This window comes from Balaenoptera physalus (assembly GCF_965194825.1).
Source record: "Balaenoptera physalus genome assembly, chromosome: 21".
NCBI classification, from domain to species: domain Eukaryota; kingdom Metazoa; phylum Chordata; class Mammalia; order Artiodactyla; family Balaenopteridae; genus Balaenoptera; species Balaenoptera physalus.
In genome coordinates this window covers 1,015,674-1,087,762 of record NC_138902.1, presented here as the reverse complement: position 1 = coordinate 1,087,762, position 72,089 = coordinate 1,015,674, and the positions used below count along the sequence as shown (strand labels likewise).

General features: G+C 40.3%; 1 long non-coding RNA gene and 1 pseudogene across 2 annotated transcripts; one reads left to right on the top strand and one right to left on the bottom strand.

The window, feature by feature from the left end:
• Positions 1-35,169: 35,169 nt before the first annotated feature.
• Positions 35,170-55,690, bottom strand: LOC309651669 (arylamine N-acetyltransferase 1 pseudogene; annotated as a pseudogene). Its single transcript, XR_014268715.1, has 4 exons — positions 49,156-55,690; positions 45,614-45,799; positions 38,573-38,648; positions 35,170-36,065 (listed from the first exon to the last, which is right to left on the bottom strand). The product of XR_014268715.1 is annotated as an arylamine N-acetyltransferase 1 pseudogene (transcript).
• A 36-nt stretch (positions 55,691-55,726) lies between these two features.
• Positions 55,727-63,158, top strand: LOC309651668. The gene is made up of 2 exons (XR_014258295.1): positions 55,727-59,293; positions 60,180-63,158. It is a non-coding gene; the product is annotated as an uncharacterized lncRNA (long non-coding RNA).
• The last annotated feature ends 8,931 nt before the right edge of the window (positions 63,159-72,089 follow it).

Sequence of the window (72,089 nt, the reverse complement as noted above, 5' to 3'; positions counted from 1 at the left end):
GGTAAAGCATATACAAGAGTTCTTTGTACTAATCTTGCAACTTTTCTTTAAGTTTGAAATTATGTCTATAACTATATATCTACATCTATATAGATATATAAAATCAACACACACCATTCAAAATAAGTGCATCAACCTAAAATCCAGCCTATTCTTCAGGTATTGTTAGGTAATCTGAAGAGAGACAAAGGCTAGGATACCAACAGGGATTGGGTTAGTAGATTCATTCATTAGGGCCCTGAGTACATTTCTACTAACTTAAATTATGCTTTCATTTGAATAAAACATTTTGGACTTCCTTAAACTTAGTGCCAATTACTTATAAATTTAAACACTCAAAGTATGAATTCCATAGTTTTCCCCAAGTGAGGCCCAAGGCTGTCAGTATTCTCGTGTGCTAACAAGTAAGCAAGGCCAATTTCCATAACCTAACTATAGGACTTCTGGCTACATAAACTTTTTCTAATATGCCCAGTTCCCTATTTTCTTAGAAAATCCAATTTGCTCTGGGATTTCAAATACCACAGGCTCTGGTTTTTGTTACAAAAAATGAACTATTTTATTCTTTAGCTTCTTAAAAAGAAATTCAAGAAATCATTGCTCACTGCTAGCTTTTCTAGCTCTCTCCCAATATCTCTTTGATCAAGCTTTTCCATCCACTCTGGAATAATCCAGGGGTAATTAGAACTTCTTACCTTCTTTAGCCCAAAAGGAGCCAATTCATCACAAACTATCATGGATTCTGATTCTAAATTACCAAGAGCCCAATTACTAACCGAGGCGGGGAATCTTCTTTGCAATTAAAGTGACTGATTTCTTTGCAGATGCAGTGGCATTTCATTTTTAAATTATGTTCAGTCTGATCAAATGTGAGAAAATTCTTCCTCATTTTATTTTCCTTCCAAAGAACACGATACAACAAACATTAATTCCAGAATGATACAAGGCCAGACCTGCAAGGACCTTTGGCAGAGCTGGACATCTATCAATGGGTCTTGTCCATTTTACGGGGTTTTGCTGGCTCCTGAAGCTCTATAGGGTAAAAAAGGGACTAATTATTTGTTACCTCACAGAGTTCACCTAAGGGCTTGCCAAACCTTCCAGCATCTGCTAAGTTGTGATGAGACAGCATTAGATGTTTAGATAAACATAGACTAGCGCGGAACAGAACAATTTTGTTTCTTGTGCAGGCAAAGAACAGAGCCGCAGTGTTGGGGATGAAGCAGTGTGTGGAGGTAAACATAAGCAACGTGGGAACAAATCTGTTTTTTCTCACGTAGGTGGTATTAACATGATTATATGTTTTCAAATTTTGAAAGAGAAAAATAGACAAAAACAGTTTGGGAGAAGAAGGAGACCACTCCGGAGGATATAAAGGAACATGAGGCCACCAAGCCTTACACAGATTTCCCAAGGCCTGAAAGACACCTGTCTGTCCACTTTGCTTTTAATCTTAAAGACTGGCCAGTTGTGGCTCCCGCAGCCTGTTGACCTGGGGCCTGCATCCTTATCTCCCCTTCCCCTCTCTCCAAGTGGTCAGCAGACTGGCATCCGTTCACTCACTTGAGACATACAAAGGTCAAGGTTTTCGCTCAATGAGTATCTTCCAGCAATCTGTGCTCCAGACAACAGTGACTACCCTTTGTCCTGGTATGAATGCAGTTGCTGAACGTTTTCCAAACACTGTCACACATATGTAAAGAAGAATCTAGGAGCCCTCCAAGATTTTAAATTTTAGTAAAAAATGAAATTACATAGTAAGCTTTTGAAAAATTAAAACATCCACGTATGTGAGATTGTACCTCTGCCTTTACTGCAGGCTGTTTGCGAAATTCAGGAAGCCCTGCCTTTCCATTCATTAAACAGACAGTCACTGAGCACCTCCTAAGGGCAAGGCAGGATGCCAGGTGATGCAGGTGGAGAAACAGGGCTTTTTCCTTGCTCTGATGGGGAAGGCACGTAAGCAGACACCCTCGGCACAGGAAAACACAGAATGGAGGTGCTGTGATGGGATAAAAGGGTCACACTTATAAGAACAAAGGAAAAGTGCATCCTTCCAATGCAGGAGACACAAACAAGGTCAGGAGGTTGGCAAGTGTCTTGAAAGAATGTCAGTCTTGCTGAGCGCGGGCAGGAGCTCCAGTCTTACCCGACGTAGCATGGGCATATATGCACGCCACATTCCAAGAACCAGAAACACAAGAAAGAAGAAGCCAAACCAGATACCACAAAGCTGTGACCGTTGGGCTCAGAAGTTTGGGCTTTTTTTATGAACCAGGGAGGAGCATGAAGGGGAAGTGATGGTCCAACTGGCTGTGCTGGTAGGGGCAGATGGGGGCAGATGAGGCTGCTGAAATGATCCGCTGAGGGCTGACAGAGCTGGCTGTGGCAATGGGACTGGAAATAAGTGGAGATTCAAGAGATTTGGGGCCGGTACAAACCACAGGGACTTGTAACCATCATATGAATGGATGAGGAAGGAGGCAAAATAGACTCTGAGCACTATTACATGTGAACACTTGGATGGCGTCCATGGACTGGCTGGCTTTTGCTATTTAAACATTTACTGTGGTTATTAGTCACATCCTGCATGGAGCCCTCATTTTAAGCTCTTTAAATATCCCTGAGATAAGTGGGGGAGTTATTTCAATCCTCCTTTTTACAGATGAGAGAACCAAGACTGGCAAGGCTTAGCCCTAAGCAGGAAACCCAACTAACCCAACTAATTGGTGCAGAGCTGGGACAAAATATCAGTATAGTCCTCATTACACAATCCAACGAAACACGAAGATAGCTCAAAACTGTCCTAGCGGCATGTTTCCAGCCTAAGTGGGACAAAGTTCATAGAACTTTATACCGTCAGCTGTGTTGTAAGGTGGTTTGTTGGTAATGTCCATTCTAAAAGCCAATGGAAAGCTACCAGTATGCTGAATCATTAAAAACATGGATGTACAGGACTCAAGTCTTACACCTTTTTGAACAAAATACCCTTCACAGATGCTATGTTTAGACTGAAGTTTTCCCAACATAAAGTTTTTAAAAGAACAATCTGTCTAAAAAGCATGTAAAGAAAGTCATTGATGTTTTAGGACTTTAATGTCCTTCATACGGTCAACATAAAACACTGACAATGGATGAACCATTTGGGAAAAGACTCTTCAGCAAAGATCTTCCCGAACTCACAGCATCACTGGTCAAACACCATAAAGAGAACAGTCACGTGAACAAACAGTAAGGGAGTTTAACGGGGATTTTTAGTTTAACAGCATAAGTGCAAAACCAACCAACCAACCAACCAACCATTTTTCTACCCACTGAAAGGAAAGTAAAAGTGAATCAGGGAGCTTCCAAATCTTGTGAAGCAGCTGAAAAAGGGAGAGGGGAGGGGGAAGGGGAGGCACACAACAGTTGAGAACGTAACACTCTAATGCACAAGGTCAAGGATCCTAACATTCTCAAAGTCTCAACATATACCAACAAGAACCGTATTCTTAGAAATATAAAGGCACAGAGATATAAATGCATAGAGATATAAACTATTTGGTATTAAGAACAGACCTTGCTAGATAAACATATAGCATGTCACTCTTACTGCTTTATGAGAATAACCGTATAAAGAAAGAATCCAGAAGACCCCACTGCTGTCATCTTGCAAAGGATCAAAATTCAGCACCTAGAGGGCCCCACCCACCCTCCATGCTGTGTGTGTGTGTGTCTCTAAAAATAATAACCTGCAATTTGCATATAATTAAACCCATAGGCAGCTTTGAATGTGAGATCTAGGCAGAAAAAGTAGCAGCAAAGACAACAGTAGCTAGAATTTGGTAGAAAAGCAAGAGAAGATTTTTTAAAAGCTTCCAGTTCAAGTCAGAATTAAGGTTAAGTTTCAACAGCTTGGGATACCTGTGGATGTTTTGCTGTTCTCTGAAAAAAGAAGAAAATCTATCATAAGCATGTTCATTCGAGAAAAATACTGAGTTTGTTTAGTTTTTTTAGCCATGCCCAAGTGACTTTCAATTTTGTACACTGTTCAAGGGCAGAGTGTATATTCGTTAGGATGTGCTCATAGCTGGTGCATCTCCAAAAAATGCTTCATGAAGGCTGCAAGCTTCTGGACGTCTTCGATGGTGACAGCATTATGCAGAGAGGCCCGAATGCCTCCCACGGACTCAGAAGAACCACCGATGCAGCCGTTAAGAACAGGAGCATCTGGCTTAGCATCAAGACGACCCTCCTTCCCGTCACCAGCTCCTGCGAGAGTCACGGCACCTGAGACCATCGTGTCCAACCTCCCTCCTGAAAGTCCCCGCAGGTGGCCAGGAGCTTCACACATCTCAGTCATTAGAAAATTCCTTTCCAACGCAGTGAAGGACCGTCACGCTCACATGGAACCTAGGTTAGCTCAACTCTTCGATGAGCCTGCCGTACAGGGGTCAGGGAGCAGGCAGTTATTCTCATGCGTGAGAACACACATTTTTTATGGAGCTTACAGAATTAACTACTCTCTCTGATATTCAGGGGAGCAACAGTGATCTGTTCTTACACTGAACAGGCTTGTGCCAGCCGCACCAGAGATGGGATGGCACCCTTTGTGCTGTCAGAGCAGAGATTTTCAAAGGTAATTTTGACCAAAGCTCCAAGAAGGTGTGCCCCCCCCATGCTCTCGGCCATGGAATTGTGCTAAGGGGTCTGTAAGCAGCAGCAGGAGAACCCCCGTAATAAATGGTCTTTCCCAACTAGTTACAATAACTGCTACTCCAGGTTGGGCAGGCTCCTGGATGTGTTTCATTCAGCGTCTGAAAACTAAACCAATTCTCTGACAAGCTTCTGGATGGGACATGTACTCACCACCTATGCCCTTTCAGGGAGATCATATTGAGTTCAAGAGCTTTGTCGAGAAATCTTTTTTCTAAAGCATCATCTCCTTTGGTGTTGCCAGTGTGGAATGGAATATTTATCTTGCTTCTATTCTGGGGCTCCACTGGACATCTGAAAAACATGTTTTTTGTTCCAGCTATTTTTCTGCAATGTGCAGTTGCCATTAACAAAGCAACAGAAAGGTTTTAAAAACCATTTTCCAGATGCAAACAAGAGATTAAAAAAAAGATCTGGCCCCAGGACATTTATAATTTACTTAGGGAGACCACTCTTGCATATGGAACAGTGAGCTAACATTCTCTTATACGACTCATACTTAATTTCCAATAGCCTCAGTTTCCTCATCTGAATATTAGGAATAATAATAATATCTCCATTTCATACTAGTTATGACAGTTCAGTGGTACAACATATATGAAGCTTCCAACCCATGGCAGCCACACAGCAATGTGAATGACCCTTTCTCTAAAAGGCTGCAGAGAAAAAAAAAAGTTGGTCCGAATAGTGGCTGTAAGATTTAAAAATAATGAGCAGCCGCTTTCAAAGCACTTAAAACACTGTATTGTCCCAAGCTGTGTGACCTTGAACAAGTTACTAAATCTCTCTGTTGTGCCTCTCTGATGTGACAATGAAATGGCCCTAAATTCTCTGCAGCCCTCCCAGCAAGAGGTGGGGTCTAGTGCTCCACACCTTTTGAATCTGGGCTGGCCTTGTGGACTTGCTTTGACCAAGAGACTGCAACAGGAGTGATGCTGTGCAACTTCCAAGCTGAGGCCTCAAGGGGCATGCAGCTTCTATACCTGCCCTCTTAAAACATCACTGCCATGTAAGCAAGCCCGAGCTAGCCTGCTGGAAATAACAGGCCCAGCCAACAGCCAGCACCAGCTGCCAGACAGATGAGGGGAGCCATTGAGACTCTAGGTGAATCACCAGATGACTTTGGTTGAGTAAATGATCTCAGATGAGACCAGCAGAAGAAACCAACCCACTGAGCCCAGCCCCACCTGCTGACTGAAAAGAATCCTGAGCAAAATAAATGGCTGTGGTTTTAAGTCACTGTCTTGAAGTATTCTATGATGCAAAAGTAGATAACTGATAGAATTTAGAACAGTGTCTGGAACACATTCAACGCTATGTAAATATCTATTGAAGTCAATAAATCTGTCTTTTTATTCTCAGCACCTTGCACAGGGCTCATACAGACTCTCAAAAATGAATGGGTCAAGTTTCATCTAGGATACGTTAGTATTTGACTTCAGTTTCTCATTTGCAAAGTAAGCAAGCCAAAATTATCTTCCACTGACAACCAAAGGAGACAAACAGAAGAGCTGACATGCTATTCTGGATTACAAGGAAAATATGTAATAACTCTTTCCATTTTCTCAAACACATCCTGTCTTATTCTTCCACTTCTACAGGGTGGGTGGGATTCATTAAAAGTAAGCAACAAAGAAAAGCAGTGTGAGGAAGCCCCCATTAAAAGCTATGCTCGCCCCTCAGGGCACACACATAATTCCTCTTAAAGTTAATAGGAGTCAAGTGCACGTCGACGGACAGAAGAGACGCAAGCAGGGAAACCAAGTATCTGGTAAGAGGCTTTGAGCCTGAATTCTGGGCCCCCCTTTGCACAGGTAGTAGGTATCCTGGTTGACACTTACATTAAAAATTTAGTGTCTACCCTCTTTGATATTCTGCTACCTCAGGCTCCCAAGGTGACATTCCAATTATAGAGCTGGAGCAGCAAAATGGACACGTGCTTTCAGGGGAAAAAATATTAAAAGGGGGAAGAATTAAGAACCTGGATTTACAAAGAATCTGTATTGACCGTCGTCCCCCACACATTTACCCATCCTACTGTGAACGTAGGTGGTATCATGACAGCAACAATGTCATAACAACTAGAAACTGAAGATTAAATTTGCACGGTGCCCGCGAGTGTCCCTGGTGTGGGGCTGAGGGAAGGAAGAAAAAGATGAAGGGGAATTAGCTGCTCCCAACCTAGCAAGACGGCTGTGGAGGGAATTCAAATTCCACAGGACAAGCGCTGTGGAAGCACAGAGCTGAGCAAGTAACTCTGCCCGAGAGAAGGTTGAAGGTTTCAGAGGAAGGGAGGTGGGAGGGGTCAGGACAGGGGGAGACGAAGGAAGGGCATCTGACAGAGAGCTGTGTCTGCCAAGGTACGGGGACGCCAGCAAGTTCTCTGCAGCACCTGGGGTGCTGGGTGCCTGGCTGGGGGCAGGACTGCAGACCGCAGAGGGCCCTGCAGACACGCTCTCCTGGGAATTGGATCGATCGGATCCTGGAGCAACGAGGAGCAATCAGGTCTGCACAACAAGGAGTTCTGCGTTTTAGAAAAAGCACTACGACATAGGGGCTGGAGGGTGGGGACACTGGGGGAGAGGCCTGCTAGAAACCTCCCACAAAGAACTTTCTAGGTCAACAGAATTCGGGCTCGTGACCAAGACAGGGATACTGGGGAGTTTCAAGCATGGGCAGTAAATGCAAATGCCAATAGGGACCCAACGGTCATATAAATGAGTATAACAGGCCCAACATGACAGACTTAGCACAAACTCCCTACGTTACCTGTTAACTGTGAGGGCCTGCTTGAAACATACGGCCCTCCCAGTCCGTTTCTCCCACTTTCAGAGACACAGGGATTATGAAATAAGACATCTGGATTTAAATCATCTTCCCATGTTCCAATAAGGGCTCACATTGTGTGTTTTAAACCCTGTGAGCCACACCGAGCACTGCTGTGGGCTGTGCTGGGCCACCACTCCCAGGTGTTATCACTAAATCCCAGAGCGGGGGCAGGGCCTGTGGCCTGAATGAGTTGGGGGGCAGGGAGAAGGTGCCACGCTGACAGAGCGCTAGCGCGGGGCCGGGTGGGCACGGAAGCAGCGGGTAATCCTGGGACGACAAAGCTTCCAGGACAGAGTCTGAGCAGCGCTCCCCAGGGAGTCTATGATGGAAGCTGATAAGGATGGTTGTGACTGGAAAAGCGGTGCCACAGTCAGTCATAGACATTTAGGAAATCCTGAATTAACAGGGCTACAAAGGTTTCTTGACTCAACTTCCTAGAGCATCTCAAGAGCTCCGGTGAATTGTGAACTCCCAAGAGGATAATTCATATAGGAACACAGTTTTCCCCAAATGCATGTGGCTGAAAAACCCACTGCATCTCTGGGATGAGTATCCTAGAATGCCCACTGAGAAACCCCGGGACTTCCCAAGGTACCAGAGGGGTATGTGTGAGGGGAAAGGCACCACCTCAGCGTGAAACAGCATCTCACAAAGGTGGTGAGGGTTAGGAGGGCGCCAAGAAAACCGCAGGCAGTTGGCAAGCGATGACAAGACGCTCGTTTCAGTGGTGTCTGCTCCAAAAGACAAACCAGAAACAAGAAGGGCGTGAAGAGTGCATCCTGAGGTGAGAGAAGCCCACAAAAGAGTCACTAGGCCTCTCCTGACTGCTTAACTTTTAAATAAAAAATTAACTCTAAATTTGCACACGATTAGGAAAACTAGAGTAAAAATATAAAGATCTATTCCCTTCCATAGAGGTGGTTGCCATTAACAATCTTTTGTGCATTTTCAGGATCAGATACACAAATGTGTATACGTGTATATATGCATGTTTCCATATGTACATATATACATACATAGTATTTACAAATACAAACATTGTGGGTTTCTAAGTGGAATAATAGACATGTCCTTTTCTACACCTGCTCTTTTTCCTTTTAACCTGATGACGTATCAGGTCATCTTCCCAGTTTGCTCACAGACCTTCCCCATTCTCCACACACACGTTACTCCATATCACAGATGGATCCTAATTTCCTTCATCAGACCCCTCCTGAAGGACATCCGGGTTGTCTCTAGATTTTCCCCATTATGTAAGTATCCCTCATTGGACTTGTGGGTGCCTGATTTTATGCACACTTCTATGCAAGGCAGAGTACTGGCAGAGGGCAGGTGCCTAGAAGTAAAAGTCTTTGGTCAAAGAGCAAGAGAGTTTTGAACTTTCATGGATGCTGCAAACATTGCTCCAAAATTGAACACATTTATTATTATTATTATTATTATTATTATTATTATTTTGAACTCATTTATTATACTTAACATACGCAAAGTGTGTTTGTTCCCTTGTCTACACCAGATGTTATCAGTCTTTAGAATTTCTGCCCATCAGAGGGGAAGAAAATCCCATGGTTTTAATGTGCATTTCCTAAAGAAGTTGGCCCCTCTTCATTTGTCTATTAGCCAGCTGTGTTTCTTCTGAGTTGTTTGCTCATACAGTTAGAAACCACCCCCCGCCTTTTTAAAATTTGATTATCATTTTTCATTAATTTGTGGGTTCTTCTCTATATCAACAGTAACCTTTATATGTTAATACACTACCACACTTTGGTGGCTGTCATTTTGTTTTGTTTATGTCTTGAACTGTAGAAAAGTTTTAAATTTTCATGTAATTAAATATCTTTTACTTTATGGCTTCTGAGTTGTATGGCTTACTTAGGAAGGCTTCTGTACTCCCTACACTTACACAGAAATTCTCTCCTGTATTTTATATTTGCTTCTTGCATTTAGTTGCATTTGCATCTTTTCGACTGACTAGAATTTGTGTATGCTGTGAGGCAAATATCTAATTTCTGTTTAAATGAATTATCAATGCTTCAATCAGTCAATTAGACAAAAAGTCAAGTTAGACTTTAAAATTGTCTAAGTTAAAATACAATTCTCAAGTAAACAGGGACCAGTTTCTGGACTTTTCCACCGATCTGTCTTTCCCTCTGCCAGTGGCTTTATATGTTAATAGATCATATGTTAACATTACATTTTATTAATGTTAAGAAATCTGTTTAAAACGTTTCATCTATCCTTTTGCACTAACTTTTTCAGGTGAACACTGAACTGACTTCTAGATATTTACTAATTTTTGTGACTATTGCGAATGGGATCTTTCCTTGTTTTTTATTATTATTTCTGGCTTATGGGAAAGTAACTGACTTTCACATATTTAGACACAACTGATCACAATTCAGAACATGATCATTTCTAGTTTTTCCACTGATCACTGCATTTTGAAAAAACAGTCATTATCATCTGAGATTTTTGTTGTTTCCTTAGTAAAGGCTCTGGAACCAGCCCGCTCGACCCTCCCCATGTTCTTATCCTGCCTGATCCCACTTCCCTGCTGCACCTGACCCTAACCTGCCTGCGTTGCTGTAAAACACAGTCTGTTCACAGGGTTGTGAAGACAATAAAATGTATTAACATCTGTAAAGCGCCAAGGGCTCTGCCTACTTTATTTTATTTTGGGGTTGTCACTAGACACATCACATGCTTCCCTCTCTTTCCTAAGGCCTGGACCCCACATGAAAGGGAGAAAAGGTGACCTCGTATCTGGATATGGATTTTGTCATTTCAAGAGCTTTATCATATTAAAATTAATATCTAATACATATTAAACACTATGTGTCAGGAACATCCTAGGTGCGTTCCATAAGAACCACAAATAATACTGACAGCTAACCGTTAAGGAAATAACCATTAATGAATAACCATTAAGGCTGTTTTAATTTTAGCACACTGGATATATAAGGGGTATAAGTTCTAGTAGCATTAAAAAAAAGAAAGAGTTACCAGTTCTAATAGTATCTTTTCCTTTTCGACCACTTCCCAAAATTATAGTTCTCTTTTTCTGTCTAGCAGCTTTGGATGGTTCCTTCACTGATGGAGAAGTTATCCACTGGTACTGAGAGAGAAATGATAAATATGCCATTTAAGTCACAGGTAATTTAGGAGGGTTTGATCTTCATTGGAAATTAAGATATTTTAAGATAATAACAGGTCTTCAATCTGCATTTCTGGGAAGCTAAATTAAAGCATCACACAACATTTTCAAAAACAGAAAAGCCATTTCATTTGACTAAAAGCTTAGTTTTAAGATGGCAGAAAGTACCTTGATAATTTTCTTTTAAGAAGGAAAGAAAAACAAGCCATTAAAGAGAGGTTCTTCCGAGAGAATTAAAACATGTTATATACCTGTGACTTGGCACTCCTTCCATTCTGGAGACCTTTCTTGATAACTGCTTTCATCACAGAATGATTTAAAGTAAAATAAATTGAAATTAGAGTAATTATTTCCCAATGAGTGGCTGTTTCCATTTAAAACAAAAAGCCAACTAATTATTGCATTTCCCATAAAATTAAATATGAAATCTACATTAAGGAATTACACACTTATTTCCCCTTTTGTGTATTCTAATTTCTTCCTCATAAACCTAAGATGCCATCTTGCAGACTGCCCCCAGTGGCTACTATTTTGGCAGCAGCAAAGGTCAACTTTATTTATTTCCGCTCTGATCTTTATGATTTCTTTCCTTCTGCTAACTTTGGGTTTTGTTTGTTCGTCTTTCTCTAGTTCCTTTAGGTGTAAGGTTAGATTGTTTACTTGAGATGTTTCTTGTTTCTTGCGGTAGGCTTGTATAGCTATAAACTTTCCTCTTAGAACTGCTTTTGCTGCATCCCATAGGTTTTGGATCGTCGTGTTTTCATTGTCATTTGTCTCTAGGTATTTTTTGACTTCCTCTTTGATTTCTTCAGTGGTCTCTTGGTTATTTAGTAACATATTGTTTAGCTTCCATGTGTTTCTGTTTTTTACATTTTTTTCCCTGTAATTCATTTCTAATCTCATAGCATTGTGGTCAGAAAAGATGCTTGATATGATTTCAATTTTCTTAAATTTACTGAGGCTTGATTTGTGACCCAAGATGTGATCTATCCTGGAGAATGTTCTGTGCGCACTTGAGAAGAAAATGTAATCTGCTGTTTTTGGATGGAATGTCGTATAAATATCAATTAAATCTACCTGGTCTACTGTGTCATTTAAAGCTTCTGTTTCCTTATTTATTTTCATTTTGGATGATCTGTCCATTGGTGTAAGTGAGGTGTTAAAGTCCCCCACTATTATTGTGTTACTGTTGATTTCCTCTGTTATAGCTGTTAGCAGTTGCCTTATGTATTGAGGTGCTCCTATGTTGGGTGCATATATATTTATAATTGTTATATCTTCTTCTTGGGTTGATCCCTTGATCATTATGTAGCGTCCTTCCTTGTATCTTGTAACATTCTTTATTGTAAAGTCTATTTTATCTGATATGAGTACAGCTACTCCAGCTTTCTTTTGATTTCCATTTGCATGGAATATCTTTTTCCATCCCCTCACTTTCAGTCTGTATGTGTCCCTAGGTCTGAAGTGGGTCTCTTGTAGACAGCATATATATGGGTCTTGTTTTTGTATCCATTCAGCAAGCCTGTGTCTTTTGGTTGGAGCATTTAATCCATTCACATTTAAGGTAATTATCAATATGTATGTTCCTATGACCATTTTCTTAATTGTTTTGGGTTTGTTTTTGTAGGTCCTTTTCTTCTCTTGTGTTTCCCACTTAGACAAGTTCCTTTAGCATTTGTTGTAGAGCTGGTTTGGTGGTGCTGAATTCTCTTAGCTTTTGCTTGTCTGTAAAGTTTTGATTTCTCCATCAAATCTGAATGAGATCCTTGCCGGGTAGAGTAATCTTGGATATAGGTTCGTCCCTTTCATCACTTTAAGTATATCATGCCACTCCCTTCTGGCTTGTAGAGTTTCTGCTGAGAAATCAGCTGTTAACCTTATGGGAGTTCCCTTGTATGTTTTTTGTCGTTTTTCCCTTGCTGCTTTCAGTAATTTTTCTTTGTCTTTAATTTTTGCCAGTTTGATTACTATGTGTCTCGGTGTGTTTCTCCTTGGGTTTATCCTGTATGGCACTCGCTGCACTTCCTGGACTTGGGTAGCTCTTTCCTTTCCCATGTTAGGGAAATTTTCAACTATAATCTCTTCAAATATTTTCTCTAGTCCTTTCTCTCTCTCTTCTCCTTCTGGGACCCCTATAATGCGAATGTTGTTGTGTTTAATGTTGTCCCAGAGGTCTCTTAGGCTGTTTTCATTTCTTTTCATTCTTTTTTCTTTATTCTGTTCCACAGCAGTGAATTCCAGCATTCTGTCTTCCAGGTCACTTATCCGTTCTTCTGCCTCAGTTATTCTGCTATTGATTCCTTCTAGTGTAGTTTTCATTTCAGTTATTGTATTGTTCATCTCTGTTTGTTTGTTCTTTAATTCTTCTAGGTCTTTGTTAAACATTTCTTGCATCTTCTCGATCTTTGCCTCCATTCTTATTCTGAGGTCCTGGATCATCTTCACTATCATTATTCTGAATTCTTTTTCTGGAAGGTTGCCTATCTCCACTTCATTGAGTTGTTTTTCTGGGGTTTTAGCTTATTCCTTCATCTGGTACATAGCCCTCTGCCTTTTCATCTTGTCTATCTTTCTGTGAATGTGGTTTTTGTTCCACAGGCAGCAAGATTATCGCAAAAGTCAACTTTAAACATTTTGCATCTAAAGTGGCTTTGGATACCTTTGGATAGAAAGTTCAGTCTGAGCACTGTCCAGACACTTAGATACCTAAAGGGCATCTAAGATATCAAACCAAAGTCCTGATATTCCCTCAAAAAGCTGCTCCTCCCATCAGCCCCCTTCTTCTAAGTGATACCACCCAGTTGCACATATAATCATCAACAACTTGTCTCCTTGTTACTATTTCCTTCATACCTCACATCTAATCTATCTGCAGGTCTTGTTAGCTACACCCTCAAAACACAACCTGAATTCAACCACTTTTCACTTGCTGCAAACTTCCAACCTAACCTAGGCCATAAACATCTCTTATTTGGACCACTGTGATAGTCTACTAACTGGTCTCCCTGTTTGTCTTCTTTATCCTCCCAAGTCTATTCTCTATATCAGGTCATCTTATTGAGATACTATTTGGATTATGCCTTTTTCCACTTCAAAACCCTCTACTCGTTTAGAATAATCCACATCTTTACTCTGGCCTTCAAGACTTTACAAGATCAGACCCCTGGCTAGCTCCTTGACCTCATGTCATACCACACTCTTCTTCACTCAGTACTCTGCCCAGATTGGCCTCCTTGCTTTTCCTTAAATACTCCACCCATCTACATGCCTGCATACTCATTGCCTCCTTGTCCTGGAATGTGCGTACCCCAGATCTTCCATGGCTTGCTCCTCTCTTCATTCAAGTCTCTGTTCAAATGCCACTTCTCCAGTGAAGCTGTCCCCTAACAAACCTATCCAATGGAGTCCTACCTCTCTCCGCTCACTCTCCTTACATTACAATATTTCTGCACTTCCTGCTATCTAAAATTATATTACTTATCTGTTTACTCATTTCTATCTGAACCCCTTCACTAGAATGTAAGCTCCATGAGGGCAAGACTTTTGTCTGTCTGGTTCACTGCTTTATCCCTAGTGCCTGACCCATATCTGGCACACAGAAGCTATTAAAACAATTACTTGTGAAACTGACAAATGAATAAAGTACTCCTTGCAAGAATTCAGAGGTTGCACACCAAGGAAATAATGCTCTTGGTGGAAGCAGGCTTAGTATTTAGGTTCACCTCTATTCAGAGTAGAGATAAGAACAATTTAAAGGTATAACTCACTTTAATTAGTACATTTTCTGCTAAAAACATAAGGGAAGTGCAACCTTAGAAAGGTACAGTTGACACTTGAACGACATTGGTTTGAACCTCGTGGGTCCATTGACACAGATATTTTTCAATAAATATGTACTATCGTCCTACACGAGCCAAGGTTGGTTGAATCCACAGATGCAGAACCGCTGACTATAAACTTATACCAAGATTTTCAACTGCATGGGGGGCGGCACCCCTAACCCCCAAGCTGTTCAAGGGCCAACTGTATACGATGAGGAAAGTGAAACACATTAAGTTTTAAAAACTGTCAATACGTGAAGAAACTCTTTTTGTTTTGCTATGTGTTAATCAATTTAAAAAAAAAGAGACCACGTACCAACAAGTGGATTTTTTTCTTATATCCAAAACGACCAGAGTTCTGTTGCTTTCAAGGGCCTTTAGTAAAGCCTTTGCTCCTTCACTGGTGAGACCACACTGCTGCAGGTCAAGTGCTTTTGATGAAAGACAAAAGGTCACTTGTGAAGTCTATACCGATTTAACATATAAACAACTCTCATTTTCTCACGTGTGGAAGAGTCCTGAACAAGACCAGCCATGGCAGGTTTGTAATTTTGGTTATGGAAAAAAACAGAAATGTATATGCACACACATAATGCATAATCCAATTTAAAAATCTCTTCTTGGAATATTCATTGCAGTTCTATTTACAATAGCCAGGACATGGAAGCAACCTACGTGTCCATTGATAGATGAATGGATAAAGAAAATGTGGCACATATATACAATGGAATATTACTCAGCCATAAAAAGAAACGAAATTGAGTTATTTGTAGTCAGGTGGATGGACCTAGAGTCTGTCATACAGAGTGAAGTAAGTCAGAAAGAGAAAAAGAAATACTGTATGCTAACAGATATATACGGAATTTTAAAAAATTGTTATGAAGAACCTAGGGGCAGAACAGGAAGAAAGATGCAGGTGTAGAGAATGGACTTGAGGACACGGAGGGGGGAAGGGTAAGTTGGGACAAAGTGAGAGACTGGCATGGACATATATACACTACCAAATGTAAAACAGCTAGTGAGAAACAGCAGCACAGCACAGGGAGACAGCTTGGTGCTTTGTGACCGCCTAGAGGGGTGGGATAGGGAGGCTGGGAGGGAAATGCAAGAGGGAGGAGATATGGGGATATATGTAAATGTAGAGCTGATTCACTATGTTACAAAGCAGAAACTAACACACCATTGTAAAGCAATTATACTCCAATAAAGCAAAAAAACAAAAATGAAACAAAACAAAAAAAAAAGCACTTTTTGGATGTGCAATGATAACCCTGCCTTTAGTACCAATAAATCATCCAACATGTTCTACAATTACAGAACTGAAGAATAACTGTATATAACCTATGAGAAAAAAACATCACAAAATGAATCTCAGTTCATAATTAGCAAGGGCAGCAGTGGCATGTAAACCTCAGAAGCAAAAACTGGTGGAGCTGAGAAAGGCACTGCATTCTTTTGATCATGATCTTGAGCTTCAAATCACACTTCAAACTAGTTAAAAGGGGAAAACGAAAGAGAAGAAATGTAATCACTGTTAGTTTTAGAGCAAACAAGACAAGCCTAGGAGGATACAAATAATAACAAATTCAAAGAATGTGTGAAGACACAGTACATACTAAAAACCTATCATGAAAGTATGATGGTCAAGAACTCTCTCAGTAAAAGGTTAGACAAAAACTAGAACAAATGATCATGAATTCTAGTAGTTCTGGGGCTGAACAACCTACTCACTTAAACAAAAGGGATCATCACAACAGCGCAGGTATTAAAAAATATTACATGAAAGGCAACTATCATGAGTCATTTTTTAAAGTGCTGTGTGGAGCATCACATTAAAATAGCTGGAGTCTTTCAACACCCCATGACACACAGAAACAGAAAGTCAGACATATGGACCTGACAGGATAGGATACAACTGTTACAACCTCTCACTACAGAAGAATGGACACAGGGTATAATTAACTAACTAGCCAAATTAATACAAACAGCCAGTAAACCCACCAGTAAATCAAAGAAATACAAAATAAAACAAAATGTGGTTATTCTCCTATCAGACTGAGCCAAGCCTTTAAAATGTGTATACCCTTTTGATCCAACAACTCTCTTTCTAAGTATTTAACCAAAAGAAATAGTCAGAGATATAGGCAAGGATACATATCAGAGTACTGTTTGGAACTGAAAAACTGGACATAGCTTATATACAAGAATGGAGAAGCTATGTGTACTGTGGCATATTCATATAATGGAACACTGAACAGTCACAAAAAATGATGCAGTAGATGCAAATTTAGAGACTTGCTAAATTAACTGAAAAAAGTTGTGAAATTTGGAGTAATCCCACTTGCATGAAAAAGGGAGAGGTACTCATTTTTGTAGTTTTACACTTTTTTTTTTTTAAAGATTTATTGATTGATTGATTGATTGCTCTGTTGGGTCTTCGTTTCTGTGCGAGGGCTTTCTCTAGTTGCGGCAAGCGGGGGCCACTCTTCATCGCGGTGCGCGGGCCTCTCACTATCGTGGCCTCTCTTGTTGCAGAGCACAGGCTCCAGATGCGCAGGCTCAGTAGTTGTGGCTCACGGGCCTAGTTGCTCCACGGCATGTGGGATCTTCCCAGACCAGGGCTCAAACCCGTGTCCCCTGCATTAGCAGGCAGATTCTCAACCACTGCGCCACCACAGAAGCCCCTACACTTTTTAAAAAGTGCTACAAGCCAGTGTTTGTGTGAGGCAGGCTTCACATCCACTGTTGGGGTGGACTACAAATTGGCATAGCATTTCTGGATGGTAATTTGGCAATGTGTATCAACAGTCTTAAAAAGGTGGAACCAAGAAGAACTACAATCCTGCAGCCTGTGGAAAAAAAACCACATTCACAGAAAGATAGACAAGATGAAAAGGCAGAGGGCTATGTACCAGACGAAGGAATAAGCTAAAACCCCAGAAAAACAACTCAATGAAGTGGAGATAGGCAACCTTCCAGAAAAAGAATTCAGAATAATGATAGTGAAGATGATCCAGGACCTCAGAATAAGAATGGAGGCAAAGATCGAGAAGATGCAAGAAATGTTTAACAAAGACCTAGAAGAATTAAAGAACAAACAAACAGAGATGAACAATACAATAACTGAAATGAAAACTACACTAGAAGGAATCAATAGCAGAATAACTGAGGCAGAAGAACGGATAAGTGACCTGGAAGACAGAATGCTGGAATTCACTGCTGTGGAACAGAATAAAGAAAAAAGAATGAAAAGAAATGAAGACAGCCTAAGAGACCTCTGGGACAACATTATATGCAACAACATTCAATTTATAGGGGTCCCAGAAGGAGAAGAGAGAGAGAAAGGACCAGAGAAAATATTTGAAGAGATTATAGTCGAAAACTTCCCTAATGTGGGAAAGGAAATAGCTACCCAAGTCCAGGAAATGCAGCAAGTGCCATACAAGATAAACCCAAGGAGAAACATGCTGAGACACATAGTAATCAAATTGGCAAAAATTAAAGGCAAAGAAAAATTACTGAAAGCAGCAAGGGAAAAACAACAAAAAACATACAAGGGAACTCCCATAAGGTTAACAGCTGATTTCTCAGCAGAAACTCTACAAGCCAGAAGGGAGTGGCATGATATACTTAAAGTGATGAAAGGGAGGAACCTACAACCAAGATTACTCTACCTGGCAAGGATCTCATTCAGATTCGATGGAGAAATCAAAAGCTTTACAGGCAAGCAAAAGCTAAGAGAATTCAGCACCACCAAACCAGCTCTACAACAAATGCTAAAGGAACTTGTCTAAGTGGGAAACACAAGAGAAGAAAAGGACCTACAAAAACAAACCCAAAACAATTAAGAAAACGGTCATAGGAACATACATATCGATAATTACCTTAAATGTGAATGGATTAAATGCTCCAACCAAAAGACACAGGCTTGCTGAATGGATACAAAAACAAGACACACAAATATGCTGTCTACAAGAGATCCATTTCAGATCTAGGGACACATACAGACTGAGAGTGAGGGGATGGAAAAAGATATTCCATGCAAATGGAAATCAAAAGAAAGCTGGAGTAGCTACACCCACATCACATAAAGTAGACTTTAAAATAACGAATGGGGCTTCCCTGGTGGCACAGTGGTTGAGAATCTGCCAGCTAATGCAGGAGACACGGGTTCGAGCCCTGGTTTGGGAAGACCCTACATGCCGCAGAGCAACAAGGCCCGTGAGCCACAACTACTGAGCCTGCACGTATGGAGCCTGTGCTCCGCAACAAGAGAGGCCATGATAGTGAGAGGCCCACGCATCGCAATGAAGAGTGGCCCCCGCTTGCCGCAACTAGAGGAAGCCCTCGCACAGAAACGAAAACCCAACAAGCCCCCCCCAAAAAATAAATAAATAAATAAATAATAATTAAAGGTGCTAATAAATAAAAAAATAAAAAAATAAAAATAATAAAAAATGTTACAAGAGACAAGGAAGGACACTACATAATGATCAAGGGATCAACTCAAGAAGAAGATATAACAATTATAAATATATATGCACCCAACATAGGAGCACCTCAATACATAAGGCAACTGCTAACAGCTTTAACAGAGGAAATCGACAGTAACACAATTATAGTGGGGGACTTTAACACCTCACTTACACCAATGGACAGATCATCCGAAATGAAAATAAATAAGGAAACAGAAGCTCTAAATGAGGCAATAGACCAGATAGATTTAATTGATATTTATAGGCAATTCCATCCAAAAACTGCAGATTACACTTTCTTCTCAAGTGCGCACGGAACACTCTCCAGGATATATTGGGTCACAAATCAAGCCTCAGTAAAGTTAAGAAAATTGAAATCATATCAAGCATCTTTTCTGACCACAACACTATGAGATTAGAAATCAATTACATGGAAAAAAACGTAAAAAACACAACCACATGGAGGCTAAACAATACGTAACTAAATATCCAAGAGATCACTGAAGAAATCAAAGAGGAAATCAAAAAATACCTAGAGACAAATGACAATGAAAACATGACGATCCAAACCCTATGGGATGCAGCAAAAGCAGTTCTAAGAGGGAAGTTTATAGCTATACAAGCCTACCGCAAGAAACAAGAAACATCTCAAGTAAACAATCTAACCTTACACCTAAAGGAACTAGAGAAAGAAGAACAAACAAAACCCAAAGTTAGCAGAAGGTAAGAAATCAAAAAGATCAGAGCAGACATAAGTGAAATAGAAACAAAGAAAACAATAGCAAAGATCAATAAAACTAAAAGCTGGTTCTTTGAGAAGATAACCAAAATTGATAATCCATTAGCCAGATTCATCAAGAAAAGGAGGGAGAGGACTCAAATCAATAAAATTAGAAATGAAAAAGGAGAAGTTACAACAGACACCGCAGAAATACAAAGCATTCTAAGAGCCTACTACAAGCAACTCTATGCCAATAAAATGGACAACCTGGAAGAAATGGACAAATTCTTAGAAAGGTATAACTTTCCAAGACTGAACCAGGAAGAAACAGAAAATATGAAGAGACCAATCACAAGGAATGAAATTGAAACTGTGGTTAAAAATCTTCCAACAAACAAAAGTCCAGGACCAGATGGCTTCACAGGTGAATTCTATCAAACATTTAGAGAAGAGCTAACACCCATCCTTCTCAAACTCTTCCAAAAAACGGCAGAGGAAGGAACACTCCCAAATTCATTCTATGAGGCCACCAACACCCTGATCCCCAAACCAGACAAAGATACTACAAAAAAAGAAAATTACAGACCAATATCACTGATGAATACAGATGCAAAAGTCCTCAACAAAATACTAGCAAACAGAATCCAACAACACGTTAAAAGGATCATACACCACGATCAAGTGGGATTTATCCCAGGGATGCAAGGATTCTTCAATATACGCAAATCAATCAATGGGATACACCATAGTAACAAATTGAAGAATAATAACCGCATGATCATCTGAATAGATGCAGAAAAAGCTTTTGACGAAATTCAACACCCATTTATGATAAAAACTCTCCAGAAAGTGGGCATAGAGGGAACCTACCTCAACATAATAAAGGCCATACACGACAAACTCACAGCAAACATCATTCTCAATGGTGAAGAACTGAAAGCATTTCCTCCAAGATCTGGAATGAGACAAGGATGTCCACTCTCACCACTATTATTCAACATAATTTTGGAAGTCCTAGCCACAGGAATCAGAGAAGAAAAAGAAATGCAATTTGGAAAAGAAGAAGTAAAACTGTCACTGTTTGCAGATGACATGATACTATACATAGAGAATCCTAAAAATGCCACCAGGAAACTACTAGAGCTAATCAATGAATTTGGTAAAGTTGGAGGATACAAAATTAATGCACAGAAATCTCTTGCATTCCTATACACTAGTAATGAAAAATCTGAAAGTGAAATTAAGGAAACACTCCCATTTACCATTGCAACAAAAAGAATAAAATACCTGGGAATAAAGCTACCTAGGGAGACCAAAGACCTGTATGCAGAAAACTATAAGACACTGATGAAAGAAATTAAAGATGTTACCAACAGATGGAGAGATATACCATGTTCTTGGATTGGAAGAATCAATATTCTGAAAATGACTATACGACCCAAAGCAACCTACAGATTCAAAGCAATCCCTATCAAATTACCAACTGCATTTTTTTTGGAACTAGGGCAAATCATCTTAAAATGTGTATGGAGACACAAAAGACCCCGAATAGCCAGAGCAGTCTTGAGGGAAAAAAACGGAGCTGGAGGAATCAGACTTCCTGAGTTCAGACTATACTACAAAGCTACAGTAATCAAGACAATATGGTGCTGGCACAAAAACAGAAACATAGATCAATGGAACAAGATAGAAAGCCCAGAGATAAACCCATGAAAACTAACCTATGACAAAGGAGGCAAAGATAGACAATGGAGAAAAGACAGTCTCTTCAATAAGTGGTGCTGGGAAAACTGGACAGCTACATGTAAAAGAATGAAATTAGAACACTCCCTAACACCATACACAAAAATAAACTCAAAATGGATTTGAGACCTAAATGTAAGACCGGACACTGAAAAACTCTGAGAGGAAAACATAGGAAGAACACTGTTTGACATAAATCACAGCAAGATATTTTTTGGTCCGCCTCCTAGAGTAATGGAAATAAAAACAAAAATAAACAAATGGGATCTAATGAAACTTCAAAGCTTTTGAACAGCAAAGGAAACCATAAACAAGATGAAAAGACAACCTTCAGAATGGGAGAAAATATTTGCAAACGAATCAACGGACAAAGGATTAATCTCCAAAATATATAAACAGCTAATGCAACTCAACATTAAAAAAAACAACCCAATCCAAAAATGGGCAGAAGACCTAAATAGACATTTCTCCAAAGAAGACATACAGATGGCCAAGAAGCACATGAAATGCTGTTCAACATCACTAATTATTAGAAAAATGCAAATCAAAACTACAATGAAGTATCACCTCACACTATTTAGAATGGGCATCAGAAAATCTACAAGCAACCAATACTGGAGAGGGTGTGGAGAAAAGGGAATCCTCTTGCACTGTTGGTGGGAATGTAAATGGATACAGCCACTATGGAGAACAGTATGGAGGTTCCTTAAAAAACTAAAAATAGGATTACCATATGACCCAGCAATCCCAGTACTGGGCATATACCCAGGAAAACCATAATTCAAAAAGATACATGCACCCCAATGTTCATTGCAGCACTATTTACAATAGCCAGGTCATGGAAGCAACCTAAATGCCCATCGACAGACGAATGGATTAAGAAGATGTGGTTCATATATACAATGGAATATTACTCAGCCATAAAAAGGAACGAAATTGAGTCATATGTTGAGACGTGGATGGATCTAGAGACTGTCATACAGAGTGAAGTAAGTGAGAAAGAGAAAAACAAATATCATATATTAACGCATGTATGTGGAACCTAGAAAAATGGTACAGATGAACCGGTTTGGAGGGCAGAAGTTGAGACACAGATGTAGAGGACAAAGGTATGGACACCAAGGGGGAAAACTGTGGTGGGATGGGGATGGTGGTGTGCTGAATTGGCCATTGGGATTGACATGTATACACTGATGTGTATAAAATTGATGACTAATAAGAACCTGCAGTATAAACAAACAAACAAACAAAAAAAAAACAACTAATACTAAACTCTCTTTGGGTTATTTGTATGGACATATTTTAATATAATTGTTTCAGATATTACATGAAATTTCTAAAAATCTTATATGTTCTGGTATAATGTTATAAGTCATAATTCTAGTTATTACTTTAAAAAGTCATAATTCTAGTTATTACTTTAAAATGTATATCTCAGAAATAACTAAATTTCTTTGTCAATTGCATTATTATGAACTTTCATCAAATCTTTAACCGTGGTCATTTTTAAGTCTTTTGTCATTTACAGACAGTTCTGGGTGTACTCTGATGCTTTTGCAAATATGTTCCTATAAAAGGGTTTCATCTTTAAGGAATTCATGGAAAAGACTCTGACAAGTACAGGTTTCTGGTAACTGACTATACTGCTGAACTGAATGAATAAGCATTTTCAGAACTCTAATGGAAAACTGATGAATTCATAAAAGTGCCAAGATCAAGATGAAAAAAGATGATGATGAAAAAAAATTAATTGCATGGGACTGAGTGAACTGATGAGGATGATTATAATTTTTGTGAGTTTCTGTTTGAATAAGAAAAAAAAAATTACACAAGGACTCAGATGCAAAAAATATACAAATCAATTTTCACTGCAAAGTAAAGGAGCTGCTACAGTGGAGGATTACTGTACTGAATGTCAATATTATGACATAGTATGAGTGTGTATGAGTGTGTTTCATGTTTGGTAATTGCAATCATTGTTGCTTTTGTTGTGGTCATCCATTAAAAAAAAGATTTACATGGAACATGTATTTTAAACTGAAATGAAGAAATTTGGAATATGTAAATTATGTTAACTAATTATATTGGTAGTGCAAAATTTGTGCCTCCTCAGTAAACAGAAAATATTTTCAAGCAAAGTATAAATCAAGTCATATGTTCTTTACCTAATCTATGATTTCAATGATTAAATATCTTTTTTTTTAATGACCATGGTTAACGACTTGATGAAAGTTCATAATAATGCAATTGACAAGGAAATTTAGTTATTTCTGAGATATACATTTAAAGTAATAACTAGAATTATGACTTATAACATTATACCAGAACATATAAGATTTTTAGAAATTTCATGTAATGTCTGAAACATTTATATTAACATATTTCTATACAAATAACCCAAAGAAAGTTTAGTATTAGTTGTTTTTCTGGTTGGTTGGTTGGTTGGTTTTTTTGTTACTACTAAAGTAAAAAAAAAAAAAAAAAAAGGAACGAAGTTCTAAATAGACATTTCTCCAAAGAAGACATACAAATGGCCAAAAAGCACATGAATAGATGCTCAACAGTAATCATTTGGTGTTCCAATTACCTGGTCATTGTTGCAAAGACCACTGGCTCCTCCCCTATCTATTTGGAGCAGTTCCTCAGGGCTATCTGAGAGGCTGCCTCCCGGGCTTGAAGTCCTCAGAGAGTCCACCAAGTAAAACATAATTCTCAACTTTTAGGTTGTGCATTTTTTTCAGTTGACAAGGTAAACCCTTCACAAATGCATCCATTGTCAGATGTTGCAAACTGATCTAAACTAATTTGGCCAACCACCTATCCCTATCTATCTATCTACCTATCTATCTATCTATCTATCTATCTATCTATCTATCTATCTATCATCTATATAGCATCTATTATTTATACACACATATATATTTTAGAACATTTAAAAATGGCTTATATAGACATATAATTTAAAATTTAAAAATAGCTTATATGGCATATAATTTATCACTTCTTTTAAGTGTACAATTCAATGATTTTTAGTAAATTAATTACAGAGTTGTACCACCATTTTCACAATCCAATTTTAGTACATTTCCAACTCCCCAAGAGATAGTTTCCATTCCCATTCCCAGCCGCATGCAACCACTAATCTATTTTAGGTCTCTATGGATTTAGCTTTTTTAGACATTTCATGTAAATGGAATCATACAATATGTGGCTTTGTGTCTAGTTTATTTCACTTAGCATAATATTTTGAAGTTCATCCATGTGATAGCAAGGATACTCTCCATTCCTTTTTATTGACAAATAGACTGTTGTGAGAATATGACACATTTTATCTATTCGCTAATTGATGAATGTTTAAATTTTTTCGAGTTTTTGTCTATAATGAATAACTCTGCTATGACCCCATATACAAGTTTTTTGTCGACATAGGTTTTCATTTCTTTTGGGAAGATGCCTAGGAGTAAAATTGCTAGTTCATATGGTAAATTTATGTTGAACTTTTAAAGAAACTGCAACCTATTTTCCAAAGCAGCTGCACCATTTTACATTCCCACTAATAATGTATGAGGATTCCAGTTTCTCCACAACCTCACTAACACTTATTATTTATTTATTTATAGCCATTCTATTAGGTACGAAGTGGTAGACTTCTGGTAAATATAGGTAGAATCCAATGATTAGAAGAAGTTGAACTATATCTGTCTTCTCCCCTAACTGGTGGTATATGAGAATGAAAGCAAGCCTTAGATCAAATTCTGTCAAATTTTAATATTTATTATCAAGAACAAAAACCGTCATACAACTTATTGTTATGAGTTTGAGGAATCTCTAACAAGTACCTTGAATGAGAGGTTCATTTTGAGGAGAATATAGCAAAATTATTATGTCAGGACCAGGCCTTTTCTATTCAGATCAGAAAGCAGACCCTGTCCTGTGGTCAGAGGGGACACAGGCCATGCAGAGCTCCAGGCCTCCAGCCCTCCTCTGAGGGTGAGGCTTCTGGGTCTCCAGTTGCCCATAACTTGTCCACAAAACAATGGTGATGGTATCTGTATGATATTTCTACCTAACAACATACCTGAGCACCACTCATTTTACCCATGATGAAGCATTGCATATTTTTAACATCTACCATGCTAGTTACAAAACACTCTTGGGTAGACTTTGATAATGATATATCAAGCCTTTGCAAAGCTCTCTCTGACATCTTGATTATTATTGACTAGGGAACTTTGAATGCTAACTAATTATTTTGATGATGGGCTGGAAAATGTTTAGTAGGATTTCAAAAAAAAAAACCCCAGATTTATAGCAGATTAAAAAGTTCAAACTCAGGAATTCAACATAATATACAGTCCTTTTCCAGATATTCTTTCCAGCTCCATCTCCCATCATGATGCTATGCACTAGCCACACTAAAGTAACCATTTTCTGAAGCACCCCATTTTCCTTATTATCTGCATGTCTGAGTACAGTGTTGTTTTTATAGCTTAAGCACATCCAATTGTGCACTAATTTTACAAAAATGTATTCATCTCTATATCCTTTTATCAAGCAAAGGCTAAACACAAGTGTGGATCAACTAAAAGCATTCACAAACTAGTCAGAGATTAACTGAAGCAAGAAAATAAATAATTCATCATGATAGATCTCAAAACAGCCATGCATACTAGTTATAATCAGAACACAAAGGGGGGGAACCTTCAAGATGGCAGAGGAGTAAGATGTGGACATCACCTTCTCCCCACAGATACATCAAAATACACCTACATGTGGAACAACTCCTACAGAACACCCACTGAACGCTGGCAGAAGACCTCAGACTTCCAAAAAGGCAAGAAAATCTCCATGTAACTGGGTAGGACAAAAGAAAACGGAAAAAAAAAAAGACAAAGGAATTGGGGGGGAGCTGTGAGGGAGCTGTGAAAGAGGAAAAGTTTCTGCACACTAGGAAGCCCCCTCACTGGTGGATAAGGGTGGGGGGAGCTTCAGAACCTCAGAGGAGAGTGCAGCAACAGGGATGTGGAAGGCAAAACAGAGAGAATCCTGCAAAGAGGATTGGTGCCAACCAGCACTCCCCAGCCTGAGACGCTAGTATGCCCACTGGGTTGGATGGGGGCTGGGTGCTGAGGCTCAGGCTTTGGAGGTCAGACCCCAGGTAGAGGACTGGGGTTGACTGGGTGAAGACAGCCTGAGGGGACTAGTGTGTCACAGCTGAGGGAGTCCGGGAAGAAGCCTTGGCCTGTCAGAGAGGCAAGCGACCATTGTTGGGGGGTGTGGCAGGAGAGGGGCAGGCCCACATAGGAGCTTCTTTCTCCATGTGCTCACAGACAGCAGAGTACAAACTTCATGAGCTCCAGGGGTGAGCATGAGCCACGGCTGCTATCTCGGACCCCAGAGGTGGCTCCTTTACCACTCCTGCCGCTGCCACCAAGGGTCTTGTGAGCAAGCGCAGGTCACTGCCCACACCTTCCCAGAAGCCTGTGCAGCCAGCCACTCCCAAGGGTCCCTCGATCTGGGGCCAACTTCCCCAGCAGCGTGCACGGCACACCCCAGGCTGTTGCAACTTCCAGCTGGCCTCTGCCGCCACAGGCACTCCCCGCACATCCCAATTGTGACTGCCTTTTCCCTCCCTCTCCCCGGCCTGAGGGAGCAAGTGAACCCTAAACAGCCGCTGCTTTCAGCCACTCTTGCCTGAGTGGGGACGAGATGCCTGAGGGTGGCTGACATGCAGAGGCGGGGCCAAAGTCAAAGCTGGACTCCAGGGGAGGTGCAATCAAAGAAGAGGAAGGGAAATCTCTCTGTGCAGCTGCTGGAGCAGCGGATTAAATCCCCGCAATTGGCTTAGTAAACTCTGCATCTGTGGAGTATCTGAGTAGAGAATGAGTGTTCCTACAATTGAGGCTGTGGATTTGGGGGGCAACTGTGGACTCTGGGAGCAAGTACACGTGGAAGTAAGGCCAGGTCAGAGTCTGAGCTGTCCCACAGTGCCCAGAGCAGGTCTAGAGACCTTCCTAGAGGTATGGGAGGACTTCCTGGGTAGGCAGGGACTGGGGGTGGCTCACCGTGGGGGCAAGGACACTGACAGTTGAGGGCCCAGGAAACTATTATTATTATTGCTATTATTTTTTTGTTTCATATCGGTCTGCTGGTGTTCTTTTAATAAATTATTCTTTTACTTTTTTATTTATTTTTTCTTTTCTTCTCTTTTGATGCTTTTATTTTTAATATATATTTTTTCCATTTCTACTTTATTTTTTAATATATTGTGCTTTTTCCTTGTTTCTGTTTTTTCCTTTGCTTTTATTATTTTAAACTATATTTTCTATTTTTTTACTTTATTTTTTTATTGTTTTGTGTCTTTTCCTTTTGTTTTCTTCTTTCTTCTGTTTTTATCATGTTTATTTTAATTTTGGGGTTGGTTTATTTCTTTGGTTGATTACTTCCTTTTTTAAAATTTTATTTTATTTTATTTATTTTTAACACCTTCATTGGAGTATAATTGCTTTACAATGGTGTGTTAGTTTCTGCTTTATAACAAAGTGAATCTGTTATACATATGCATATATCCACATATCTCTTCCCTCTTGCGTCTCCCTCCCTCCCACCCTCCCTATCCCACCCCTCTAGGTGGTCACAAAGCACAGAGCTGATCTCCCTGTGCTATGTGGCTGCTTCCCACTAGCTATCTATTTTATGTTTGGTAGTGTATATATGTCCATGTCACTCTCTCACTTTGTCCCAGCTTACACTTCCCCCTCCCCGTGTCCTCAAGTCCATTCTCTAGTAGGTCTGTGTCTTTATTCCCGTCTTGCCCCTAGGTTCCTCATGACCATTTTTTACTTTTCTTTTTTTTAGATTCCATATATATGTGTTAGCCATATATATGTGTTAGGATATGGTATTAGTTTTTCTCTTTCTGACTTACTTCACTCTGTATGATAAACTCTAGGTCCATCCACCTCACTACAAAAAACTCAATTTCGTTTCTTTTTATGGCTAAGTAATATTCCATTGTATATATGTGCCACATCTTCTTTATCCATTCATGTGTTGATGGACACTTAGGTGGCTTCCATGTCCAGGTTATTGTAAATAGAGTTGCAATGAACATTTTGGTACATGACTCTTTTTGAACTATGGTTTTCTCAGGGTATATGCCCAGTAGTGGGATTGCTGGGTCATATGGTAGTTCAATTTTTAGTTATTTAAGGAACCTCCATACTGTTCTCCATAGTGGCTGTATCAATTTACATTCCCACCAACAGTGCAGGAGGGTTCCCTTTGCTTCACGCCCTCTCCAGCATTTATTGTTTGTAGATTTTTTGATGATGGCCATTCTGACCGGTGTGAGGTTATATCTCATTGTAGTTTTGATTTGCATTTCTCTAATGATTAATGATGTTGAGTGTTCTTTCATGTGTCTGTTGGCAATCTGTATATCTTCTTTGGAGAAATGTCTATTTAGATCTTCTCCCCATTTTTGGATTGGGTTGTTTGTTTTTTTGATATTGAGCTGCATGAGCTGCTTGTAAATTTTGGAGATTAATCCTTTGTCTGTTTCTTCATTTGCAAATATTTTCTCCCATTCTGAGGGTTGTCTTTTCATCTTGTTTATGGTTTCCTTTGCTGTGCAAAAGCTTTTAAGTTTCATTAAGTCCCATTTGTTTATTTGTGTTTTTATTTCCATTTCTCTAGGAGGTGGGTCAAAAAGGATCTTGCTGTGATTTATGTCATAGGGTGATCTGCCCATGTTTTCCTGTAAGAGTTTGATAGTGTTTGGCCTTACATTTAGGTCTTTAATACATTTTGAGTTTATTTCTGTGTAAGGTGTTAGGGAGTGGTCTAATTTCATGCTTTTACATGTAGCTGCCCAGTTTTCCCATCACCACTTATTGAAGAAGCTGTCTATTCTCCACTGTATATTCTTGCCTCCTTTATCAAAGATAAGGTGACCATATGTGCGTGAGTTTATCTCTGGGCTTTCTATCCTGTTCCATTGATCCATATTTCTGTTTCTGTGCCAGTACCATACTGTCTTGATTACTGTAGCTTTGTAGTATAGTCTGAAGTTAGGGAGACTGATTCCTCCAGCTCCGTTTTTCTCTCTCAAGATTGCTTTGGCTATTCAGGGTCTTTTCTGTTTCCTTACAAATTGTGAAATTTTTTGTTCTAGTTCTGTGAAAAATGCCAGTGGTAGTTTGATAGGGATTGCATTGAATCTGTAGATTGCTTTGGGTATTATAGTCATTTTCACAATGTTGATTCTTCCAATCTAAGAACATGGTATATCTCTCCATCTATTTGTATCATCTTTAATTTCTTTCATCAGTGTCTTATAGTTTTCTGCATACAGGTCTTTTGTCTCCTTAGGTAGGTTTAATCCTAGGTATTTTATTCTTTTTGTTGCACTGGTAAATGGGAGTGTTTTCTTAATTTCACTATCAGATTTTTCATCATTAGTGTATAGGAATGCCAAAGATTTCTGTGCATTAATTTTGTATCCTGCTACTTTACCAAATTCATTGATTAGCTCTAGTAGATTTCTGGAGGCATCTTTAGGATTCTCTATGTATAGTATCATGTCATCTGCAAACAGTGACAGCTTTACTTCTTCTTTTCCGATTTGGATTCCTTTTATTTCTTTTTCTTCTCTGATTGCTGTGGCTAAAACTTCCAAAAGTATGTTGAATAATAGTGGTGAGAGTGGGCAACCTTGTCTTGTTCCTGATCTTAGTGGAAATAGTTTCAGTTTTTCACCATTGAGGACAATGTTGGCTGTGGGTTTGTCATATATGGCCTTTATTATGTTGAGGAAAGTTCCCTCTATGCCTACTTTCTGGAAGGTTTTTATCACAAATGGGTGTTGAATTTTGTTGAAAGCTTTCCCTGCATCTATTGAGATGATCATATGGTTTTTCTCCTTCAATTTGTTAATGTGGTGTTTCACATTGATTGATTTGTGTATATTGAAGAATCCTTGCATTCTTGGGATAAACCCCACTTGATCAAGGTTTATGATCCTTTTAATGTGCTGTTGGAGTCTGTTTGCTAGTATTTTGTTGAGGATTTTTGCATCTATGTTCATCAGTGATATTGGCCTGTAGTTTTCTTTCTTTGTGACATCTTTGTCTGGTTTTGGTATCAGGGTGATGGTTTCCTCGTAGAATGAGTTGGGAAGTGTTCCTCCCTCTGCTATATTTAGGAAGAGTTTGAGAAGGATAGGTGTTAGCTTTTCTCTAAATGTTTGATAGAATTCGCCTATGAAGCCATCTGGTCCTGGGCTTTTGTTTGTTGGAAGATTTTTAATCACAGTTTCAATTTCAGTGCTTGTTATTGGTCTATTCATATTTTCTTTTTCTTCCTGGTTCAGTCTCAGAAGGTTGTGCTTTTCTAAGAATTTGTCCATTTCTTCCCGGTTGGCCATTTTATTGGCATATTGTTGCTTGTAGTAATCTCTCATGATCCTTTGTATTTCTGCAGTGTCAGTTGTTACTCCTCCTTTTTCATTTCTATTTTTATTAATTTGAGTCTTCTCCCTTTTTTCTTGATGCGGATGGCTAATGGTTTTTCAATTTTGTTTATTTTCTCAAAGAACCAGCTTTTAGTTTTATTGATCTTTGCTATCGTTTCCTTCATTTCTTTTTCATTTATTTCTGATCTGATCTTTATGATTTCTTTCCTCCTGCTAACTTTGGGTTTTTTTTGTTCTTCTTCCTCTAATTGCTTTAGGTGTAAGGTTAGGTTGTTTATTTGAGATGTTTCTTGTTTCTTAAGTTAGTATTGTATTGCTATAAACTTCACTCTTGCAACTGCTTTTGCTGCATCCCACAGGTTTTGGGTCGTCGTGTTTTCATTGTCATTTGTTTCTAGGTAATTTTTGGTTTCCTCTTTCTTTTCTTCAGTGATCTCTTGGTTGTTTAGTAGTGTATTGTTTAGTCTCCATGTTTTGTTTGTTTGGTTTTTTTTTTTACAGATTTTTTCCTGTAATTGATATCTAGTCTCATAGCGTTGTGGTCGGAAAAAATACTTGATACAATTTCAAATTTCTTAAATTTACCAAGTATTGATTTGTGACCCAAAGTATGATCTATCCTGGAGAATGTTCTATGAGCACTTGAGAAGAATGTGTATTCTGTTGTTTTCAGATGGAATGTCCTATAAATATCAATTAAGTCCATCTTGTTTAATGTATCATTTAAAGCTTGTGGTTCTTTATTTATTTTCATTTTGGATGATCTGTCCATTGGTGAAAGTGGGGTGTTAAAGTCCCTTACTATGATTGTGTTACTGTCGATTTCCCCTTTTATGGCTGTTAGTATTTGCCTTATGTATTGATGTACTCCTATGTTGGGTGCATAAATATTTACAATTGTTATATCTTCTTCTTGGATTGATCCCTTGATCATTATGTAGTGTCCTTCTTTGTCTCTTGTAATAGTCTTTGTTTTAAAGTCTATTTTGTCTGATATGAGAATTGCTACTCCAGCTTTCTTTTGATCTCCATTTGCATGGAATATCTTTTTTCCATCCCCTCACTTTCAGTCTGTATGTGTCCCTAGGTCTGAAGTGGGTCTCTTGTAGAAAGCATGTATACGGGTCTTCTTTTTGTATCCATTCAGCCAGTCCGTGTCTTTTGGTGGGAGCATTTAATCCATTTACATTTAAGGTATTATTAATATGTATGTTCCTATTACATTTTCTTAATTGTTTTCAGTTTGTTATTGTAGGTCTTTTCCTTCTTTTCTGTTTCCTGCCTAGAGAATTTCCTTTAGCATTTGTTGTAAAACTGGTTTTGTGTGCTGAATTCTGTTAGCTTTTGCTTGTATGTAAAGGTTTTAATTTCTCCATCAAATCTGAATGAGATCCTTGCTGGGTAGAGTAATCTAGGTTGTAGGTTTTTCCCTTTCATCATTTTAAATATGTTCTGCCACTCCCTTCTGGCTTGCAGAGTTTCTGCTGAAAGATCAGCTGTTAACCTTATGGGGATTCCCTTGTATGTTATTTGTTGCTTTTCCCTTGCTGCTTTTAATATTTTTTCTTTGTATTTAATTTTTGATTCTTTGATTAGTATGTGTCTTGGCGTGTTTCTCCTTGGATTTTTCCTGTATGGGACTCTCTGTGCTTCCTGGACTTGATTAACTATTTCCTTTCCCACATTAGGGAAGTTTTCAACTATAATCTCTTCAAATATTTTCTCAGTCCCTTTCTTTTACTCTTCTTCTTCTGGGACTCCTATAATTCGAATGTTGGGGCATTTAATGTCCCAGAGGTCTCTGAGACTGTCCTCAATTCTTTTCATTCGTTTTTCTTTATTCTGCTCTGTGTTAGTTATTTCCACTATTTTATCTTGCAAGTCACTTATCTGTTCTTCTGCCTCATTTATCCTGCTATTGATTCCTTCTAGAGGATTTTAAATTTCATTTATTGTGTTGTTCATCATTGTTTGTTTGCTCTTTAGTTCTTCTAAGTCCTTGTTAAACGTTTCTTGTGTTTTCTGTATTCTATTTCCAAGATTTTGGATCATCTTTACTATCATTACTCTGAATTCTTTTTCAGGTAGACTTCCTATTTCCTCTCCATTTGTTTAGTTTGGTGGGTTTTTACCTTGCTCTTTCATCTGCTGCATATTTCTCTGTCTTCTCATTTTGCTTAACTTATTGTGTATTCCTTTGCACAGACTACAGGTTTGTAGTTCCTGTTGTTTTTTTGTCTGCCCCCAGTGGGTAAGGTTGGTTCAGTGGGTTGTGTAGGCTTCCTATTGGAGGGGACTGGTGCCTGTGTTCTGGTGGATGAGGCTGGATCTTGTCTTTCTGGTGGGAGGACTATGTCTGGTGGTGTGTTTTGGGGTGTCTGTTAACTTATTTTGATTTTAGCCAGTCTCTCTGCTAATGGGTGTGTTGGTGTTCCTTGCTGGTTGTTTGACATGGGGTGTCCAGCACTGGAACTTGCTGGTCATTGAGTGGAGCTGTTTCTTAGTGTTGAGACAGAGATCTTTGGGGAACTCTTGGTGATTGATATTACATATGGCCGGGATGTCTCTGCTGGTCCAATGTCCTGAACTCAGCTCTCCCACCTCAGAGGCTCAAGCCTGATATCCTGCCGGAGCACCAAGTCCCTGTCAGCCACACGGCCAGGTACGTGGGGATTTCCTTGCCTTTTGGGAAGTCTGAGGTCTTCTGCCAGTGTTCAGTAAGTGTTCTGTAGGAGTTGTTCCACATATAGATATATTTTTGATGTATTTGTGGGGAGGTGACCTCCATATTTGAGTCCTCCGCCCTCTTAAAGGTCCTCTCTTGAGCCACATTTTGATCTGGAATGTATCTCTTGCTGACATCTCCTCCCTTGGCATTGTCTTTTCAGAATGTGAGAAAATCTTTTCTGTCCAACAGTACCATACAAGACTTGACTGTGCTGCAAGATAACAGCAGAGCTGAACAAGGCCAACGTGAGGGAAGGAAGATGGTGCTCTAGGTTTGGCACTTATTCATATAGGTATTGTCCCCATTTTATCCCTGAGGAATGGGAGCCACAGATTCATCAATTAATTCACCTGGTTTCCACAGGATTTGAACTCAGAACTGTATACTGTGAAGCACATACTCTTTCTCTTACAACAAAGTGTAAAAGGAAGTAAAAGAATAGAACTGGGAGACAAGAAAGAGGATTCAAGGAAGACTCTACTGCAGGAAAAAAAAAGAAACCCCATAATAACCTAACTCTGCCAAACAAAAATTTTATGACTCATATTGTATTGGCCAACAATGTTTTAACATACTTCTCCAACATCAAGTTTTTAGATAATAAGTATTTTTAAATTTGCAGTACTTATTACTTTTAAGCAAAAATACTGAGTTCCAAAATTTGAAAGTTATAAATAGTAGTGTTCCCATATTAAGAAAAATGGTACTTGAAGAACTGTGGTTGCAAAAGGAGCCATGTAAGAAATTATTAGTTGTGTCCCTCTCTTGGTACTTGATCACATGCTAACAAGTATTGGTTTACACCTTGTTTTGAGAAATTTTAGTTTATTTGGAAGCAATGTCATGTCTCTTTCTTTTTGGTTGAGTTATAATCCCATTATACATGTGGTATTTCTGCACAAATATGACATTGGATATACACTGGTAGAATTTAATAAAAAAGTTTTCCTCAAGGTTCTAGTTACTGAATGATAGGTAAACATGTTCTATGAATTCAACATTCAACCAATGTGGAAAGTTTTCTAGTATAAATCACTTTTTCCTCAAGAAAACCATAGGCCATCATTAAAGCATCTTTGCTATTATTATTTTTGAAAAGGTATATGGTTATGTTTTTTTAAATGTTATCTAATTATATATGCTGACACTTTTAAAGGTGAAATGATTTGATGTCTAGCATTTTCTTCAATATAATGTGGAAGCATTGAGAAAATATGATAGATAGGCCTCTAGTTTGTAGCTGATAAACTGAGTGATAAACAAATGGAGGTTTATTATTTCATTCTCTCTACTTTTATAGATGTTAAAAATTTTTTTATAATAAAAAGTTAGAGCACCAGAAGTAATACTGAGACCATTTTTTTTTAAAAGATTATTTTTGTAAAACTTTTTGGCTACAGTAGCCATTTTATTTATTTATTTATTTATTTATTTATTTATTTATTTAAGACTGTGTTGAGTCTTTGCTTACGTGCGAGGGCTTTCTCCAGTTGTGGCAAGCGGGGACCACTCTTCATCGTGGCTGAGACCATTTTTTCTGCTTACTCTATGTGGTAAAAAGTTTATCACCATGTTTGGGGACAAACTTTTTCTCCAAGGAAATATTAAATATATTTTTTAGATTTTCTTTTACTTCTTCTTCATTCAGTGTGTTAAACTCTACCAAATCTGTATTGTCCTTATAATTGAATCTCCTGTAGGTAAGGGTGAAGCCCACTAAACAGTGAACACCTTCTGGAGTCTGCAAGGAACAAAATGACTTGCTTGTAAAGACAGATGCTGGAGATTCCTGAAGGTATATATTCACAGACTCAAAGTCTTCAATTGTTCGAGGTTCAAGAGTAAAAGAGTAGATTTTCCGATATTTATTCTTTTCCAGGAGCTCAGAATTAAGAAATTCTTGGTTTGGGATATACTGTTCTCTTCTGATTTGGTCCAGGTACCAGATTCCTCTCTCTTCTGTCAAGCAAAAGATGCAAGGCACTTGGGGCTGATCCTTCCCAGAAATTAACTCTAGAGGCTGCCACATCTGTTAAGAGCATCCAAATCCAGCATCAGCTATGTAGTTCCTGCCATCAATGGTCACCTTCAGCAGGAGGTGAATCATGGCATTGCTATATTTGTTTGCTGAAGTGTTGTATACATACCCTCCCAATATCGTGGTCTCAAAGCCAATTGTGGTCAGAGCCCAGTACAGAAGATGATTGACTTGGAGACACCACCCACCTCGGTTCCTCCTCACAATTTGATCAAAAGTGGCCTCTAAGCCCAACTCCATGGCTTCCCAACAATGGATGTTAAGGTTCTCAAAGGGAATGGCTCGGATCTGGTGCTGAAGAATGTCAGTTAATGTTTCCAAGTCCAATTTGTTCCTACAGTGTTTATAACCAATTCTTTCAAAATATGCTTCAATGTTCATGATTCCTTAAGGCAAGGAAAACAAAACAAAAACAAATATATTACTTTTGTACTTGGATTTCTTTGATTAGCCTAATGATAACAAATGTATTTTAAACATGTAAACACAAACAATGGTTATAAATATCTGTAATTATAAGTCTTTGTTGGGTGTGCTTTTGGTGTATTAATGGCTTTCACATGCATAAGTTCACTTAATGGTGCGAGTAACGCTGAAAGAAAAATATTATCACTTCTTCCATGTTTTGAGCATGAGAAGTTGGAAATCCAGATGAAGTGATGAGTAAAATGATAAACAGCTTACATGTGGTTTTCTTGGTGATGAATAAGGAGAGGTGCAAGTTGCTATCAATTAAAATAGAGTTTACAAATAGCTTCTAATAAAAACAGGAGAATTATATAATATAGTACTTTCATTCATGGTAGTTGACCAACTCAATATCCTCTTCAGCTGAACCTTACACAAATTTCCCCACTCAAAGATTCATATTCATTCACAAACTGATTTATTGATTTATTCAATAAATAGTTTACTGAAAATCTATTATGTATATGTTACTGACCTAGTGGTTGCTTATCTTAAAGAATCTTACATTTTAGTGGGGTCTGGTATAACACAGATAGTGAATTAAATGAATTTAAAAAACATGCAATTTCTTAGATAGTGATAAGTGTTCTGGGGAAAATAAAGCAAAGAAGGTAGATAAGATGTGCACAGAGAGAGCTTCAGTTTCCAGTAAGGTGGGCAGAGGAAGATTCACTATGACTTTAAGGATATGAGAGAATGAGCCATGTCCACACGTGTGGGAGGATGATTTAGGAAGAAGGACCAGAGAGTTAAAAAAAAAACAAAACCCTAAACTAGAACCTGCCTAGAGTCTCCAAAGAACATTCAAGGAAGACAGGATGAAGGGAGCAGAGGGAGTAAGTGGAAGCATGGATTGAGATGAGATCTGACCTTTTGTCTTTTACTCTGAGATGAGAAATCACTGGGAGAAGGGCAGTAGGGGAAGGCTGCAGTTTGGACAAAATGCACCATCATCAAATTATGTCTGGCTTGTATGGAGAGTGAGCTGTACATACTGAGCTGAATGAATAGACACGTGACCCAGGTAGGCGTAATTCAAAGCACATTTGCTCTAGGACCAGTGTTTTGCTCGTGGATGGCATGTGGTCCAAGTCAGTTCAATAAGATTCTGTTGAGGAACTTTTGCTGAAACCTAAGCAGATGCTTCTACTGCAGGGCCAGAACCTGGTACGATATTTGCTCAAATCTACTAGGAGAACTTGCTGAAGAATAATATCAACAAAGAATGTATTGAGTTGAGGGATGAAAAGCAGGAAAAGGAAAGATGAGAAAAGACAAAAATCAAGTCTTAAGCTATATCTAGACTTTCTGGTAAGGTAAACCAGAAAAAAAAAAAGAAGCCCTTATTTTGTAAAATCTCATGTAGGAAATGTTTCTGTCCCCTGATACCAGAGTCATAATCCAGTGTGGACACTGATTGTAACAGTGGTGCATTACCACTGGTAAATGACATGGCCTGAGGTGAGAGGCTACAAAAGGCCCTGCCCCTAGGTTAATGGTGATAAGTTATGTATTCCTGTTGTCCTTCTTAATGTCATTTCTTTCAGATTCACTTAATTCTCTTTTTTGATCAGTTATTCTTCCCATTTTGCTAGTGTTTCAACTTTTTCTATTCTTGATGTCTGCAATCTGATCTCTTCCAAATCTCTTAAGCTTATTTCATTTCTTCTCATCTTTACATGCATCAGTATCCTTTTTCAACATCTGCACAAGCCAAAAACTCTACCACTCAGACACTGAGATAACAACTTAGCCAGACCACCACAGACCCTCTTCTGCTTCTGTATCCAGAATCAGTGCTAAGTAAGTAAGGAGGGCAGATGATGTGGAAGAAAAGAAATATGATTTGGACCTGCCTGGCCAATTCATTTCTGGGTTAACCAACATCTTTTTATTTGGACATTAATGTATATTTTGTAAAGCTATCTTTTGATTTTAAAGATTTTTCTTTGTTCCTTCTGGAGGGGATATGGGGATATATGTGTACATATAGTTGATTCACTTTGTTATACAGCAGAAACCAACAAAACAATGTAAAGCAATTATACTCCAATAAAGACGTTAAAAAAATAGATATTATGTTAACTTAGAATTTAGTAACTTCAAGTTCATTGAGAAGAAGACAGTATAGGGGTCTGGATGCAAGCAACATGTTATAACCAAATTATACCTGCATATTCCATTACTAAATATAAGAGATTTTGTACTACTGAAGTTATGATAGAAGGTGAAATATGGAGGCACTAGAAAGTAGTTGTCAGGATAAAACTGGGTGAAACACTGCAAAGTTTATATATTGACTTGTAATTTAGATGTGCACTGATATACCATTTCATTTTGCTTGATCATAAATATAAGAAAAGAATAAAAGGAGGGAGTGTGAACACACATAGGGAGCCAGCTGAGATGTCTCAGAAAAGCATACCTTTCTGAGGAAGTTCAATGTAGATTGAGTCTCAGTTTTAATTCAGAAGACTTAGGATAGTTCTTTCTAGTTCACACTGTAGAAATAAAAGAAAAAAATAGTTTAAAATATATCATATTCTTCCTTGAAAACAAGGACAGTAGTTCTCATTGGGACATGAATATGAAGAATATTTTAAAATCACAAAACAGAAGGAGTAAAATGGCCTTTGGGTTGCATAGAGAAGAGAGCTGAATGTACAATGATGGGACATGGGAGCAAAACTGGTGGGTTCTAAGCCTGGAGACTGTGGAAGTCACCAGCAGGGGGCTCAGACACAACAGACCAGATGAATATTTGTCATACAATCAGCAAGGATGGGTGAACCCTGTCTCAGGTCCCTGATTGCTACTACAAGATTTACCAAACACAGAAAAGACAAGTATGTAATGGTAGCACCTGTCTTCCTTTAGGTGTAAAGTATAATTGGGGATATTGGGGCAGAAAAATAAGGCAATGTTCTTAATGTATGGTGTCACCAGAAAGGAGGAAGAACCATTCGTATGCAGAAGACCAGCCAAAATATCTCTTGTCTTCAGTCATCTTCCCTCATCGCCACTGGAAAGATTGCAGAGTCCAAGGTCCACTCCAGCCAGACATCTCACCAGTCACATTTCATTCAAAAAACAAATAAGAGATGGAGACAGAACTATACATGCATGAATATGATGAAAAAACAGAATGCAAATATACTATGAGACTGGGATCAGAAGAAAAGGACATAATACACAAAAGGTAGGGGAAAAAGACAACCAGCTCAAGAAGAAACATAAACCGAACAATGGAAAGATATTCTTCACAGGTACTTGAAGAGATAGAACATTTAAAATGGACTCATACCAAAAAGCCAAATAATGAGGTGATAAAATAACACAGTGTTATCAAAAGAACTATTTATAACTTAGGAAACTAATTAAGAATAACAACAGGGGCTTCCCTGGTGGCGCAGTGGTTGAGAATCTGCCTGCCAATGCAGGGGACATGGGTTCGAGCCCTGGTCTGGGAAGATTCCCACATGCCGCGCAGCAACTAAGCCCGTGTGCCACAACTACTGAGCCTGCACCTCTGGAGCCTGTGCTCTGCAACAAGAGAGGCCACGATAGTGAGAGGCTCACTCACCACGATGAAGAGTGGCCCCCACTTGCCGCAACTAGAGAAAGCCCTCGCACAGAAACAAAGACCCAACACAGTCAAAAATAAATAATAAATAAATAAATTTTTTTAAAAAAAGAATAACAACAAAGATAATATATAAGTAATTATGAACAAAAGGGGAATATATATATAGCATAATATCAAATGACTTATGTAGAAGAAAAACTTAATACTCAATGGCTTTAATGAAGAGATAAAGCCATTAAAGAGTTAGAGAGAAGCTAATAGACATAAAACCAGACAATCCAATATAAAGATAATTGGTATTTCTGAAGGAAAAAATAAAACTCAAAAAGGATAATAGAAAAAAAATATATGTATATATTCTAATAGTGTTACCTCTCCATCAGCCGTGAAGATGTAAATCAAAATGAAAAACTAAGGAAGAGAAAGGCAGAATTGACTTCTTTTATTATAGGATAGAGTAGAAAAGTTATGAGAATTATGGTTGAAGTAATTTTAAAGCATTTAAAAAGTGTGACTTAAGTGAAAGCCATTAGACCTATTGACCTCTGCCTCAGGTACAGAGGGTAAAGAACAGAGCATGTTCAGTGTACCTTGAGAGGGCACATGACACTGGTGAGGATTAGGCTATCTCTTGACTTTCTGGTAAGGTGAGCACCCCCTCCCCCAAAAGTCTGTATTTTGTAAAATCCCATGTAGAAAAAAATTTCTGTCCCCTGTTACCAGAGTTCTAATCTAGTATGGACACTAATTGTAACAGTGGTGCATTACTATTGGTAAGATGACATGGCCTGAGGTGACATGGTACAAAGAATCCCACCCATAGGTTAATGGTGATAAGCTATGTATTTCTATTGTCTTTCTTTTTTGTTCAATTAGACAACATTTACTAAATGAGAAAACTACACTTAAAAAGTGCTTTAAAACAAAATGAAATTAGAAAAAAAGACATGTGCATTTGAAAGAACTTTGCACTCTGCTGAAAATCAAATCGCTTGCAGTAATACAATATGCCGATTCTTAAAATATAAGTTAACAGAATTTTCAATTTAATATTTTCAAAGATGATATTAAGGTCAAGAATTTCACATCTACGGTAGCCCTTATAGAAGGGCATTTATAAGTATGATGTCCATCCCTATGAAGCTTACAAATTTGACAATGCTCAATAAAAGCTTTTGGAATCACATCCAAGTGTCTCATCTAATGAATCACAAATTTGTGTCCTGTAAGTTCTCCTTCTAAAATCTTTATGTAGACTTTTCTATTTCCATCATTTGTTAATTTTTTTAAAAAATATTTTGTTTAAAAAAAAGGGAAAGAAATGCTGGAATAAACCCTAGATCATGTACAGAAATTATTGCTACTATAGTTCACTACAAAGCATGTTTATGCAATATCACATGAATTTTGATCATGAAAAATCAGAATAAAAATCTTTAGTGACATAAGCCTTACAATCATATACAACATTCAAATGGTAATATTAGACAGTTGAGCACCCAATACCCATAGCTGACAAATGTCCTACTGACCAACATTCATTTAAATATATTCTTCATATAGAGGGAGGAAAAAAGAGATAGTGTCAGCTTTCTAAGCCTTGTCAAAAAAAGGATATTCACGTTCTGTGGATCTAAAAACAAACAACAACAACAACAAACTCCCAAAACAAAACTGGTGCAGGTGAGGGTGTTATCAGAAAGTTAAGCATGCTGAAAGGTGTTTTGTAGGAATTAAAAACCTAATTCTTTCTTAATGTCATGAAGAAAACAATAGCAACGGTCAATAAAATTAAAATATGGTTCTTTGAGAAGATAAACAAAATTGATAAACCTTTAGCCAGACTCAAGAAAAAAAGGGAGAAGACTCAAATCAACAAAATTAGGAATGAAAAACGAGAAGTTACAACTGACACCACAGAAATACAAAGGATTGGAAGAGACTACTACAAGCAATTATATGCCAATAAAATGGACAACCTGGAAGAAGTGGACAAATTCTTAGAAAAGTACAACCTTCCAAGACTGAACCAGAAGAAATAGAAAATATGAACAGACCAATCACAAGTAAAGAAATTGAAACTGTGACTGAAAAGCTTCCAACAAACAAAGGTCCAGAACCAGAAGGCTTCACAGGAGAATTCTATCAAACATTTAGAGAAGAGCTAACACCCATCCTTCTCAAACTCTTCCAAAAAAACTGTAGAGGGTGGAACAATTCCAAACTCATTCTACGAGGCCACCATCACCCTGACACCAATACCAGACAAAGGTATCACAAAAAAACTACAGACCAATATCACTGATAAATATAGACACAAAAATACTCAATATTAGCAAAACAAATCCAACAACACATTAAAAGCATCATACACCATGATCAAGTGGGATTTATCCGAGGGATGCAAGGATTCTTCAATATACACAAATCACACCATATTAACAACTTGAAGAATAAAAAACATATGATCATTTCAATAGATGCTGAAAAAGGTTTTGACAAAATTCAGCACTCATTTATGATAAAAACTCTCCAGAAAGTGAGCATACACGGAAACTACCTCAACATAATAAAGGTCATATATGACAAACCCACAGCAAACATTATTCTCAATGGTGAAAAACTGAAAGCATTTCCTCTAAGATTAGGGACAAGACAAGGGTGTCCACTCTCGCCACTATTATTCAACATAGTTTTGGAAGTCCTAGCCATGACAATCAGAGAAGAAAAAGAAATTAAAGGAATACAAATTGGAAAAGAAGTAAAATGCTTACTGTTTGCAGATAACATTCTTCTATACATAGAAAATCCTAAAGATGCCACCAGAAAGCTTCTAGAGCTAATCAATGAATTTAGTAAAGTTGCAGGATACAAAATTAATACACAGAACTATCTTGCATACCTATACACTAACAATGAAAGATCAGAAAGAGAAATTAAGGAAACAATCCCATTTACTATTGCAACCAAAAGGATAAAATACCTAGGAATAAACCTACCTAAGGAGGCAAAAACCTGTACTCAGAAAACTATAAGATACTGATGAAAGAAATTAAAGATGACACAAACAGATGGAGAGATATACCATGTTCTTGGATGGAAGGAATCAATATTGTGAAAATGACTATACTACCCATAGCAATCTACAGATTCAATGCAATCCCTATCAAATTACCAATGGCATTTTTCACAGAATTAGAACAAACTATTTTACAATTTGTATGGAAACAAAAAGGACTCTGAATAGTCAAAGCAATCTTGAGAGAGAAAAACGGAGCTAGAGGAATCAGGCTCCTGGGCTTCAGACTATACTACAAAGCTACAGTAATCAATACAGTATGGTACTGACACACAAACAGAAATATAGATCAACGGAACAGGATAGCAAGCTCAGAGACAAACTCATGCACCTATGGTCACCTAATCTATGACAAAGGAGGCAAGAGTATACAATGGAGAAAAGACACCCTCTTCAATAAGTGGTACTGGGAAAACTGGACAGCTACATGTAGAAGAATGAAATTAGAACACTCCCTAACATCATACACTGAAATAAACTCAAAATGGATTAAAGACCTACATATAAAGTCAGAAAGTATAAAACTCTTAGAGGAAAACATAGGCAGAACACTCCATGACATAAATCACAGCAAGATCCTTTTTGACCCACCTCCTAGAGTAATGGAAATAAAATCAAAAATAAACAAATGGGACCTAATTAAACTTAAAAGCTTTTGCACAGCAAAGAAAACCATAAATGAGATAAAAAGACAACCCTCAGAATGGGAGAAAATATTTACAAATGAAGCAACTGACATGGGATTAATCTCCAAAATATACAAAGAGCTCATGTACCTCAATATCCAAAAAAGAAACAACCCAGTCAAAAAATGGGCAGAAGACCTAAGTAGACATTTCTCCAAATAAGACATACAGATGGCCAAGAGGCACATGAAAAGATGCTCAACATCACTAATTTTTAGAGAAATGCAGATCAAAACTACAATGAGGTATCACCTCACAGTGGTCAGAATGGCCATCATCAAAAGAATCTATAAAAAATAAATGCTGGAGAGGGTGTGGAGAAAAGGAACACTCTTGCACTGTTGGTGTGAATGTAAATTGATACAGCCACTATGGAGAACAGTATTGAGGTTCCTTAAAAAACTAAAAATATAACTACCATATGACCCCGCAGTCCCACTACTGGGCATATGCTCTGAGAAAACCATACTTCAAAAGACACAGGCACCCCAATGTTCATTGCAGCGCTATTTACCATAACCAGGAGATGGAATTAACCTAAATGTCCATTGACAGATGAAGGGATAAAGATGTGGTACATATATACAATGGAGTATTACTCAGCCATAGAAAGGAACAAAATTGGGTCATTTGTAGAGATGTGGATGGACCTAGAGTCTGTCATACAGAGTGAAGTAAATCAGAAAGAGTAACCAAATATTACCTGAGTATTCTGTGATTAAACAGAAGAAATTGCTATGACTAAAGTTGTGATTCACAGTGAAATACTGGCAAAACTTAGAAAACAGTTGCCAGGAAAATCGCTAACTGAAAACACAACTAGCCTTATTTCTTGATATATAGCATTTCTGTGCAGATATGTCCTTTCCTTTCAGCTTCATGATTAATATTAGAGAAGACTCAAGGGATATATAAAGAACACACTTAGAGCATCTACTGAGAACTCCCAGAAAGGCACTTAAAACATTTCTAAGCAAATGGAAGCAAGTTGATGTTCAGTTTTAATTCAGAAGTCTCAGAAATTCCTTTCTCCTGGACCGAACTCTAGAAATAATAGAAGAGGTAGTAAAATGTATATTGTGACTTCCTTTGAAAACAGAAAGATAGTTTAGTGTTACATGAGTTGTGAAAAGTACCTAAAAATCACAAAAGAGAAGGGAAAGGACTGAAGAGTAAAGGGGGCATCTGAGTTGCATAGGGGAGGGTGTAGCAAGTGCAACCACAGGAAATGACAGCAACACTGATGGGTTCTGAGCCTAGAGATTGTGGGAGCCAGCACAAGGGGGCTCAGAAGGAACCAATCAGATGATTAGTTGCCATAGGATCAGTTAGGAGGGGTGAATCATGTTCTATGTCCCTGACTGCTACTACAAGAATTACCAAACATAGCAAAGACCAATATGTAATGGTAGCACACGGTCTTCCTTTATGTGTAAAGTATAATTGGGGATATTGGGGTAGAAAAATAAGGCAGTGTTCTTAATGTATGGTGTCACTGGAAAGGAAGAAGAACCACCGATATACAGAAGATCAGCCATTAAAGTATCTCCTGTCATCAGTCATCTTCTCTTGTATTCACTGGAAAGATTGAGGAGTCCAAGCTCCACTCCAGCCAGAAATCTCACCTAAACTATATTCAAGAAAGAAATCAAAGGTGGAGACAGAACTATATATAAGGAATAGTTTCCTTTTAATATAGAACAAAGAGTAGAAATGTTATGAGAATTTGGCTAAAGTAGTTTAAAAACATTTTAAAAATGTGATGTAATGGAAGCCATCAGACCTATAGACTTCTGCCTCAGGTACAGAGGGTAAAGAACAGAGCATGCTCAGGGTACCTTGAGAGGGCACATGGCATTGGTGAGGATTCAGGACTGAGGCTAATGTGGGGAGAATGCTGTCTGTAAGCCACCGAGAAGCCTTTAGATGTCTTTGACCGCTTTTTCTGTGCCTCTGACTAGCATGGCTTCTGTGTCCTTGTGCTTAAGGAGCTGCATTGCGGACTCTTTGGAAGACTTCTTGGGGGTTCCTGGAGCTGCTTTGCCTTCCTATGTGAAAATTGGAAGTGCCAGGGACTTCATGTCCCGCCAGGGCGGCCCTGTATCAGTGACTTACTGGTGAGATGTTCTGAAAACCCAGCTGCCTTGCCTTGAGTCTTGAAAGACTTTGAGTTATAATTCACATTCAGGCTGACACTGGAGTTCTCCCAGGAGCACATCATAAGCCACTTGCACATGGTCCTGGCCTCAGCTTCTAAATCTGGGGAACCTGACAAGTCGTATCAGTGGTCATTTTGGAGAGCTGTGTGAAAGAAAGGTAAGATGTACAAGATGAGGCAACTTCCAGAGGGCCTTGAAAGTCAGGCAAAAGAGACTTCTTCTGTCACCAAATGAATGCTTGTTATTTTGTTGAATGGTCAATGTTCAATAGTCAACTGGCTGCTGTGATTTACCCCTAAGTGACATGGTACTTCATTTACAAATTACCTTTTGATGTAGCCCTGGAGAGCAGGTCAATATGAAGAACTCATTGTCCAGCTCCCAGTCTAGGGTCTCTACCTCTTTCATATACAGCAGTGTTTTTCTATTTTATTTTATTTTATCTTATTTTATTTTATTTTTTATTTTTCAACTAAAGAAACCCTTATTCGTTCCGCAAATAAAGTTGTAAGCAAAAGCCTAAAATAGAAGAATTAAAAACAGGTTGATCCAGAGGTAGTTCACCCCTGAGATGCTGCCACCACAAGTACAGTTATGGACTGAGACGAAATCTTCTATACCTACTTCCTGCACTTCTGGCATGACTGAATAAAAGAGCCTTAAGGAGTGCTAGTGAGTGGCTTTTCTTTGTGTGTGTGTGTGTGTGTGTGTGTGTTGTGTTTGTGTTTTATTTCCTATCCTTTTCCTTCTTTTTCCTTTTCTCTATCTCAGTGAAGGACATGGCATCACACTGGATTGACACTACAACCCACCCTGACACCAGGGCAGGTGGGCATCTGCTTGATTTCTGGATGGAAAGGGAGCTGTTAGGCTAGCCCTGCTCAGAGGCCACTGGACAACAGGGCTTTATGTACTGAAGGCCTGCAGCTCAGCCAGGGCTCTGAGCTAAATCTTGCAGAGTCAGGCAGGTATTGTGAGGACCACCGAGCAGGCCCAGGGAGACAATCTAAAGGAACACAGCTGCTCAGCTGAAGATAGAAGAGCCAAACAAAATAAGTTTCTGGGACAGAAGTACTAGGGAGTTGATAGTAAAAAAAAAAAAAAAAAAACCTCCTTTTGAGGGAAGGAATGGAGTCCTCTGTTTTATGCTTCAGGAACTAAAATGAGGGCCCAGAGGAAGGGAGTGAAATGCTGATGTCACACTCAGGGCTACAAGCAGCATAAATACACGTTTAGACAGAGGTGGAACCTTCTGTACCTACTGCCAGCATATCTGTCATGACTGAACAGATTTTTAAAAATTGATGTGAAATTCACGTGATCTAAATAAACCATTTAAAGTGAACAATTCCGTGTCATTTGGTACATTCACAACTTTGTGCAACCAGGACTTCTATCTAGTTCCAAAATATCTCACTACCCCTGGTAAAACCCCAGACTCATGAAGCAGTTATTCCCCATTTACTCCAGCCTCTGGCAACCACCAGTCTACGTCCTGTCTCTGTGTTCCGCTCCACCTTCGGCTGTTGTGAACAGGGCTGCTGAGAACATTTGTGGTCAAGTACTTTTTTCTGTATCTGTTTTCAATTCATTGGGTATATGCCTAACAATAGAACTGGCCAAATGAATAGTAGAATTTTAAGAGGTGCTTCTAAGTGGCTTTTCATTCTATATGCTGTGATTTTCTTTTCCTCTCCTTCCCTTTCCCTTCCCTTCCCTTTACTTACCTTTTTTTGGTGCCGAGGCTCACTGCAAGGACACCACAACCCAACCCACCCCCAGGGGCAAGTGGCCAGCCCAGTGATCTTCTGGATGAAAACAAGAGAAGTTGCCAGGCAAGCCGTGCCCACAGACCGTCCTTCACAGTGCTTAGTGCACAGAAGGCCAATGGAAAACAGCCAAAAAAAAAGTTACACCCAGGCAGCAGGAAGTTCTGAATGTTTCTGTTTCTCTTTTTTTCCCCCTCTTGAAGAGCAGAAGCTCAGAGTTGTGGGTGAAATCTGCCTATTTTTAAAGTTGGCTCTGAACTATTTAAACCTATAAAGGGCAAACAAAATAAGCCTATGGGCAGGATGCAGCTATATACATAGTTGGCAGTTAACAACTTCCTTCTGAGTGAGAGGGGGCGGGGTCAGCCACTTTGTGGCTGAGGAACTAAACTGTGACTTGGGGGAAGGGAAAGGTCAGTTCATCAAAGAAGAGCCAACAGGCGTGTTGTTGTTGTGGGCGTCGGGCCAGGGCAAGGGAGCAAAGTCCAGAGGGGAGAGCCCACAGAGCCCTTGCTCTGGGGCTGTCAGCCGCCACAGGCTCCTCTCTCCTGTGGAATTCTGCACATTTGTGCGCAGGGAGTGGTGTCCTCAGCCTGCCTGACAGTGAAAGAGCTGGTTCTTGTCATTTATGGCTCCTGGAGACCTTCCTTTAGGGTCTGCCTTCCATCAAGATAAAACGTCCTCAAGAATTCCCTTAAACTGTGCAGACAACACAACACAGCCTCCCTGGAGTTTGGGGATGATCATTAGAGAATTTCTGATCAGCTAATGCAGGAGGAGCAGGAGTGATCATGAATTTGCTGACTGCAGGACTAACTGGGCCCTTTGGGACACACCCAGGTGGGGATAGAGAAGGTGGACTTTGCTGTTTCAATTATCCAAGAGGGAAATCATGTTCCCTGAATCACGTGTTGTACACATTAGCTATATTTTATATACTTTAATCCTTGCAACAAACTTTTAAAGTAAGCTCTCTTATTAGCTCCAATTTTCTGAGGGGTAAACTGACTTTTGGAGATGCTTAAATGACCTGCCCAAGTCCTCACACCTGGGATGTCACATGGCTGTTACTCTAACCCTGAAACTGAGCAGGGCCTTGTGAGGCACCCAGGTATGGAGGCTTGGCCTCTTATTTTTGTCCCCCATTTCTTGTCGGCAAGACTCCAGCCTCCTTGATCTTCCCTGAGTTCCAGATTCGAACAGTTGCTAATCAAGGGAGGAGCAGCCAAGAAACCACCCGAAGCAAGATTAAAGGGACCAGAGAAGCTCATTAAGATTAGGGGACTGACCACCTGAGACCCTGCACACATCCTTATCTTGTCCACAACCCCACCCTTGGGAAGTATTGCTATAAAACTCCTTATCAAATCTTCCTGGGTTGGGACACATAGTTTTTCGAGGTAGGAGCTGTTGTGTCCCCCTTTGCCTGACAAAGTAATAAAGATCTCCTTTTCTACTTCACCCAAAACTCTGTCTCCAAGATCTGATTTGGCACCGGCGTACAGAGAAGCTGATCTTTCGGCATCAACCCCGACAGTTTGAATTGGGGTGTGTTATCTCCTCCATTATCCTGTACAGTAATTACAGCCTAAGGACTCAAGTTATATGTCAGCCAAACTTTCTGAACTGGCTTAGGACCTGACATTCGGGTCTGTGTAGTATCTAGTCTCCTGGACTCACATTTGAAATAGGATTAAGCCCCGATTTCAAAGCACAACGTGTCACTTACCGAGATCCCCTGGAGCCCACAACCAGGAACCAGGCTGACTGCCATCCTCCCACTTCCTGGACAAGCCCAGGAAGAAACCTCACTGGTTTGCAAACTGCTCCACCCCTTGAATCTAGTTAGAATCACCAGGGAGCTCTGGGAAATGTAGTCGTGGGAACTTGGGTTGTCCTTATGCACCTCTTGTTCAAATGTACTCTGGTGAGACCTGGCACCAGGCTGAGAGTGGAGTGACCTTGTAATCCATACAGTTCCTACTCTTAGGGAGGCTGAATCCAGATATCCTAAGTGTAACGTGGGAGGTTAGGGTTTTAAGGGGATCCAGGAAAAGCAGGTTCATTAACCTAGAGGAGCAGGAGATGGATATTTTAAATCACTGACCCAGGTTATGACAGCATTTCCTCATGAATTTCCATGAGGCCCCTAAATTTCTATTTTTCTTCCCCATCTTCAGTCCCATTCGCCACTCCACCCTGAGGCACTGTATAATGTGTCCTAAATTTGTCCACATATAAGTTATGAGTGTGACATATATAATGTGCTTTTGTTTCTGCATGTATTTTTAATTTATGTTAATGATATAGGTCTATCACTCTTGCTGTTTCTAAATCACTTCCCTCTATACTTTATTTCTTTTTATAATTAAAAAAATTTTTTATTGGAGTATAGTTGTTTTATAATATTGTTATACAATACAGCAAAGTGAATCAGTTATACATATACATATATCCCCTGTTTTTTGGATTTCCTTCTCATTTAGGTCACCACAGAGCACTGAGTAGAGTTCCCTGTGCTATACAGTAGGTTCTCATTAGTTATCTATTTTACACATAGTATCAATAGCGTATATATGTCAATTCCTATCTCCTAATTCATCCCACAACACCCGCCCCCATTTCTAAAACCATCTTTGTGACACAAGTGTTGCCTTGTGCTCTCTCTTTGGCACTAACAGTTGTAGCCCATGCCTCCTGTATTATGCTGCATGAACTTGGGACTCTCTACCTGAAGGCTTTCTCTTGGCCTGTGCTTTGGCCATCCAGATGGACCTGCAGCTAATGGCCCTGGAATACCACTCAGCCCGGAAAATGTGAGTGGGAGCATAAATGCCCCTGTGTTCCACCTACTCAGGTGGGGTTACTCTGGGGTCATGGCCAGCACTGCCTCCCTATGTTCTCCAGTGAGAAGAAGCTTCCATTGTCCTCTGAGGTAACCTGCCGACCATGTACCCTTCATTGAGTCTCAGAGAGCCGCTGCCTCACTTTCCTACTCCCATGGTGGTACTTCCTTAAATCACCTCCCAAGTAAGCTACTTGAATGCAAATCCTCATCTCAGGGTCTGGTTTTGGAGGAAACCAACCTAAAACCATTTAACCTACCGGTACCACTGGTGAAGGACACTTAGGTTGCTGCCAACTCCTGGTTACTACAAACACCACTGTAATCAGCACTTTCCTACTTGTGCCCTGTAGATGGACATGAGGACTTTGCTTGGATAGACATCAGGAATGGAATGTGCTAGAGGACAGGGCATCAGTGTACTTAATTTCATTGAGCATTTCTGTCCTCTTGTGTAGAAAGTTTCCTGCTTTTCTCATATCCTGGTTGATACTTTCGGTTAGCAACCTTCAAATGTCTGCCAATCTCATGTGTCTAAAGTGATAGCTCAGTGTAATTCTCATCTGCACTTCTATGATTCTTAGTGAGTTTGAGCATCACTTCATATTCCTATTGACCCATCACATTTACTGGTGGTGAATTAAATGGCAAGGTGTCGAGGAAGCACTCTTCTGCCATAGTAGCCAGGGCACAGCAGAGATGAAGGATGGATAGCAGAGGACATCTTGCTAGAAAAATATTGCTGGAGAAGGATATAATCTCAGAATGCAGGTCTGGGCCTGGGTCATTTTGACAGAAATTGTGGAAAGGCTTCATTCAATGGAGTAGGGCTATTGTCCTCTGATCCTGGGAAATGTGACACCTGGAATTAAGATCCAGATGGCAAGTTTGTAATTCTGAGATTGCTTCCATCATTCTAGCCAAAGTAACAGAGGCCTTTGAGAATCTCCAGCAAGAATTGTTTCAGAAACCTGAAGTCAGGAGGCTTGTGGCTAAGGGAGAGTAAGACCAGAGTCATGGATCCTGGAGTCTGAGGGCAGGGACACCAGAGGATGTAGGCCTGGGATCAGGGTGGCCATCTGAACTGCCAAGCCAAATTCTGACTACTTCCTAGACTTTCCATGTGGAAGGAGAGCAGAAGTGAGAAATACTGGAACTGTCACTGAGCATTCTCCTCACCATAAAGGAGGTGAGTTAGGTGTAGTAATAAACTCCCTCTTTATTCCAGTATGTACAAGTTGGAAAAGTTTAAGCATTCTGCTTTTAAAAAAATAAATATACTTAATACAGTAGAATTAACTTGTATATGGTAAATATTCTAACTTGTTCTAAAGTGTTTTCTTTCAAATATTAAAGCATGTAAAGAATTTCTTATTTCATTGCTAAAGGAAAACAAACAGACTTACATTTTTGCAAAGATAGGAAGTTTGAACTAAAACTCCCCCTTTTGATGATGGAATCTATTGAAGACAATGACCTCTAATTTAAGATCTTTTGTTGTTGAATAAATCTGTTTTAAAATTTGCTTGCCAAGACTTCTGGTTTCTGCTCCAACAGGTAGAAGTTATCAATTCTCTTTCTCTCTCTCTCTCTCTTTTTTTTTTTTTGCCGTGCCTCATGTGGGATCTTAGTTCCCTGACCAGGGATTGAACCCCCACCCCCTGCATTGGAAGTGTGGATTCTTAACCACTGGACCACCAGGGAAGCCCCAATCCTCTCATTCTTATTGCAAAATCAACAAGTCCTGAAAAATCAAACAGATCCATTAGTGTATCAACATCATGAGGAAAAATGCTGCTTTACCGAACAAGACTCTATGAGGCCTTCCCAGAATAGACCCCCACCCATGTTCTCTTCCTGCCTTTTGTCTGTAGAAAAACTTTAGTCAAAGAATAAATTTAATCAGAGAAGCGAGAAAATGCAGAACGAAAGGAAAACAGTCAAGCAAGACAAAATAATAATACTTTAGCCATTAAACAATGTCAAGGATCTTTAGTTCTTCCTCAAGGACTATAGATAATATTCTCAGCCATGTCCTTTCAGTTGTTTTGCAGATACTGAAACCCCCACCAAGTGGAAGAAGTTAACTGTATGCTGCCCACAAGCATGTAGACTCCAGAACTGTTGGAACCAGAAGGCTAATGATGCTGATTCCCACTTACCTCACCACCAACCAATCAGAAGAAATTCCATGACCTGATCACACCCTGCGCCTTGAACACTATAAGACTCCTTGCTACCCCCTCGAGAGTGGGGCACACAGTCTTGAGGGCATTACCCACTGTGGCCACCTTTGCTTGGCAGAGAAATAAAGCGATTTCCTTCTACTTCACCCAAAACTCTGACTCCAAGATTTAATCTGGCATGAGTGTACAGAGGCCAAATTTCAGCAACACTGCTAAAAAGTAGAGAGACAGACAGGTGTATACATAGAATCGGAGATTACTGTGAACTGAAGTTCAAGATTAGAAGCCCTAGCTGAAGCCAGTATTATTAAGAACACTTAAAAACTTCAATGAACTCTTGGAGACTCAGTGTAGATGAGCTTGAAAGTTCCAAACCATGGGCTGTCTCAGTCTCATGGAGTCCTCCACACTTTTGTGAATTTTACCACCAGGAACCCCACCCAAGTTCTCATTGTGAAGACAACAGAATAATCTCTATGTGCTTCTGATAGAAGGAGGAAAATGTAATCATTTTGAAATAAGGTCACAGAACTCTGTTCTCTCCCTTCCCTCAAGGGAAATTACTGTATAACAGCCTAGTCAAAGTAAGGTAAGGAAAATACCAAACTCCAATCATCTCCAGCATTTCTGCCTCACCTAAGGGGAAGAAAAGTTGAGATGCACTTTTGAAGGTCACACTTTGGGGCAAAACCCAGGCTTACTTAAAACTTGAGACTAATGATAGGACTATAAATATACTTATCTCCTCACCATCCCTTATAACCATATCAATAATTCTACTGTATATAACAGAGAATTACAGATGAAAAGGTACAAGTTTCAGACACTATTTAATGAGGGATTTCCAGGCAATCCTGAGACAAGAGAGAGACCAAAACTAGGATAGTAAAGGAAATTGAAGACTTGGACATCTATAGCTACAGAAAACAGTAAACACAGCATAATTCCTAGTGAAATAAACATAAACCCTCACACTAAAGGCCTGCATACCTCAGTTCTTATTACGCAATACATCATGTTTAGCTTCCAACATAAAATTGCAAGGCATGCTAACATATGAAAAAACACAGTATGAAGAAATAAGGCAAGCATCAGAGTAAGATTCAGATATGGCAAGGATTTTGGAGTTATCAGACCAGGAATTTAAAATAACTATGATTAATATGGTAAACTTTCTAATGGAAAAGCAGACAACATGCAAGAATAGATGGGCATTGTAAGCATAGAAATTAAAACTCTAAGGAAGAATCAAAGGAAATGCTAGAGGGACTTCCCTGGTGGTGCAGTGGTTAAGAATCCGCTTGCCAATGAAGGGAACACAGGTTCGGTCCCTGGTCTGGGAAGATCCCACATGCCACGGAGCAACTAAGCCCATGCACTACAACTACTGAGTCCTCGTGCTGCAACTACTGAAAGCCACGTGCCTAGAGCCCATGCTCCACAACAAGAGAAACCACCACAATGAGAAACCTGTGCACCACAACAAAGAGTAGCCCCAGCTCACCACAACTAGAGAAAGCTCACGTGTAAAAATGAAGACCCAACACAGCCAAAAATAAATAAATTAAATAAATAAATTTATTAAAAAAGGAAATGTTAGAAATAAAAATTTATAACAGAAATGAAGAATGCCTTTGATGGGCTTACCAGTAGACTGAACATGGCCAATTAAAGATTCAGTGTGCTTGAACATATGTCAATAGAAACTTCCCAAAATGTAAAAAGAAAACCAAGAAATAATAGAGAATATTCATGAACTGCAGGGCAATTGTAAAAGATACAGCATAAATGTAATTGGAATACCAGAAGAAGAAGGAAAGAAAGAAAGAAAGAAAGAAAGAAAGAAAGAAAGAAAGAAAGAAAGAAAGAAAGAAAGAAAGAAAGAAAGAAAGAAAGAAAGGAAGGAAGGAAGAAAGAAAGAAAGAAAGAAAGAAGGAAAGAAAGAAAGAAGCAGAAGAAATATTTGAAGTAATAATGGCTGAATATGTATTTTCCAAAATTAATGACAGACACTAAAACACAGATCTAGAAATCTCAGAGAATAACACACATAATAAATATCCAAAAATGGACACCTGCAGAAAAAATAGAGACAAAGAGAAAATCTTGAAAGAAGATAGAGGGGGAAAAAAAAACACCTTACACACTAAAGATAAACAAGAATTATAGTGGACTTCTTTTCAGAAACCATGCAAAAAGTAAAGAAAAATATTTAATGGTTTGAAAGAATAAACCCACAAATCTAGAATTCTGTATCCAGCAAATTTATCCATGAAAAGTGAAGGAGAATAAAGACGTGCCCAGAAAGACAAAAACTAATAAGAATATTTGTCACCAGTAGACCTGGCCTGCAGAGACATACTGTGTTTATGGATTGGAAGATTCAACATAGTGTCAATTCTTCCCAGATTGATATATAAGTGTAATGCAATTCCTATCAATATTTCAGGAAGTATTTTTTGTTGTTCTTATTTTACTTTTATTTTATGTAGATACAGACAAGCTTATTCTAAAATTTATATGTAAATTAATGGGCCCTAGAATAGCTAAGACCAAGAAAAAAAAAAGTAAAGGGATGAAGAAATATCCCTTTCTTAACATAAATCATGCTAACATAAATCAAAAGAAAGCTGAAGTGGTAATATTAGTATTAGACAAAGCCTGCTCAAAATAAGGAAAATTATCAGGAATACAAAAGAACATAAGGATACAGGGGTCAATTCTTTAAGTAAAGCTGTGCATGTGCCTAACAACAAATCATCAATATATATGAAGGAAAAACTGATAAAACTGCAAGAAGAAATAGAGAATCTACTTATAGTTGGAGACATCAGCTCCTTTCTATCAATAATTGACAGATCCAGTAGACAAAAAAATCAGTTGAACTGAGCCACATAATCAATCAATTGGATCTAATTGCCATTAATAGACTATATCCAATAATAGCACAATATGCATTGTTCTGAAGCTCACATGGAATCATCCACCAATAAAGACCACATTCTGGGCCATAAAATGTTCTTCATTAATTAAAAAAAAAGGGAATCAATGTATGTTCTCAAACCATAATGAATTAAATTAGAAATTAATAACAGAAAGACAGCTGGAAAATCTCAAAGCCTTTGGAGATTAAATGACACACATTTAGTTTATTTTGTTAAATTTTTGTTTCATATTGGAGTATAGTTGATTAACAATGTTGTGTTTGTGTCAGGTGTACAGCAAAGTGATTCAGTTATACTGAATACATGTAGGTGTATCTATTCTTTTTCAATTTCTTTTCCCATTTAGGTTATTACAGAATATTGAGCAGAGTTTCCTGTGCTATACAGTAGGTCCTTGTTGGTTATCTACTTTAAATATAGAAGCATGTATATGTCAATCCCAAACTCCCAATCTATCCCTCCCCCCTACACTCCTCCTGCACATAACCATAAATTCATTCTCTAAGTCCGTGAGTCTGTTTCTGTTTTGTAAATAAGTTTATTTGTATCATAAATGACACACATTTAATAGCATGAGAACTAAACAAGAAATCTTAAGAAAAGTGGGAAATGAAATGGAAAATACAATCTATCAAAATTTGTGGAATGCACAGTGCTTAGAGAGAAATTTATAACATTAAATGTAGAAAAGAATAAAGATCTAAAACAATAACTTAAGTTTTAACCTTAGGAAACTAGAAAAAGAATAGCAATACAAACCTACAGAAAGCAGAAGAAAAAGCATAATAAAAATCAGGGCAGAAATCAATGAAATTGAAAAAAGAAAAACAATAGAGAAAATAACAAAACCAAAAGCTAGCTCTTTGATAAAAATTAGCGCTTATTTTATTTATAGTTCTTTATATCTCTGCAGCTATCAACATTATCTATCATTTCCTTCTTGAAACACACTTTTTTGTTTGTCTTCCATAGCCCATCATCTCCTGATTTCCCTCCTAACTCGTTAGCTATTTCTTCTTTGTCTCCTTACCCAAAATTGCCTTCTCTCTTTCACTTTTAAAGAAAGGTTGTGGTGTCTTAGTCTTGGGACACTTTCTCTTCTCAATGTACACATTTTCTCCTGGATGATCTCATTCATTACCATGACATTACATGCCACTCAAACACTATTTAGGTTTCTCCAGAAATCAGAACGTGGGGCAAAGTGTTAAAAACAAGTATTAAGTAGCATAGTCATTTTCACAATGTTGATTCTTCCAATCCAAAATCATGGTATATTTCTCCATCTATTTATATCATCTTTAATTTCTTTCATCATTGTCTTATAGTTTTCGGTATACAGGTCTTTTGTCTCCTTAGTTAGGTTTATTCCTAGGTATTTTATTCTTTTGGTTACAATGATAAATGGGAGTGTTTCCTTAATTTCTCTTTCAGATTTTTCATCATTAGTGTATAGGAATGCAAGAGATTTCTGTGCATTAATTTTGTATCCTGCTATTTTACCAAATTCATTGACTAGCTCTAGTAGTTTTCTGGTAGCGTCTTTAGGATTCTTTATGTATAGTATTATGTTATCTGCAAACAGTGTCAACTTTACTTCTTCTTTTCCGATTTGGATTCCTTTTATTTCTTTTTCTTTTCTGATTTCTGTGGCTAGGACTTCCAAAACTATGTTGAATAATAGTGGTGAGAGTGGACATCCTTGTCTCGTTCCTGATCTTAGTGGAAATGGTTTCAGTTTTTCACCATTGAGGATGATGTTGGCCGTGGGTTTGTCATATATGGCCTTTATTATGTTGAGGTAAGTTCCTTCTATGCCTGCTTTCTGGAGAGTTTTTATCATAAATGGGTGTTAAATATTTTTGAAAACTTTTTATCCATCTATTGAGATGATCATATGGTTTTTATACTTCAATTTGTTAATATGGTTTATCACATTGATTGATTGGCATATATTGAAGAATTTTTGCATTCCTGGGATAAACCCCACTTGATCACGGTGTATGATCCATTTAATGTGTTGCTGGATTCTGTTTGCTAGCATTTTGTTGAGGAATTTTGCATCTATGTTCATCATTGATACTGGCATGTAGTTTTCTTTCTTTGTGACATCTTTGTCTGGTTTTGGTATCAGGGTGATGGTGGCCTCGTTGAATGAGTTTGGGAGTGTTCCTCACGCTACTATATTTTGGAAGAGTTTGAGAAGGATAGGTGTTAGCTCTTCTCTAAATGTTTGATAGAATTCGCCTGTGAAGCCATCTGGTTCTAGGCTTTTGTTTGTTTGAAGATTTTTAATCAGAGTCTCAATTTCAGTGCTTGTGATTGGTCTGTTTATATTTTCTATTTCTTCCTGGTTCAGCCTCAGAAGGTTGTGCTTTTCTAAGAATTTGTCCATTTCTTCCAGGTTGTCCATTTTATTGGTATATAGTTGCTTGTAGTGATCTCTCATGATCCTTTGTATTTCTGCAGCGTCAGTTGTTACTTCTCCTTTTTCATTTCTAATTCTATTGATTTGAGTCTTCTCCCTTTTTTCTGTGATGAGTCTGACTAATGGTTTATCAATTCTGTTTATCTTCTCAAAGAACCAGCTTTTAGTTTTATTGATCTTTGTTATTGTTTTCTTTGTTTCTATTTCATTTATTTCTGATCTGAGCTTTATGATTTCTTTCCTTCTGCTAACGTTGGGGTTTTTTTGTTCTTCTTTCTCTAATTGCTTTAGGTGTAAGGTTAGGTTGTTTATTTGAGATGTTTCTTGTTTCTGGAGGTAGGATTGTATTAGTATAAACTTCCCTCTTAGAACTGCTTTTGCTGCATCCCATAGGTTTTGGGTCATCATGTATTCATTGTCATTTGTTTTTGGGTATTTTTTGATTTCCTCTTTGATTTCTTCAGTGATACCTTGGTTATTAAGTAGTGTATTGTTTAGCCTCCATGCATTTGTATATTTTTCAGATTTTTCCCTCTAATTGATATCTAGTCTCATAGTCTTACCTTGAGGCAAGTACACACGTCGAGTTTCCATTTAGCTCTAGAGCGTGACAGGATGAGCTCCCATCCATGCTTAGGAAGCACCCTGTTTATTTAACAAAAACTCTATTTCTTCCTCAAGCCCTGACTAGTTACTAGAGGCCCGTCAAAAACAGTGTTATTTAGGTAGCTTCAAGGCAGCATGAACGGAGCTTTCAAAATGGGAAAGCAAGGCTTGTGCGGTCAGGCGCACATTTCCAGTGAACACGCAGCCTATATATATCCTTGTGATTTCCAACAAGTCAAAAGAGACTCTAGCTACACACTGGTCCCTTCCCTGAATCATCGTTTCTTCACAGGGTGTTCTGCATGTACTGAACACCCTCATCCAAGGAACTCTCTAAGTAAGTTATCGGGCCTTAGCCTCTTCTAAAATCCTGCAGTGTAACAGGAAGACCTGTGCTTTAGTTGCAGGAGAAATGCAAGCCGACTTTCCTCCGTATGTATGGGGTCTTGGGGTATGAATTCCTAGAAGGAATGCGAAGCAGATTGTTTTTCTAAGTGGAGCTCAGATGAGGGAAACGAGGCAGACTTCCATGGCTTGTTGTACGTGAGAGAAGAGATTTCCTGGAGCTCTTGCAGTGCTCAGGAAATCTAGCTGTCCCAAGGAAGAGTGCGGTGTGTTGCTCCACACACAGCATACACAGAGTGACTGGGAAAGGCTTCCAAAATGGGATGTTTCTTAGGAGAACAGTAGAGCCTGCTGGTCCTCATTGTTTTTATAGGGAATAGGGTGCCCACACGAGGGTCCTAAGTGTCTGGAAAAGTGCAGCAACGTTAAAGTAAAGCAGAACTGCGAATACGACCTAATGGAAACTGCTACACGCTTTCGCTTCAGCAGGGCTTTTCAGGCCTTAGCTTGAGGCAAGTACATCAAGTTTCCCTTTAGCTCTAGAGCATAATAGGATGAGCTCCCACCCAGGCTATGGAAGTACCGTGTTTCTTTAGAGAAAACTCCTTTTCGTTCCAGTGGGCTGCCTACAATGACTAGAGCCGTGTCAAAACAGTGTTATTTTGGTAGCTTCACGGCAGCATGAACTGAGCTTTTAAAATGGGAAAGCAAGGCTTGTGCCATCAGGTCTTCTTTTCCAGTGAACAGGCAGCCTAAACCCTTCTGATTTGTAACTAGTCAAAAGGGACTTTAGCTACACCCTGTTCCCTAGCCTGAATCAACTTTTCTTCACAGGGTGTTCTGCATGTAGCGAACTCCCTCATCCTTGGAACGCTCTATGTAGGCTCTCGGGCCTTAGCCTATTCTAAAATCCTTCAGTGTAACAGGAACAACTGTGCTTTGGATGCAGTAGGAATGCAAGCCTACTTTCTCCTGTAGGTATGAGGTCCTTGGGTATGAGTTCCTAGAAGGAAGGTGAAGCAAAATGTTTTTCTAAGAGCAGGTCAAATGAGGGCAATGAGGCAGACTTCCATTGCATGTAGGACGTGAGAGAACAGATTCCCTGGAGCTGTTGGAGTGCTGAGAACATCTAGCTTTCCCAAGGAAGGGTGCAGTGTGTTGCCCTACTCTCTGAATACATAGAGGGACTTGGAAAGGCTTCTGGGCCTGGATGTTTCTTAGAAGGGCAGTGGAGCCTGCTGGTACTCACTGTATTTGTAGGAAATAGGGTGCACACACGAGGGTCCTAAGTGTCTGGAATGGGGTAGAAACGTTAAAGTAAAGCAAAACTTTGACTACGACCTAATGGAAACTGCTACACGCTTTCGCTTCAGCAGGGCTTTCAGGCCTTAGCTTGAGGCAAGTACTCACGTCCAGTTTCCCTTTAGCTCTAGAGCATGACAGGATGAAATCCCACCCATGCTATGGAAGCACCGTGTTTCTTTAGAGGAAACTCTTTTTCTTTCCAGAGCGCTGCCTACAGTGACTAGAGGCCAGTCAAAAACAGTGTTATTTAGGTAGCTTCAGGGCAGCATGACTAGAGATTTTAAAATGGGAAAGCAAGTCTTGTGCCATCAGGTCTTCCTTTCCAGTGAACACGCAGCCTAAACCCTTCTGATTTCTGACAAGTCAAAAGAGACTCTAGCTACACCCTGGTCCCTTGCCTGAATCAACTTTTCTTCACAGGGTGTTCTGCATGTAGCGAACTCCCTCATCCTTGGAATGCTCTATGTAGGCTATCGGGCCTTAGCCTATTCTAAAATCCTGCAGTGTAACAGGAACAACTGTGCTTTGGTTGCAATAGGAATGCAAGCCTCCTTTCTCCTGTAGGAATGGGGTCCTTGGGTATGAGTTCCTAGAAGGAAGGCGAAGCAGATTGTTTTTTTAAATGCAGCTCAAATGAGGGCAATGAGGCAGACTTCCATGGCATGTAGGAAGTGACAGAACAGATTCCCTGGAGATGTTGGAGTGCTGAGGACATCTAACTTAACCAAGGAAGGGTGCAGTGTGTTGCCCTAATTTCTCTTGACAAAGATATTCGGACAGGCCCAGGATCTGGAGTTGCGCCAGGTAGTTCGGAAAGGCAGAAAAAGTGGCTCCTAATTGAACCCGTATTTTTCAAGCTGAGAGAGACCACCACCACCGTGGCATGCTGGAGGACTCAGAGATGTCATCTGGCGGGTGACAGAATGGCTCTCCAGCAAAAGACAGCAGTATGGAAAACAGTACGGAAGTCCCTCAAAACACTGCACACAAAACTGCCATGCGACCCAGTAACTCCACTAAGTGCCCACGGAGGGGGTAAAGAAGATATGTAACATGTCTATCTGTATCAACACCTATACCTATGTAGCTATAGGTACGGACACACTGTTAGTGCTCTCTGTGTCCGTACGTCTATATCTATGAGGAAAGAGAGAGAGAGAGAGAGAGAGGGAGGGAAACAGAGAGACAAAGAGTGGACAGTCACGTGAGTGCAATAGGTAAGGGAGATTAAGACAACAAACAAACTCCCAACAGTGGTTTTGTAAGTCAACAATCAAGATTTCGATATCATGATGTCATCAAGCACCAACACTTTTAAAGGGGCACAACGACACACAGGGCTCACTGGGCAGGGCAGTTCAGGACCCTAAAATGACCCTGAAAGCTGAAGCTCAAAAAAGCAATCTTGTTCATCTCCACGGGAGAAAAATACCGTTGTCCCACGACATTCAAAAATCGTACCAAAACGGGGGGAAAAATCGTATCAAAACATTTAAAAACTCTCTTACTCACTCACCATATAAAAGGTAGAGAATATAAAAAGAGCCAAACTACGATTTATTTAGTAGACTGTCATGGAAAGCATCGACATGAAAGCATCTGATTCATTTTGTAAAATCCTAGGAACAGCAGTTTTCCACAGTGCTTGCCTTCTTGGCGTGGTATCTTTTCTACCTCTGGATAAGCAGTCCTATTTTTTGTTTGTTTGTCTGTTTGTTTGTTTGTTGTTCCCCTAACTGAAGATCAGCCTCCAACACGATAACCCTTTGTGCTCTCTGGGTCCAGAACTATCTCTCGAAGTGCTTTTCTGAATGGGAACGTTTTCACCAACGTCATCGCCTGGAGACATCTTCAGCCTGTCCTCCCCCCCTTCCCCCTCCCCCCTCCTCCTTTTTCTTCTTTGTATTCTTCAGCTCTCCTTGCGCTGGTCTCTCACACGGTGGCAGTGTTGTCCTAGGCATGCTCAGGTGTCTCCTAACCCCATCCAAGTGGACTTCCTGTGTCATCATTTTGGGTTTCTTAGCCGCACTTTCGTCATCCTCGGGCAATTCTTTCTTTTTATTTTCCACGGACGGGGGAGACCGGGGCTGGGGGCAACACAACGACACACTACGTGTGACCCGGAAAACAGACACATACACACCAGGCAATCACTGACAGGCTCTGAAAGAGGATCGGTCACTGGACACGGGGCACACACGTTTGTTATTTGTGGAGTCATTGCAGACTGAACAGGCAGCAGCAAACTTTGGACTTCACGCAGCTACCGTTCATCAATTGTGGAAACTGACATTCGAAACACGTAGTTAGGCTCTTGGTGCGATTTCACCTAGTCATTGAAATGTGTACACACTGGAACCATGGAAAGTGAGACACCTCTCTCTCTCTCTCTCTCTCTCTCTCTGTCTCCCTCCCTCACTCACCTCATTTCTACCAAAGGTCGCCAAATGAAGACTCGTTTGTTTCCAAACCAAGTGTCCTTGCATTAAATTGGGTGGGAGCTTTCCCTAAGGATTGCATGGGAAGGTGTTATCCTCATTCGTTTTAGTAGTTTTCCTTAGAACTAGAAAATTAGAATTCTGCTGAATGATGAACATGCACCTCGCTTAAGTTTCTGCTAGGAAATCCATTCACCATGTTGATCGAACGAAAAGGAAAAGGATTTTTAGCAAGGTTTTTTTCTCCACTTCAGATGAATTTTACATGGCGGAGAGGGGGAAGGCGAGGGGGTCTCTGTTTTTTTTTTTTTTAATTTTTAAAAAATTTTTATTCTTGGCTGTGTTGGGTCTTCGTTTCTGTGCAAGGGCCTTCTCCAGTTGCGGCAAGTGGGGGCCACTCTTTATCGCGGTACGCGGGCCACTTCACTATCGCGGCCTCTCTTGTTGCGGAGCACAGGCTCCAGACGCGCAGGCTCAGTAATTGTGGCTCACGGGCCTAGTTGCTCCGCGACATGTGGGATCTTCCCAGACCAGGGCCCGAACCCGTGTCCCCTGCATCAGCAGGCAGATTCTCAACCACTGCGCCACCAGGAAAGCCCAGGGTCTCTGTTTTTAATTTAAGGTCCTCTGAAACGTCAGTAAGTGTTCGTGAACATACTCATGTGTACTTTATTCCTCCATCCAATCGTCAGTCATCTGGCAGAAGGAGAGCCTCATCACCGGCAAACAACATTCCGACACTTAATGCGAAAATACATTTCTGGTGCTTTCGTCAAAAAATGCAAAGCCCCTTATTTAAGCTAATGACATTAAAAAGAAATCCTTAGTACCTAGGAACAGAACAAAGTGAAAGAAACACAATGCACAGACTTGGGGGAAGAAAGAAAGAAAGAAAGGGAGAAAGAAAGAAAGAGAGAGAGAGAAGAAAAGAAAAGAAAAGAAAAGAAAAGAAAAGAAAAGAAAAGAAAAGAAAAGAAAAGAAAAGAAAAGAAAAGAAAGAAAGAGAAAATCTCTCAACCTAAAAGTTTCTGTAACAAACGGACAATCTGTGATTTGGGAGGTAAAATTTATTTTTGGAATGTAAAGTTCTTTGAGACAAGAATGGAGAAGAAAACAAGAAGAAGACAATCAGAATTCAGAACCCTTAGAAACCTGAATTGGTCATGAACAGGAACTAGGAAGCCACGGTGAACGGGGTCCGTGACACCAGTGTTTCTGGACCGGCAAATGGATGATTCCATTCCATCATGTCTAGAAGCATACATTTTCACACAGCATCACTTTTTCAAAATTTCTTACCCCCAAAGTGATGCCAGAGGTGTGGAGTCATACATCAAAACATCTTTAGTTTTACAGTCAGTTTTCGTTTTACAGTTCCTTCTGTAATAAGGAGACAGAAGTAGGTCCACTGAGACTTGTTGAGCCAAAAACGTTTCAATAGGTTATCTTTGGAAACGATCTAGACGTTCCACGAATTCCCCATCATTCCACTTACGCCAACTCTAAAGTTTCTAAAATGACCCCAAAGGTCTGGGAGAAACTCTTTTTAAGTAGACATACATACCAAAACACATAACCTTTCTTAAGGAGTTCCTCCACCTAGAGCTATCGAAATCACTTGTTCTAAATCCCATGACGATGAGATGACCCGTGAACATCTCCTGAGACTTTAGACGACGTCAGCCATCACCCCCCAAGTTGTTTTTCTTGCTGACGAATTCGGTTCACTCCCGTGAACTTATTGGATTTGGGGTCGACGTAGATAGAAGAAAACGTTGACCTCGAATGCTGATCACGCTAAAGACCTGCCTAGTTTCATAAAACCCATCCCTTGACCTTGGCTATATGTCGGCTGAAGGGTTCATCCTAGATCACGTGAACTTGCAAAAACCTTCGGACGAGTCCCGTTCTAGTGGACTGAATTCAGAAGTGCTTCCTTCTAAGCCAGTTCAGGAGAGCTCTTTCACAAGTTAACTGTGGCACTCGGACCCGTACGTAGACACAGGCCAGCTCTGGAGGGAGCTACAGACATACCCGTTACTGGGCCCTTTCCAGATTCTTGCACAGCAGTACCATAGAAATGAAGATCGCTTCCACAAGACTCTAAGGATAACAAGGAAAAACGTTTTAATTAAAAGACATAGCTTGTACACAAGGGAGAAGGCGGTGTGCGGGGTGGGGGTGGGGGGTGGGGGGTGGGGATGTGGGGGCGGGGGGGGCGAGAGACAGCTCTCCGAGTCGCTTTGATCACGGAAGCGAGAGTCTGTCTCGGGATCACTGATCATTTCCGGAAATCCTCCAAATTCTTGGATCAGCAGCAGCTGGCTCCACGGTGGCTACCTATGGGGAATAGCAAGCGCTTCCATGAGGCGAAAGAAGCGCACGAGGATTTTCTGCAAGAAAGCACAGGAACAGATAAGGGTTAAATGTATAGTTGAGCTTCCTGTCTCGTGACAACTAGGTACAGTCGTGGGTGTCAACAGAGGTAAAGTTAATCTTTTACTCCCGTGAGCCTCTTTTGTGTGTGTGTGTGTGGGCGGGGTGTGTGGGTGGGTGTGTGGGGCGGGTGTGTGTGTGCGTGTGCGTGTGTGTGTGTGTGTGTGTGTATTTGTGGAAGGTCCGGGTTATTGCTCAACACCCCTCATGTCATATCCCCTTGCGATGAGGTCACCCTGAGTCAGGAGTGTGCGTATCTCCATGATGCATCTGAAAGGCACGTGCCAAGTCAACCCAAGGGAATAGTCAACTGCACCTCAAACAGTGTCTGAGCTTGCGATAGACACACCTGTCTTTCTCCAGTTTTGTCATCTCGACCGTCACCTTTGGACATTGTGGGGATGGCGCAGGCCGAGCCAGAATATCCACCATGTCTTTAAATATCAGTGAGTCTCAAGGGTGTGTGGGACCTTCACCCAGGAAGAGTGCGCCCTGATGAGCAAATTCCAGGGGACGCTGTCTAGAGCTGTGCTGCTGGAGGACCTCAGTTATCTGGTGTCCATGGGTGAGTCTGTCCACAGCCATTTATCTGATTAAAGATTACCCAGAGGAGCTTTGCGTATTCTGCCCCCCACCACGCCGATGCCTATACACTTACAGAGCATCCACATCTGCCTGAAGGGGATGTGCTTCTTTCTTTCTTTCTTTCTTTCTTTCTTTCTTTCTTTCTTTCTTTCTTTCTTTCTTTCTTTCTTTCTTTCTTTCTTTCTTTCTTTCTTTCTTTCTTTCTTTCTTTCTTTCTTCCGTCCTTCCTTCCTTCCTTCCTTCCTTCCTTCCTTCCTTCCTTTCTTCCTTTCTTTCTTTCTTTCTTTCTTTCTTTCTTCCTTCCTTCCTTCCTTCCTTCCTTCCTTCCTTCCTTCCTTTCTTTCTTTCTTTCTTCTTTCTTTCTTTCTTTCTTTCTTTCTTTCTCTCTTTCTTTTTAATTTTTTTTTTCAGGATCCCACCAGGTTGGACAATTTCTGGCCACAATCACACGTCTTCCTTTCTGCTCCATATCTAACACTCAGAACAGTGCAGGACAGTCACCTCATGGCACGCCTGCATCCAGTGGATGGATCAACGTGATAGGTAGTTCCTAACCAGCTCCTCTGCTCTTGAAACCGTGGCAGAGTTTGGCACAACAGTCATCATCATAGCAGACATTTTCCCTTTAAAAGAGAGTTCATGGGGATGGGGGTTGGGGTTGGGGGGTGGGGTGGGGGGTGGTTGGCCTTCCGAGGGAGCTGATGTTAATGAATATGTTTTTTTGAAAATAATCTTCGACCCACTATGGAACAATGGATTCACCCTCGTTAGAAAAACAAAGGATTTCACAGTCTGCTTCTGGTCTGGGGCCTGAGCATCAGCAGACAGTTCCTGAATACCTGAGCCCAAAGTCAGCGTCCCTCCTGCTCTGGGGAAGGGCTGGGAGTACTTCCCCGTGCTCAGGACGCCCTTCCCCGTGCTGCTCTTTAACGTTCGTTCGCCTCGCTCCTCCTCCTGACGTGAACTTGAAGACCACACGCAGGTTCCAACGCAGGGCTCCAAATCCAGGTCCATGTTTCCCACGAAACAAGTTATCGGCTGCACCAATCAGATGTGCTTTCACAGCTGGAGCAGGAGGAGAGATGAGGAGGATGCAAGAGGATTTCCCAGAGTCCTCAATCCAGGTGGGCTCCAGGCTCATTCGAGTCAGTGTGGAGAGAAGCCTGGCCACTAGGGGAGAAGGGCAGGTAATGCCCACCGCAGACTCCGCTGAGAAAGTAGTTTTCCTGACACATCTTGTAAGACATTACCCAGAGCACTCGTCCTTATAAACACCAGAGAAGTAACACACAGCAGAAACCCTTTGTCTGAGATCAGTGAGGTAGAGCCTTCAGCCAGAAATTACCCTCTTTAAGCCGAGGAAAATCATGTGGGGAGAAACCCTAAGCCTGGAACCACGGTGGAAGAACCTTCAGTTGGCGCTCCAGCCTCAGCACACACAGACAGCTCAGAGTGGGATGCATCCCTGACGCGGTAGGGAAGGCAGCACAAGCTTTACTAGGAGGACAGCCGGCCGTCGTCTTGGGCCAGACCACATAAGCACCGCTGTAGAAGAAATCCGACGCAATGCATGGGAGAATCCCATTCGCCATGGAGCCAGCACTTGTAGGACATGAGAGGATTCACACTGAATAAAATAGTCTCAGCATGGTGAAGGAAGGACATTCTTCAATGGTCCCTTATCCCTTGGTGTCCTCACACCAAGGAGGTGTCAATTCTAACGTCACAATGGCAAATTCCTCACCTAGTTCACATCAAGAAATGAATGCTGGGAATATACTGACTCTATAAAGAATGTGTGAGCCCCACGATTGAGACAAGGTTCAGACGTTTGGAGATTGTCTATTACTACAAATCTACAGCATAAATAGGTAGATGGCGAAGTATTTTGAGAATGCAAAGTTTGGTACCAAGAAAGAAAGCAACCCCACTTCAGTGGATCAGTATTTGGACATATGTAAGCACTACCGAATGGGTGTGTGTCTTTCAAAACCAGGAAATGTTGCCCTGAGTCAGAATGGGTCAATTTTCCTTTCATACACTCGCTGTCGATCAGTGAGGGACTTTCTATTTTTATGAAGTTGTAAACATAATTACAAACCCTAGGGTCAATCAGGAACTAAGGTTCAATGGTCAGTAAAAAAGTAGAACACAAGTGATGGGGGTTACCTGTTACATTACTGTTCAAATAGGTATGCACGCACATGTCAAGGATGAGTGGCCACAAGAATAAACACAACAAAGTTGAAACCTGTGCCTGTGCGTGTGTGCGTGTGTGTGTGTGACTCATAGGTGGATGTTTTCCATAGCCGTGCACTATGGCACTGCAGGATCTGTGGTTGCTGAGTCCCCGGAGGTGGAAGCGCAGATACAGGGCCCTGACTGTGAAGTTATCCATGGATTTTCACAGTGCGTGGGCTCGGCACCCGTAACCCTCCATGTTGGTTGTTCAACGGTCAACTCTAGTTTATAGATCAGAGAGGATAACATCATGTGTTCACTATTAATAACTTTTCCAAATAATCTTTATCTTTTTAAAAGGAAGACATCATTTAATCCATTTCACAAGCTGATATTGGGAACCTACTGCCCCAGCACGTGAATTATCCCTACAGAACACAAGATCCCTGAGAAGGAAGAGCCCTGAGCACTAAGACGCCATGAAGATAGGCTTTTAGATGATATTCTCTGCTTCTCCAGCTTGAGGTAAAACATGGGATGACTGGGTCTACCGATCCCATTCCGGTTTGTCAAATGGGAGCCCCCATGGCACATATCACCAGAAGTCGGTCCATGATAACTCCATCTATAGGAATTCTTGGCAGTTTTACGTTCAGGATCATTTCTTTTCCTGCCATCGATTGAAAACTCCTTGGGCCCTGTTAGCAGTTACAGATTCAATGAGTCCAGTACTTCATAGGTTTTGTCACGTATTTAGAAGGGGAATCACCATCAAGTTGCTGAAATGAGGACTAAGTGTCTTTCAGACATGGAGATGGAAATAAATGGTGCTCTGCGGGGTGTGCGATGACAGGCACCCAGGATTCCTTCACCCAGCCCCCCCTTTGCTCCCTCACCGCTTCCTGGAAAATTGGCGCACACACACACACACACACACACACACACACACACACACACACACACACACGGCTCTGGGGGCGCTATTTGCTGTCCATGATTTCACGTGCCTTTTGGGCACGGCTGGTAGAGATGGACATGAAGCAGCAGGACAGCAAGCTGGCATCTCGGTCGGCCTAGAGAAGTTTCCCAAGTGAAATATCAGAACCAGGGCAGGGGGGCGCAGAGAGAGGGGGGGAGGGGAGGCCCACGTGACCTGGGAGAGAAGTCGGGGAGGACCGCTGACCGTCCTCGGTTCAGGTTCCCCTTCCCCCCCCCCCTCCGTTGAGAACCTGCCTTCGCTTCCTGCCCTCAGGTGTGTGAGAGGAGCATGTTTCTTTCCAACAAATACCAACACATCAATTCAGTCTGTTTGTGTGTTTGTTCTTGCTTGTTCGTTTTCTGGACGAGGCCAAAGAACCCTTCCAGTGGAGGTGTGTGTACAAAGGAGGATCTGACAGGATGGGAGGGTGCGGGTCAGTCCATGTGCCAAGAAATCCAGAGAATCTGTCGTAGCTGAGACTCGGGCCTTTTGCAGAAATAGGCCAAGAGAGTTCAGATTTGATCATTCACTGCCGAATAGTCATCACAGCAGTTTCCTGGAAGGGATTGTGTTGCAGGAGCCAGCGTGGCCCTCAGCCCTCAGGCCTCAGCCCGGCGGGCGGGCAGGCAGGCAGGCAGGCAGCGGCTATTGTCTGTTGTTCCCGCCCCCACCCCCACCCCCACCCCCGTTCCTTCTCCAGCGCTCCTTCCTAAGTCCCCTGGACTGACCTTTGCCAGGAGCGGGGGAGGGGAGGTCCGGACGATTCATTTGGCAGGGCCTCGTTCAATCGCTCCATTCAAATGCAGAAAGCTCTCCGGTCAAGTCGGAGGGTTTGACTTTGCCTCGAGCTTCTCTTTAATGAATGGCTTTTTCTTTTTTCTTTCCCCAATTTCCCCCACCCTTAGGCTGCCCCCTCCAAACTGCAGGGAGGGAAGGAGGGAGAGAGGAAGGGATGGGAGGAGGATATGTGAGAAACAGGTCTTTTTTCCAGGCAAAAGGAGTCCCCTCCTTTTCCTAACCCAGGAAACCCCACTACACCATTTGAGAATCATGGACACGCGTGAAAGCAGACGTCTTCACTTGAGATCTTCCTCCGCAGGAGGACAGAAAGGAGGGCCAGTGTGTCCCTCTTGTGCTGGCCGGTTCTTAGGTCACTTGAATTCAAAATAATCAATAGAGCATGGAGGCACATTTTGGGGCGGCCTACTCTGGAGCCCAACAGTTCCCTCCTCTGAAAGTTCCTTGGAACATATTAAAGCTGAGCTGGTGACGTGTGTGTGTGTGTGTGTGTGTGTGTGTGTGTGTGTGTGTGTGTGTGTGTGTGTGTGTGTGTGTGTGTGTCTGAGTCAAGGAGATTTCTAGATGTCAGGGTCGAAGCAACTTTAGAAGTTTGAAATAACTCTGGTGATGTCGTCGGGTGTTTGGTTCAAATTTCGGAGTGGCTCTCACAGAAACAGGAACGAGGACTTTTTCCATAGGAGCCGTTGTGGCCGTTTCTCTAAGGTTTTCGTCAAGTTCTCTAGCTTCCGTTTGCAGGGCTTCAGGCAAAGGGCCGTTTTAGTTCTCAGTGATGCCAAGTCAAAAGGGTGGGAGAAAATGGCAAACGTTCATGGAGAGAGTCGTAGCCAGATATTGGAGGGAACTCAAAAAACCTCGGGATGCAGTCCAGTTTTCAGGTTAAGAACAACACCCTAAGGGAAGTGAGCAGCACCAGAATTTCATATCCACAAGTGTGTATCCCCGTTTATGGAAACATAATTTTGGCCTCCAAGTAACATATGCAAATAACTCTATTGCCAGGGAAATAAGAAGCCTCACTGAGAGTTTCTGAATTAAGGAAAGTAGGGAGAAAAAGATCAGTGATTCTATCCTGCTGACAGAGGTATAAGTTACCAAATGGACGTCCCCCTTTAAAAATAAAAGAAGAAAATTGGGTTTTGTTTGTTTGTTTTTGTTTTTCTTTGTATCTGGAAGACAACAGATTTAACAATCAGTCCTAATCTCTCCCTCTCTCCCTCTCTCTCTCTCTCTCTCTCTCTCTCTCTCTCTCTGTTTCTCTCTCTCTCTCTCTTTATATATATATCAAAATACTTTATATAGATATTCTTTTTCAGATTCTTTTCTCTCATACGTCATTACAAAGTAGTGAGTAGAGTTTCCTGTGCTATATGGTAGGAGGTGTTTGCTGATTACCTATTTTATGTACAGTAATATGTATATGTTCATCTCAACCTCCTAAGTTATCTATCCCCCGCTTCCCCAAGCAGTCCTATTTTACACAAGTAGTCATACACATTGTCACCCTATTCATCAGTTCATTCAACCCCATGTAAGTCATTCTTTTTCTTCTTGGAGTCCAGTTTTTCCATCGGTTCTGCCGACCTTGCCTGATGATTGAGGGTGACTGGACGAGTGACGGTTCCAAAAAGTTTACAAGAGCTTTTGTGAAGGATTGTAGGATTTGCCCAGAGAAGCGGGTGCCTTGATCTGATCACACGGGAGGCTGTGGAAGGTAGACCCCAAGTGGCAAACACATTTTGTTTTTTTAACAGTCTCTGTGCCACGGTGAGGACATCAGGCTTGCAGCGAGGGAAGACTTCAACCCACACGGAAAACATACAAGGATGTTTGGATGACCCCTACTAAGTGGCAGTGGAATGAAGTCCAGTGGCTGGGGTTCAGAGGGTCCAGAGAGAGGAGGTTTTCTTTCCATAGAGAAAAATGATTTTTTCCCCCCCAGGGTTACAAGCATGACAGGTCAGACGTTGCCGGTAGACTGTAGAAGTCTTCCTGCCAATGTCTATTTACAATTGGAGTCATCTTGGAGGCACCATGGGCGGGTGAAGGAATGCAAGGTGTGGGGGAGGGGGGAGGTTGGCCAGGGAGCAACCGGCTGGGCCACCGTCTCCCGTCTGCCATAGCCCCGACCGGCTGTTGAAAGGACAGAATGGACTTGATCCACGTGTGCCCCGCCACCCCCACCATCTTTCCACAGGCTCTTGTTACTGCCTTGGCGTGAAAGTCGGTTAGAACATCTCCCTGATACTGGGTCCAGCCCCTTTCGTGTGAGCCTCCATTTTGACGATAACAGACAACACTTTATGCCAGGGCAGAGAAGACTTCCAGGAAGAAAGGTCCCATCATTTCTGGAACAGTTAGAACACATCGGTGTACAGACACAAGCCAAAGAAGACTTCACGTTGTTCCTTCCTCTTTGACAACACTTTCCCGTGTCATCGAACCTCTCCAAGAAACTTACTCAGTTTCATCTCTCTCATTTCTCAGGAGAGAGAACACATTTTTGAGCTATTTTGAGGGCCCTCTCCTCCTGGATCCTATCTCAAAGTGCGTTCGAAGTCCAAAGGACTTCATCTGTCCTTCAAT